Source organism: Mytilus edulis, chromosome 1, assembly GCF_963676685.1.
Source record: "Mytilus edulis chromosome 1, xbMytEdul2.2, whole genome shotgun sequence".
Classification (NCBI taxonomy): Eukaryota; Metazoa; Mollusca; class Bivalvia; order Mytilida; family Mytilidae; genus Mytilus; species Mytilus edulis.
In genome coordinates this window covers 110,963,197-111,035,285 of record NC_092344.1, presented here as the reverse complement: position 1 = coordinate 111,035,285, position 72,089 = coordinate 110,963,197, and the positions used below count along the sequence as shown (strand labels likewise).

The 72,089-nt window shown below is 32.6% G+C and overlaps 5 protein-coding genes across 7 annotated transcripts; 3 read left to right on the top strand and 2 right to left on the bottom strand.

The window, feature by feature from the left end:
• Positions 1 to 1,039: 1,039 nt before the first annotated feature.
• On the bottom strand, positions 1,040 to 8,738 carry LOC139518181 (ribonucleoside-diphosphate reductase small chain-like). Its single transcript, XM_071309872.1, has 8 exons — positions 8,486 to 8,738; positions 7,854 to 7,910; positions 7,223 to 7,249; positions 6,341 to 6,616; positions 5,936 to 6,069; positions 3,070 to 3,298; positions 2,178 to 2,396; positions 1,040 to 1,647 (listed from the first exon to the last, which is right to left on the bottom strand). Exons 1-8 carry the CDS (start codon positions 8,564 to 8,566, stop codon positions 1,492 to 1,494), a joined length of 1,179 nt encoding a protein of 392 aa, XP_071165973.1. The 5' UTR covers positions 8,567 to 8,738; the 3' UTR covers positions 1,040 to 1,491.
• Positions 8,739 to 9,168: 430 nt separating this feature from the next.
• Positions 9,169 to 29,403, top strand: LOC139518191 (O(6)-methylguanine-induced apoptosis 2-like). The gene is made up of 9 exons (XM_071309880.1): positions 9,169 to 9,292; positions 12,751 to 12,872; positions 14,027 to 14,125; positions 15,711 to 15,890; positions 17,034 to 17,148; positions 17,823 to 17,926; positions 21,846 to 21,910; positions 23,208 to 23,398; positions 27,008 to 29,403. Exons 1-9 carry the CDS (start codon positions 9,205 to 9,207, stop codon positions 27,073 to 27,075), a joined length of 1,032 nt encoding a protein of 343 aa, XP_071165981.1. The 5' UTR covers positions 9,169 to 9,204; the 3' UTR covers positions 27,076 to 29,403.
• A 6,979-nt stretch (positions 29,404 to 36,382) lies between these two features.
• On the bottom strand, positions 36,383 to 41,675 carry LOC139518165 (neurensin-1-like). Of its 2 annotated transcripts, XR_011663300.1 has the most exons (4): positions 41,226 to 41,675; positions 39,290 to 39,391; positions 37,613 to 37,959; positions 36,383 to 37,217 (listed from the first exon to the last, which is right to left on the bottom strand). XR_011663300.1 is itself a non-coding variant. In XM_071309860.1 (2 exons), exon 2 carries the CDS (start codon positions 37,159 to 37,161, stop codon positions 36,454 to 36,456), a length of 708 nt encoding a protein of 235 aa, XP_071165961.1. In that variant the 5' UTR covers positions 37,162 to 37,217; positions 37,613 to 37,748; the 3' UTR covers positions 36,383 to 36,453. The 2 variants fall into 2 exon arrangements, 1 of the variants encoding a protein (XP_071165961.1); XM_071309860.1 differs by lacking the exons at positions 39,290 to 39,391; positions 41,226 to 41,675 and having other exon boundaries at positions 37,613 to 37,748.
• Positions 41,676 to 41,735: 60 nt separating this feature from the next.
• On the top strand, positions 41,736 to 44,937 carry LOC139518154 (cis-aconitate decarboxylase-like). Its single transcript, XM_071309850.1, has 4 exons — positions 41,736 to 42,030; positions 42,510 to 42,624; positions 42,866 to 43,346; positions 43,850 to 44,937. The coding sequence occupies exons 1-4, from the start codon at positions 41,998 to 42,000 to the stop codon at positions 44,763 to 44,765; spliced, it is 1,545 nt and encodes a 514-aa protein (XP_071165951.1). The 5' UTR covers positions 41,736 to 41,997; the 3' UTR covers positions 44,766 to 44,937.
• Positions 44,938 to 53,091: 8,154 nt separating this feature from the next.
• On the top strand, positions 53,092 to 66,301 carry LOC139499635 (elongin-C). 2 transcript variants are annotated; one of them, XM_071288386.1, is made up of 4 exons: positions 53,092 to 53,247; positions 58,326 to 58,521; positions 62,417 to 62,465; positions 65,379 to 66,301. In XM_071288386.1, exons 2-4 carry the CDS (start codon positions 58,356 to 58,358, stop codon positions 65,518 to 65,520), a joined length of 357 nt encoding a protein of 118 aa, XP_071144487.1. In that variant the 5' UTR covers positions 53,092 to 53,247; positions 58,326 to 58,355; the 3' UTR covers positions 65,521 to 66,301. The 2 variants fall into 2 exon arrangements, with proteins under 2 accessions (XP_071144487.1, XP_071144495.1); XM_071288394.1 differs by lacking the exon at positions 53,092 to 53,247 and adding an exon at positions 53,363 to 53,505.
• The last annotated feature ends 5,788 nt before the right edge of the window (positions 66,302 to 72,089 follow it).

The following is a 72,089-nucleotide window of genomic DNA, read 5'->3' as shown; positions in this document are numbered from 1 at the left end:
AACTGACCATTTTGGTCATGTTGACTTATTTGTAGATCTTACTTTGCTGAACATTATTGCTGTTTACAGTTTACCTCTATCTATAATAATATTCAAGATAATAACCAAAAACAGCAAAATTTCCTCAAAATTACCAATTCAGGGGCAGCAACCCAACAACCGATTGACCGATTCATCTGAAAATTTCAGGGCAGATAGATCTTGACCTGATTAACATTTTTACCCCATGTCAGATTTGCTCTAAATGCTTTGGTTTTTGAGTTATAAGCCAAAAACTGCATTTTACCCCTATGTTCTATTTTTAGCCGTGGCGGCCATCTTGGTTGGTTGACCGGGTCACGCCACACATTTTTTAAACTAGATACCCCAATGATGATTGTGGCCAAGTTTAGTTTGATTTGGCCCAGTAGTTTCAGAGGAGAAGATTTTTGTAAAAGTTTACGACGACGGACGACGGACGACGACGGACGACGGACGACGACGGACGACGACGACGGACGCCGGACGCAAAGTGATGGGAATAGCTCACTTGGCCCTTCGGGCCAGGTGAGCTAAAAATCTTATCAAAGATGGGTGAATAGCAAAATCCAATCAAAAAACAAAAGTTCTCGACATTCCTCAAAAATGTAAAACGGCAACCCTCATCATATAAAGAAATAGAGGGACACAAATTTCGTCGACAAGAGACTATTCTTATTGGGTACTGACATATCGAAATGGTTCTATTACTTGAAGAATATAATGGAAGACCTTTGAGAGTTGATCCTATTCAATTAAATTTGATCACATTCTCCATATTCAGGACCTTTTTGACGTTCTACATTGCAAGACTATGTTGCCACCTCAAGTATGTATTCCACAAAGCTGGTATAACCCAGAGTTTAATCAGAAACTTGATTTAGTAAACTTTAATGCCAACTAATTCTTATAGTTTAATTTTTTTCCCCACATTTTTCTATTGTACAATTGACAGCTTCCATGATTCTTTTGGTGTCTTTGTTGTTTTCTGTATTATTGATTCTTATTGAAAAATAAAAACTTTTAATACATAATAATTTATTACAAAATTAAATAGAACAATATTTATAAAAGACAATATGGCACACATACACATTCATATCTATCGCTACATTCAAGTCATTCATACTAAAACCTTAAACTATTTGATGTTTTACACTACCTAAAAAAATTGCACTTTAAAACTTGGAGGCATATTTTAAATCATTCTCAAATTATAATGTTTAAAATAAGAAAAGAAAAATAAAATGGCATGAATTTGATTTTAAAATATTATAAAATAATGAAACAAAATGTTTAAAAGATACACAAATTAAAATACAAACTTAACTTCTGTATATCATGTTTTGCTAAAAATTATAAAAAAAAATATCATTGGGATAAGAGTATGTTTGATCTTGTCAATTTCTAAAAAAAACTTTAAATGGAGACCTGATAAAATATTTGAACAACAATGAGATCTAATGAAAGCATTTAAAAATCAGCATCCAATGTAAATGAATGGGTATCGCCTCCTCCTGACATGACACCCATCTTTTGATATTCTCCTACTCTTTTCTCAAAAAAGTTCGTTTTTCCTTCTAGTGAGATCTGTTCCATAAAGTCAAATGGATTTTCTACATTGTATATCTGAAATTAACACAAGCCATTATTAAAACATGTAATTTGGAAATGAAAATAAAGTAAGGCTGTGCCTCCAAGAGTGTTTTTGTAATTGATTGTTGGTTTATACTTAATGTCTAGTGGCAAATTTTTCATGCATGTTCAGGATGATTTTTTTAATGATGGGAAGTTGACTGCCCATGGCAAAGGGAATAGAATAGTCACCGGTTTAAATGTATGGTCTTTTATGTTATCAGTAAAATGATTATGGATCATTTTAAAATTAAATTTTATTTTTATTTGCACTGCAATAATGGACTTCCAAATCTGCAGTTTTTGCAAATACAAAAAAAAAGTATTCCCCATTTTAGTATCCTTGTTTCAATATACATTCAAGCCCATTAGGCCACCACTGGAATTCGTGGACACGACTTTTGGCCCATTGATCCAAATATAGTTTTTCAGCCGATTGTAAAAGTAAATATCTGATTAATCTTATAGTTATTATCTAATTGATTTAGTCTTGAGATAACAAGGAAGATGTTTAGATAACATACTTTTTCACAGTGCAGTTCAAGAAGAAGTCTATCAGCTACAAATTCAATATACTGTTTCATCAGAGTACAATTCATTCCAATGAGGTTACATGGCAAGGCTTCTGTGAGGAATTCCTGTTCAATCTGTACAGCATCTTTAATTATCTCGTAAATTCTCGACTGTGGCAGTTTGTTGACTAGATGGTTGTACATTAGGCAGGCAAAATCACAGTGAAGTCCCTATGAGAAAATAAAAAGTTTCAATTAAAATTTGAATGATTTTTTTTTTATAAATGTCCCCACCAGTAACGATCATTAATATATTCCAAGGGCAGTAATTCTTTCAATTGCAGGTCAACAGGAAAACTACCAGACAAAATGTAATAATCAGAATGATTCTCAGTCTTCAATGTCAAATCTTCTAGTCTACAATACAGGTCATAAATAAGTTTCATACTATTCTTTTGCTGTTGTTGCTTTATATAGACAAAATCTAAAATTAAATGTTTTCTCAATGTCTAATCTCATTATGCAACACAGTAAATAGTGTATGCAGGAGAAATATTTGAGATTTTTTATATGCATGTCTTATGGTCCAGATCAAAAAAATTTCAGACGAAGAAAGGAATTAGCTTCTATATAAAAAAACATCTAGTAGGTGAAATTTTGTGGACGTGTCAAGCAGATCAGAAGCAGTCCCAGACATGAGAATCCATATACCGACTGCTTTTGGTAGAGTGGATGTAGCATTTTTTGTAGACATCAAGCTACAAATAGATATTGAGACAGGACACTATGTTCTGTCTTGCTGTACCTGTTTCAGTATGATTTTTAGAAAAGTTGAAATACAAGAGCAGTACATTTAAGCTACCAAGGTGAAGTTAGATGTAAATATATTCTTATCTATTCTTACCTCATCTCTGCTGATGAGTTCATTGCTGAATGTGAGACCAGGCATAATTCCTCTCTTTTTCAACCAGAATATTGCTGCAAAACTGCCAGAGAAAAATATCCCTTCAACAGCTGCAAAGGCAACAACTCTTTCTGCATATGATGCATTTGTTTCATTTATCCATTTTAAGGCCCAGTCTGCCTTCTTTTTCACACATGGTAAAGTCTCAATAGCATTGAATAGATAATCCCTACAAATACAACATTCATAAATTAAGTCTTTTTAAGAAATCAAAATAAATATCCTTCATGAAAAAAGCTTAAAAGTTTGATCTTGGAAAGCCCTACACTCCAAATAAATAAGGTTCATTGAAAAATTTTGTAATATGCCTATTTATTTTAAAGTTCTGAAACTTAAAACCAAACATAGCCTTGTCATTACTTCGTGAAAGTGTAACCTTTCAACTAGAGGCTCTAAAGAGCCTGTGTCGCTCACCTTGGTCTATGTGCATATTAAACAAAGGACACAAATGGATTCATGACAAAATTGTATTTTGGTGATGGTGATGTGTTTGAAGTTCTTACTTTACTGAACGTTCTTGCTTCTTACAATTATATCTATAATGAACTTTGCCCATTAGTAACAGAGAAAAATATTTGGTAAAAATTTACATAAATTTACCAAATTAATGAAAATTGTTAAAAATTGACAATAAAGGGCAATAACTCCTTAAGGGGTCAATTGACCATTTAGGTCATGTTGACTTATTTGTAGATCTTACTTTGATGAACATTATCGCTGTTTACAGTTTATCGCTATCTATAATAGTACTCAAGATATAACCAAAAACAGCAAAATTTCTTTAAAAATTACCAATTGGAGGGCAGCAACCCAACAACCGGTTGTCCAATTCATTTGAATATTTCAGGGCAGATATATATTGACTTGATTAACAATTTAACTCCTTGTCAGATTTCCTCTAAATGATTTGGTTTCAGAGTTATAAGCAAAAAACTACATTTTACTCCTGTTCTATTTTTAGCCGTGGTTGCCATCTTGGTTGGATGGCCGGGTCATCGGACATATTTTTCAAACAAGGTACCTCAAAGATGATTGTGGCCAAGTTTGAATTAATTTGGCCCAGTAGTTTCAGAGGAGAAAATTTTTGTAAAAGATAACTAAGATTTACGAAAAATGGTTAAAAATTTTACTATAAAGGGCAATAACTCCTAAAGGGGTCAACTGACCATTTCGGTCATGTTGACTTATTTGTTAATCTTACTTTGATGAACATTATTGCTGTTTACAGTTTATCTCTATCTATAATAATATTCAAGATAATAACCAAAAACAGCAAAATTTCCTCAAAATTACCAATTCAGGGGCAGCAACCCAACAACGGACTGACCAATTCATCTGAAAATTTCAGGGCAGATAGATCTTGACCTGATAAACATTTTTACCCCATGTCAGATTTCCTCTAAATGTTTTATTTTTTGAGTTATAAGCCAAAAACTGCATTTTCCCCCTATGTTCTATTTTTAGCCATGGCGGCCATCTTGGTTGGTTGACCGGGTCACGCCACACATTTTTTAAACTAGATACCCCAAAGATGATTGTGGCCAACTTTGGATTAATTTGGCCCATCAGTTTCAGAGGAGAAGATTTTTGTAAAAGATTACTTAGATTTATGAAAAATGGTTAAAAATTGACTATAAAGGGCAACAACTCCTTAAGGGGTCAATTGACCATTTCGGTCATGTTGACTTATTTGTAAATCTAACTTTGTTGAACATTATTGCTGTTTATAGTTTATCTCTATCTATAATAATATTCAAGATAATAACCAAAAATGGCAAAATTTCCTCAAAATTACCAATTCAGGGGCAGCAACCCAACAACAGGTTGACCGATTCATCTGAAAATTTCAGGACAGATAGATCTTGACCTGATAAACATTTTTACCCCATATCAGATTTCCTCTAAATGCTTTGGTTTTTGAGTTATAAGCCAAAAACTGCATTTTACCCCTATGTTCTATTTTTAGCCGTGGCAGCCATCTTGGTTGGTTGACCGGGTCACGCCACACATTTTTTAAACTAGATACCCCAAAGATGATTGTGGCCAAGTTTGGATTAATTTGGCCCGTTAGTTTCAGAGGAGAAGATTTTTGTAAAAGATTACTTAGATTTATGAAAAATGGTTAAAAATTGACTATAAAGGGCAATAACTCCTAAAGGGGTCAACTGACCATTTCGGTCATGTTGACTTATTTGTAAATCTAACTTTGCCGAACATTATTGCTGTTTACAGTTTATCTCTATCTATAATAATATTCAAGATAATAACCAAAAACAGCAAAATTTCCTCAAAATTACCAATTCAGGGGCAGCAACCCAACAACGGACTGACCAATTCATCTGAAAATTTCAGGGCAGATAGATCTTGACCTGATAAACATTTTTACCCCATGTCAGATTTCCTCTAAATGCTTTGGTTTTTGAGTTATAAGCGAAAAACTGCATTTTACCCCTATGTTCTATTTTTAGCCATGGCGGCCATCTTGGTTGGTTGGCCGGGTCACGCCACACATTTTTTAAACTAGATACCCCAATGATGATTGTGGCCAAGTTTGGTTAAAATTGGCCCAGTAGTTTCAGAGGAGAAGATTTTTGTAAAAGTTAACGATGACGGACGACGACGACGACGACGGACGACGGACGCCAAGTGATGGGAAAAGCTCACTTGGCCCTTCGGGCCAGGTGAGCTAAAAATATCAGTGATTTACATTTTTACACCTATTATGCCACAACAGCCATATTTTACTCAAATGTGTTGAAACAAAATAGTTAAAAAAATCAAATCCAAAAGGAAACCATATCTTTACCTCTCTTTTGGATCCTTAATGTATGTATCAATTAACAAGCTGTACATTTCAGAATGAATGTTCTCCATTGCTATCTGGAATCCATAGAAACACCTCGCCTCTGTAGCTTGAACTTCCTTACTGAATCTTTCTACCTGGAAAGTTTTTAAAAAAAACTTTATAAATTTGTTATATCCAAAATTATACAATATTCAAGTGCCAATAAATAGTTGTCTTGCAATAACATGACTTAAATTAAATTAAAAAAGTGTTCTAATGTATCCCATATTTAATTTAAATTTAATACATTTGGTTTTTCACAATAATCCTACAGAAATGAATGTAAATGTGATACAGCTTTATTATGTTGACAAGTATATTATAAACAATTCGAAAAAAGTCTTAAATCTTTTAACAAAAACATACCAAGTTTTCATTCACAATGCCATCACTAGCTGCAAAGAAAGCCAGGATATGTGAAATAAAATGTTTCTCATCATCTTTCAGAGCATCCCAGTGAATGAGATCTTTTGATAAATCAACTTCTTCAGCTGTCCAGAAGGAGGCTTCCGCTTTCTTGTACATTTTCCAAATGTCATGATACTCAATGGGGAAGACAACAAATCGTCTAGGATTATCCTTCAACAATGGCTCTTCTTCCTCAGTTTTCTTCATGATCACTGGCTTTGTAGGCTTTATAATCTTGAAATAAAACAACAAAATCATGAAAGACCAAAACTGTTGCAGTAAATTGGTATTGACATGTTTTCCTCAGTTTAAAATATGAAAGATAAAAAAAAACAAAAAAAACAAGAATGTGTCACAATTTGAAATGATAGTCCCATCACACTACCCTGGCAGTTGAAGAATATATCATTTGTAATGTATTGTCATTGAAAATTTTGAATACTTATAAAGATCACACACATTTAACACAAACACCATGTTTTTGTGTCCAACGCAAGAATCTAGACCAAAGCATTTAAACCCGCTGTATTTGTTTGGACCTGTCCTTACCCAAAAACCTGATGTTCATTAGTTTTTTTTCTTGATCATGATGTGGTTTGCAAGTCTTTTTTGGTTCTTATATAAATAAGACCATTGTTTTTCCCATTTGGATGGTTTTGCACTAGTCATTTTTGGCCCTTAAATTTGTTACAGCTTGCTGTTTAGTGTAACTTTAATGATTCTTCAAATTTTTCTTAGGAATGTATTTCAAAAATCGACAAGACAGAAAATATTTTAACCAGACGATGTCAAATTGCTGAAGTCCTGTGCCAATTTCTATGAAGGGAAATGAATTCTTACCTCATTTTGTTGAACATTGATTAAATTCTGAAAAAGAAAAACATATACAATTAAACTCATCATATATACCAGTTTTAAATTTTGTATTCGCACTAGACCTGAGTTTCGACTACAAAAGACTCATCAGTGACGCTTGAATCCAAAACTAGAGGCTCTAAAAAGCCTGTGTCGCTAACCTTGGTTTTGGTTAGTTAACAGGGTCATCATACACATTTTTTACTAGATACCCTAGTGATGAGTGTGGCCAAGTTTGGTTAAATTTGGCCCAGTAGTTAAAGATTAGATTTTTGTAAAATTTAACGACAGACGATGGACGCCAAGTGATGAGAAAAGCCCTTTTGGCCAGGTGAGCTTAAAAGGCCAAATAAAGTATGAAGTTGAAGAGCATTGAGGACCAAAATTCCTAAAAGTTTTGCCAAATACAGCTACAGTAATCTATTCCTGTCATCATGGTCATAGAAGACATCAAAATTGAACTTTGGTTAATTTCAGAACATTACAAAATAAAAAGCTATTAACCTTTTTTCTAGATTCAATTGTCAGACTGAAATTTTATCTACTATTGATTCAGTAAGAACCATGCCCAAATTTGTTGAAAAAGCTTACTTTGTATATGTCAAATTACAAATACCTGTTTTTGACTGTCTCCAAGTACTTTGACTTTTCTGTTTGAATGATTTACTGGAACCTGAAATGTTAATTCCAAACATTTGTATGTAATCCAAACAAAATTTTATGACATACATGTACATAAATTCATAATCTTCATGTTATATACATGTAACATAGAGTTTAATATTTCATCACTAAAATTAATAGTCAAGAATTGGGACATTTCACACCCAGACGCGATAAACTTCCAAACCCGATTTTGGCCATGAATATTCGGTTAAAAACAATTTCCCAAACCATCAACACATATATGTGTACATTCTATATAATTTAATAAATTAAAAGCAGAGAATTAATAATAAAAAAAAGAAATAACCACAAAATTAACTTCAAATGCAGAAGAATGATCATGATGCAACAGTAAAGTATTATTTCGTGGCATAAACTGATAAAGGGCGCTTTGAACATCCCGATACACTTCAGTGAACTTGGTTAATAATTTCAAAAACACGGGAAGCACGGACGGCGCCAAAATTGTACTAAACTGTTAGCTAGCCAGTTCTTCGAATGATGAACAGAAAAAGATATCATCACATTAAACTTTATGAACTTACATAAAAATACAATATCAAACTGATAAAAAAAACTTACCTCATTTTCGTCGTTTATTTTTGTTTGTTTCATTCTTGAGTTAAGTTCCTGCATTTTTCTTGGTGACTGAACGGACGTCATGTTTTCAAGTATAAAATTATAATTGTAAAATTAATAAAACTTTTTAAAATGTTAAGACTTTTTTTTGTTTTTTAAGAAATATTTTGTCGTTCGTCCAATTCAGTATTCAGCCAAACAATGATATTGTATATTCCGCGAAAACGCTTCATAATCTGGCGCTAACTTTTAGGTCAGCCAATGAAATCATAGCTGGGCAAACCAAATGTAGAAAGGGGGTGTCAGGATGGAATATATCCTTATGTAATTTTTTATTTATGTAATTAAAGTAAAAAGATTGCCCCAGGGAACAAAATTCCAAATAAAAACAATATGATTATCACATGTAAGGAAGAATAATCCCCTTTTTACTGAATTAGCATTTCATCATTGATATTAATGCTATCAGTCCCCTTTCCCAATAGTTTTTACCTTAGCAACAACAAATAAAAATTACTACGCTTGTTAAAGTAAATAAACCGAAAACATCGGTTTTTACACAAATATTTGATTAGATTACTTTTTAAAACTTTCTTTTTATACCATGAATGAATTATATGAGAAAATAAAAATCTATACCATGAGTTCTGAGAAATAACATGAAATTTCATATGGCGGATAAATATCCGGTTGTATGTTGTTAGGTCGCATATTGTTTAGACATGGCTGCTGCTGATAGTATTCGAGTTATCGATGATGATTATGTGAAACGAGTTCACAGTCGAAATCCTTCTGGCCATTTACATAAGGGTACAACATTTTACAAATATTATTTTAGACCTTCATCATGAACAGTGTAATTTCTTTTTCCACAGCCCCAAATGCGCCGTGTCTCTTATTTTTTGTCAATATCCAGCTATGATGATAGGACATTTTTTCTTATTTTTTCTGTAGATGGGGTCTCATTGGGGGTTCCGATCCCGTATCGCGCTTACTGTTTAGTCAGATTCCTGCATCCCGCTTACACTATGTACATAAGCAATTCTATTTTTTGTCATTTCCTGGGTCCTGCTAGACCTCATTTCCCGTTTTCACAATATAATAATTTGACTTTCACATGTCACGCTTACAAAACACCGGCAATCCCGCGTCACGCTTAGACCCCAATGAGAACCACTGTAGACTTAGCTTTGATTTTTTTATTACCATGCATTGTCAAGCTTGGTAACTCATTATTGTTTCTCAGTAACTCAATGTATGATGCTGTCCCATACTGAACCTACTGACCTTGTTTTGTCACATTCAAAATCCAATGGCGTCAAAATCACGTAATGTAAAATCGTTCTACCCAATCAAATTGCTCTACTGTCAATAAGGTGATTTTTCAGTCTACAGCAATTCATTATTTGTTTTTGGGATATTGCTTTTAAAATAGTTTGCAATAATTTGGTGTTTTATTCAACAGGAAACCTCATTTTGTCCCATCCCTTTCGGGATTAATTTTGTATGAATATTTACCTACGGTCATGATAGTCCGAATATCGATCTTTTTATAATGAATAAAAAAAAATTCAATGAAAAATAAATGTAGTTTGTTTTTCATTAACCTACTCTATATTCCTGTACAAAATTATGGCATGGACATCGTTTTTTCATGTAATTTTCCTTTCATTTTGGTTGGACTTTTTTTTCGGGAAAATCACGAAAGACGTAAGGAGCATGTCATTTTGAAATTCCTAAAAATATGATTTGCTTGACCTTTATTGCCTGCCACAAGATTGATGACGCTGAATTGAATGTACACAAAGCAATGGCCTGAAGTGGGATTTTGTGAAGTTCTAAAATGTTTTTAGACGTTCAGAAGTCAGGATTGAAACGGTCATTAGAAAATTGGCATTTTTTAGCAACAATTGAGAACAACAATGAAAACATACCTTTAGACATGTTTTTTTATTCAAAAGAGTAGAAAAAACGTACTCTGCACTAATTTTCTACGCTGGAAGTAGGGTAGTGACGTCACTGCGTAGTTTCCCCGTGTGTTAAGTTTGTTAACACAAATACCAAACAAACTAACAAGATGACCAATTTAAGACTACCGTAGGATAATGACAATATTTATAATCCCAAAGAAAAATGAAATCATAATTTGATGAATCATCTCACAGTGGGGTGGGAGTTATGAACTTACATTTCATTGTAGTACATGTGAGCAGCTGGGACATTCCTATATTTTGTATACAAACAGGCAACATCCAATGAATCATGGTTAACTCAAAATCCATATCGCTCCGTTACACCTTATCGCTATTCCCAACTGACCCGAGAATCTGTCCCACATGAAATATTGCTGTCATACAACAATCAGTTTTCCATTGTGCTGTCAGATATTTTGTATTATGACACTGAGTGTAGCCCAAACTCTGTCCGACAACATGTCAGACAAAAAAACATTCGGTCAGACAGAACTTTCAAGATATTTTGGTTGAATATATAGTAGAAAAGTTCAAGTTTCTTTTTTGATCAGACATACCCTAAACCAGTTTGGCACAGACTGTTGTGATATCAAAATTTTACGGGAACCTGTGTGATGTCCAGTAATGGCGGTCCAATAGTGATAAGGTGTATTCTCAATTGCCCACTTTCAGGTTTGCACTAAGCACATCAGTTCTGGAAAACTCTGAGATTCGGTAACGTTAAGGAATTAGGTAACAGTTACCAAATTCAATTACTGAACCATTAAAGAATTCAGTTACTTAAGAATTTATTTGGTTTTGGTATTGATATAGAATGAACTATTGCATTCATACAACAATCACTTTTCCATTGCGACGTTTATAGATATTTTGTATTATGTTATCAAAATTTGATGGGAACCTGTGTGATGTGCAGTAATGGCGGTCCAATATGGATAAGGTGTAATGTATTCTCAATTGCCCACTTTCAGGTTTGCACTTAGCACATCAGTTCTGGAAATCTCTGAAATTTGGTAACGTTAACGAATTAGGTAACAGTTACCAAATTCATTAACTGAACCATTAAAGAATTCAGTTATTTCAGAATTAATTTGGGTTTGGTATTGATACAGAATGAGGAAAATTGTTATTTTATTGAACATTTGAAAATTAAAAAAAGTAAAAAATCATTAATAACATTCATCAAGTAGGCGAGACACTGTGTTTTACAGAACCCTTACAATTTTTTTTAGTCTTACCAAGGTAACAACTTTTATTTTATTTTACTTAGCATTGAACACATCATGACAAACCTTCTTATTGTTGACTCATTATTTCAAATTAATTTGGTTTTTTTTTAATGTGCATTGCACACAGACAGGGAACATGTCTGTAGGTGAGAAGTTTAGATTCAAATATTATTTATAATTATTTCAATTAAATAAGTTCTTTCAAAATGGCATTGAAAATTATCTCACATGTCACATAAATAAAAAAACTCAAACTTCAGTCTTTCTCAACATATCAACACTAAATAGAATAAAGCAAATAGAAATGAAATATTTTAAAGCAAATAAATTAACAGTCTGAAATTATAAATAATGAAAAGGGTTACAAACCATTCCTATTACATTCCTCCCCTTTAAAATAAATCTTGTTTTAAATCATCTCTCAGCTAGTGGTGTCCATTTTAATGGTTCAACATGTTTGTTACACTGATTGGGTATTTGTAGATGTTGTGTACATGTACGCCGAAACCTTAAACTCTTTCAGGACAAAGGTCAATCAGTATGGCTCTAAAATAAAGCAGGGTTAATATTCATAATACATTCTCATGTTCTTGTCCTGAATATGCATTTAGTTCAAGGGCCAGCAAATTTATAAAAAAGAAGAAACAAACAGGAAAATGGGAAAAACAAAACACATAAATATTAAGGCAAAATGAAAAATTGCCAAACCATAGCTTAAATTTGTCTTTGGTGAATATTTGACTTTATATTGCAATCATACATGTACATGTACAACACAACCTTATTTTTATATTGTACATTTGTATGTAGGAGACCAAATTTAAGTTTTTGTTGTAAGTATTGAGAACTATAGTAAGAGCTTCTTTTGTACACAACATGTTTCAAGGTTCCTGTCTTGCTTATATTCTTAGCTTTAGAAAAGTTATTGGAGTATTTCTTACTAAATATATATTATACAGTGTACACATAGTGCTCTATACTAATAACTTTATATTATTTTCATCTGTAAATCAATATTTTGTATCATCTGTTAATATCATTATTTAGCAAGCATGTTTATTTGCAGGTCATGGAATTGTTGCTGCAACTGCATCAATACCAAGTAGATATCAAACTATTGTAACAGATAATGCAGATAAAAGAGGATTCTTAGGCCAAGCAAAACGCTTCCGTTTTGATGAGGCAATGGTAATATTAAAACAAATAAATTATTACAGAGATGAACACTTTTATCTTGCTATCAAAATGTTTGCCTTCATATTTTACTTGAATAGCATTTTGTAGATGAATAGAAAGTTTATTTTATATCAAGAATAATTATATAAAGTGCCTAGAATTTAAAAAAATCAGCACAACAAATGTTAGACTTAGAGAAGTTTAGATTCTCTACTTCCTCCCAGAGCAGGGTTGGAACCTGCACTTTTTACTTCTCACTCTTTTACAACAACACGGCCTAGCATTGGGCAGACACCTTATCCCTTCTCCCTTGCTGATTAAAATCTGCTTTCTTTTCTGGAGGTGAACGTATTACCAGTTCATAGCAATTAGACATGGCCATCTGACACAATAAATGGAAATTTTTAAGTGCAAATGTTATTATCCTGATGACAGTGTCATAGGAATCGAAACATGTTTAATAAATTTTCTGCAGCATCCCCTAAAGTGTTATTGTTATATGACTTTCTGCATTTAAAAAAAAGTGAATAGAATTTTGCTTAATTCTGTTCATAATTTTTAAACATGTATTGACGTTACTATTTTTACTGATGTCACAAAAACCAATAGCAGGTCTAGTTACTGCTTGAATCTGTCCCAAAGAAAAAATCCTGGTATGGAAGTTTTATTAATGAAAGTTTTCTTGTTTTCTATAAAAGGAAAGGATTTATATTTGGTGTGTAGCTTAATAAAAAAGTATAGTCGCAAAAATACTGTGCTCCAAGGAAAATTCAAAACGTAAATTCCTTTATCAAATTGCAAAATTAAAATCATTAACAGTTGAAACAAATGGTAAACAACAGTCATACCTGACTTGGTACAGGCATTTCCTTATATGTAATAAATGGTGGATTAAACCTGGTTTTATAGCTAACTAAGCCTCTCACATAGAATCCATTATATTGATAACAATGTGCAAAGTAAAACAAAGATATTATAGGTAAAAAGGTTTTAAAAAATGGGGTACAGCTGTCATCATTGTCTTATAATCTTAACTGCTATTCTTATTTCAACCAAGGAAAACAAAAATGTTGTGTTTTAGTGTGTAAGCAAATTTTAGATCTGTATGTTGTGCATACTATTAGTTGTTTGGAAAAATAATTACAGTTTGCATTTACTTTATACAGACAGATGCCCCTGGTCCTGGAAATTATGTTAGACATGAAACCATGGATAACAACAGTTCTTCTTTCTCTAAGAAAGGAACGGGAGGATTTGCTTCAAAGGTAGTATTTTTTTTTATTTATCTTTAGAAATAATTTCTATATGTTTCTACTCAACTCAATTATGTTTTTTATTGTGTACAGGTCATAATTGTGGTTAATTAGGTACATTGACTTACCTTAGTCGCCTACATTATTTCTACAAACTGTAGTAACTTGTAATTGTCTCGCTGGACGGAGTAAAAAAATGAGACATAGGTATGCTGTTTCTGGCGTCCGCGACGACGGCGTCAACAATGTATTAGTTTGTGATTAGGTCTAGTTTATGGTGAACTACTAGTGGTAAGTCAAAGATATTTGGTATGCTGTTGTATATGTATTGGCACATCTCATTACCATGGAGACTATTTGACCCTGCCCCCTCAGTTATGGTCTATTGACTTTGAAACTTTTACTTAGTTTTCATGTATTAGTTTGTGATTAGGTCAGTTTATGGGGAACCACTAGTGGTAAAGTAATGATAATTGGTATGCAATTGTATAAGCATCAGCACATCTCATTACCATGGAGATTATTTGGCCCAGCCCCCTCATTCATGGTCTTTTGACTGAAATTTTTTATTAGTTATAATATATTAGTTTGTGATTAGGTCAGTTTATGGGGAACCACTAGTCCAAGGTTAATGATAATTGGTATGCAGTTGTATAAGCATTGGCAAACCTCATTTTAATGGAGATTATTTGGCCCTGCCCCATCAGTCATGGTCTATTGACTTTTGCTTAGTTTTCATGTATTAGTTTGTGAATTAGGTCAGTTTACGGGGAACCAGTAGTGGTAGGTCAATGATACTTGGTATGCAGTTGTATTAACATTGGCACATCTCATTACCATGGAATTTTTTTTACGCTCCCCCTCAGTTATGGTTTATTGACTTTGAATTTTGCTTAGTTTACATGTAATAGTTTGTGTTTAGATTTGTTTAAAGAAAACTACTTATGATAAGTCAATGGTATTTGGTATGCAGTTGTTTTAGCATTGGCACATCTCATTTCCATGGAGAGTGTTTAGCCATGTACCTTCAGTCATAGTTCATTGACTTTGAATATTTGCTAAACTTACATGTTAAAGTGTTGATATTTTTTATTTCAACATTTGCATTACCAAAATTACAAAAAAGCGAGACATATCTCTGTGATAACAGTTTTTTTACATTTTGTTTTTGTGGTGCATAGTTCTTATTTGCAATAGTCACATGTTTTAACATGTTAGAATTAACTGCCAAAAAATTAAGTCACAGACATCATTTGATCTTCATACTCACATAAATGTATACTATCACACCTTTTAAAACATTTGTTGTAAACTGTGAATGTTGATATGTGCTAATTAAAAATGTATATTTTTGGCTTTAAACAAGATGGTTAAATTGATGTTCTTTTGCAGCATTTACTTGCCCCTTTCTTGTTTGCTAAATTGGTTATAATAAATCAAGTTACCGTAATAAATATATATAGATAAAAATTATGTAATTTTATTGAAATAATATAAGAGCATACAGTTTGCAAGTTACTCCTGTTATCTATAACAAGGATGTATAATCTATAAAATAGGTTTTGATTATTTAATATTTTTGTTTTATATATTGTAGAGTAAACGAGGTGTAAAATACTACATAACGGCAGCACCAGGACCTGGGGTTTATGGTTTACCTAGTATGTTGGTCACTAGGAAAGATTTCAATAAATCAGAGAACAGCAGCAACTTCCATAAGCCTATTGCTAAAATCTCAGATAAAGTGGAAAAGAAACCAGCACCAAATACATATGATGTAGGTAACTGTTTATTTGGGGGAGGGGGAGGGCATCAATGAATAGGAGACAATCCTCCAAAAGATACTTTTAAAAGATCAATAAAATAAAAGACACAACAATGCTTACTAGAAATTACACAGCAATATCAAGATGATTAATCCTCCCTGTCATGGCTTAATCGACTCACAGGGAAAAATGAATGCCCATCAGCATCAGCCTTGACTTTCAATGCTTGACAATAAAATAGTAACAAAAATGTAGATTACAATGTTAAACATTTAGACAAATCAGGACGCCGTCATGATTTACATAGAAAGACGTTGTGATTTCAATGATGGTTGACATAGGCAACCAAAATGAGTGGATGTGATAAGAGCTTGACATATTGTACAGACACTAGTAGATATTTATTTGTTATATGTGTAGTTGGGTTGAATTTTAACTGATATACTCCACATCTCCTTTTTGATTACCAAAAGTCATTTCTTTCCTAAAATAAAGTTGCAAAAAACAAGTGGTAAACCACAAGGTTTTCTCTCATGAGAAACACTTGATGTCTGCACTCAACAAACCAGGATGTTAACCTTAAACATTGTAACCTATTGTATTACATTCACAAAGAATTTTAGTAAAACTGGAGTACTTTTATAAGAATGAATTGACACTTATTTTCAATGTATCACAATTTCTTTATAAGTCTTTTATATGATTTATTTACTCATTCACTTATTGTATTTAAGAAAAAATAGCAAAACCAAAATAAACCATTGATCACAAAGTGGCCTTTTGAGGCTCTTCATATGTTCTTGGTCATAATTGAGAGCATGTGGGAATCTAGTTTTTGTTTGATTTTACTCTTCACATCTTTGATCATGTTTTGTATGATTTACTCATATCTTCCAATTTATGTGAAAGTGCTAGATGTTAACTTTTATTAAAACAAGTGATCACTGAAAGACAATTTTGAAAAGATGAATGAAAGCATTTAAATGACCAGAATTTTCTTATATTTGTGCTGTTTTAGTCAATCAAATTTTGTCCCATAATTTAGAGCTCAGCCAATAAAAAAATCACTTTTCAGTCTCTCAGGGGAGATAATTCATTTGATAACTAAACAATAAAAATAAACTGTCTGAAATGTTACATGAATTTATTTGCAGGTATTAAATTCTAAATTTGGAAAGACCAATAATGTCACAGCTGGAGCTGCATTCAAATCTCAGTCCAAACGAGAAGCGATAAATGTCAACGCTTCTGCAAATAATCCAGCTCCTGGTAAATATTGTTACCCGACCATGCAAGGGCTGTATAGCCAGTCAAGGTCGTTAAAAACTTCCATGTGTTGTATATTGTAAGCTTTACCAAGTAACAAAACATTTTACAGGTAAAATTAGTGAAAAAATTTACAGCAAATGTAATGAAATTGTTCTGATAGTTATCAAAGGTAGTACCAGGATTATAATTTAGTATGCCAGATGCGCGTTTAGTCTACATCAGACACATCTGACATTTATATTAAGTAATTGGTGATGATGTTGAAAATAATTGTTATTGATAAATTAACAATAAATTATTTACCTATATGAATAAAAAGATATAAGGGTGTATACATCAATGAGACAGCAAACTAAGGGTTTAAATTACCCTGAGTCTGTCATTTCAGTAACCATATATATATATGTTGTTTTAATCATTTGTTATTGATTTATTTGCTAATAAAAAAGGGAATCAGGTCATTAGTTATCTTTGGGCTTCCTCCGCCAATAAAAACTGGCGGCCACGAAATAGCATAAAAACACCAAAAATCAAATCAAATTAAAAGAGATTCAAATGTCTTATAGGAAATGCAGTTAGAAACCAATTGCTTATGTTCAGTGATCATAAGAAAATTAGCAAATAAATAGATATTGATATGCATAGTTTTTAAGATATAAATGTTTTATTTACAGGTCATTATGATGTGAATGATTCCCTTCTTCATCAGAATGTAAAAGTTCCATTATCAAGTTTTAAATCAAAGTCAAAAAGACAGATGGCACCAAGTCCTGCTGCTGTAAGTACACAGTGTATTGACTTCTCAGTTATTATAGGCTTATTCACACTTTTGTTCTTAAAATTACACACAAACAAAATATTTTTTTTTTATTTGAAGTGTTCTGTAACACTTGAATCTGTTTTTAGGGGTTTTCATACACTCTCCTATAGTAAGGATGGATTAACACTTTCACTACTGATTTTATTTTTTCCGCGGGTTTCTGTGGCCGAGGCAAATTTGCACGCTCAGATTCCCCAGCCTGAATTAATTTCGTGATCGGTGCTTCAAGAAAAGTTGCAAATTGAAAAACGTGCTGCAACTCGAGAACGCAGTCTCAGATCGCCTAAACAACTGATACAGAAGTTCAAAAGTTTGCTCTGTAAAAGATTTTCATAGTGAATTAAAATTAAAACAAAAAATAATGTCTTTACAATGCTTGAAAGATCGATTTTTGTTACCTTTTTAGCTCAATGTTGCCAAAATGTCGACATTCGGATGTACTTTTTTACGTTAAAAATGTGTTTAAACGGATATAATTCAGCAAATCATTATAACCGAGTCTTCTTATTTCTCTTATCACTCGTTTTTTGTCATTTAAACATTGTTTATAGCAAAACCGAAGCTTTTTATCCCTCCTAAATTAACCGTTTGACTTTTCGTTTCCGACCGCCATTTGTATTGATGAAAAGACAACTCTGTCAATCGACGAACGACTACTCGTTTTCAAAGTGATAGATCATGATACGATCATATACTCATATATATACGGATACCACGGATACGTTGTTGATATTGTAAACACTGGTATTAAAGAGTGTTATTAAACAAACAAGATATGTTTGTTGTTTCATTTTCCCTGGTAAACATAACAATACTTTATAAAAAAAAAAAAAAAAAAAAATCTGCTAAAAAAAAATATTTTTGGTTCAATCAGACATATACGTCTCTGGCGCTGCATATTTTAGAAGAATAAAAAAGCAGAATATAGTTGGTCATGATTATCTTTTATAAGTAGATAAACAAAATGGATTAATTATTTACCAGGATCAACCATTATATATAAATATACAAGTATTTTTGTAGTTGGTCTTTTTTTCAAAGGTTTGGTGTTTTTTCAACTTCCTCTATTACCATGATTACCAATATGCAACAGCTTTGTTCTAGATTTTCTGATTATGTAATTTGAAAAACTTTTAATCACTGAGTATATAAAATATATTAAATTACTATTTTAATTATGATAGATACTTTAGTTATCACATATATGCATGTACATTGTAATCATGTGAAGAATAATCACTTACACAATGAATTTCTACTCTCATTACATATGTACACATATCTGTCATATGTTTCATCCTTTCTTGATAATTCAGTGCATTTTCATTTTTTCCATATCAAGTTACAAAACTTTAGATTTTGATAAAAAATTTAGCAATATTTTCCCATAAATATATAATCAGTATTACAATTAACTAAGAGAATTTGATAACTAAATTATGAACTTTCAACAATAAAATTTTAACAAACAACAAGAACAAATTAAATACAGCAAACTTGACTTCTCTCTTTATTGTTCCAGTTTGAAGGCATGTGTGTGAACTTATGTCTAGTAATGGCCTTACCCTGCTTACCCCAGCACAAAATATCTATTTATCAATCCTTTTTACCAGCAAACAAGAAAACTAAAGAAATTTAAGGTTGGATGAATGGTAAATAATATGTAGGCATTACAAATTTAACTATCCCAAGTAAATTGAAATATACTTTTTTGAGCCATTGCAAGGTTTTTTGATAATATCAATAATACTAAATGTATTGGTCAGACACCCCTGTTTGAAGGGTAGTCAACAATGGCAAAGGGGTAGTTTAACCTCTTATCTTGCTAACTGGCCAACATTTATTACACATTTAACTTGACCAATATATATTATATTAACAAGATTGAGACATTTGTTTTGTTCTTCAGAGTTTCAACTAATGAAACAACAGGTTAAATATTACAGAAAGGATCAACATTTTGTTCACGTAATCAAGTTTCATTTACTATGATGGTCAGAGAAATGAAGGTACCATAAAATATGGGTATACCTGTCCCTAATCATTGTACAAGAAAATATTGAGGTGACCATTATTGGATCTGTTAACCAATACAACTTAGTAAATGGTATGCAAGACCAAGAAATGCTTTCATTTCTGATTTGTAGCTCCAAGGCATTTTGTTGTCATTTGGCCTTTGCCTTTGTAGTGAATATGAAAATAGGGAGATGAGGTATGATTGACAATAAGACCACTATCCACCAAAGTTCAAATACAGTGGATGTAAGCAATTATAGGCAACCATATGGCCTTCATCAATGAGAAAATCCCATAATGTAAAGTCAGCTATAAAAGGCCCACCAGACATGAGAAATATTAAACAATTCGACTGAGAAAACTAACTGCCTATATATATAGCTGCATGTTCTTGATTACAAAACAATTAATCTAAAATGAAAATGACAGACATGAACCAACAACAACCAGTGAACTACATGCTCCTGACTTGGGACAGGCACATAATGAGTGTAGCAGGGTTAAACGTGTTTGTGAGCGCTCAACCTTTCCCCCTTATCTGGGATAGTGACATAACAGCACCTTTGAAAATCAGTGGAAAGCTTAAAGTTATCAGTTTTGTTGATTTAAAATGCATTCAAGAAAAGGATTGTCCATATAAAGTTGCCCTAAATCTGACACCTCCTTTTCAGTACCCATGACATGACTTAGCCAAATATTCCCACAAGGGGCAAATATATGTGTAGACTTTTTCAACACTACTAATCTCATTGTTTGTGCCACCAATTAATATTAACCTCCTGCTCCCCTTTGGCTTCCTCATTATTTGACTCATTATAGCCCTCACTGTCATCTTTCCCCTGCCCACCCTGACCAATTCTTGACCTTTCCTCATTAAGTAAGTAAGACCTCTTTTCAGGCATTAATAACATCAGTTTCACTGAACCTGCAAATTCTACATCAGTTTCGTCTGACGACATTTTCACACTGAAATACTAGCAGACGAAGTTGCACTTCCTAAACTGCTTTCAATTTCGTGCATTGTTCTCCCGTACATTCACAGCCCTATCCGCTTATTTCACCCGATACTCAATCAAAGTGTATGTGTCACCCGAGTACCAGCTTTTCAAAGCCATATCTCTGTTCCCTCGAAATCGAGAATTGTTTTTGCAGCAAAGCCATGAACGCGAAAAAAAACTTACTTGTCTAGTTCCGATTTGTGGGGGGAATAAAAAGATCGCTATCATATTTATTTAAGATATATTGAACCATTTATTTTTATTGTATAGTCAAAACTACCTAAGAATAATAAAGGGCTTCATCAAAACACAGAAAACAGCTGTACTTCCACTCCTCGTTATCGAGAGAAGCCATTTTGAAACCCCACATGACCTCAAAACGTGTTTCCGGTTCTAATTTTAGAAAATAAAATTTTCCGATTTGATTTATTTACCTTTCACGATGTTTTTAATGCTGTTGAAGAACTGAAATAATACCCTCAGATATCGTAGATTTTAATTGAAACATTGATTTCAACTGTTAAGAACGGCAAATAGCGTAAAATTGCGGCTTTTATTGGGACAATATTTATGTATCCTGAAGGATACACTCGCCCTGCGCATCGTGTATCCTCAAGGATACATCCGCCCTGCGCATTGTGTATCCTCAAGGATACACTCGCCGCGAAAGGGTTAAGGTGTATTGTCTACCACATATGTACCTAACAAACTTTATCTTCATACTATTTAATAAAAGTTTTGAATTAAATTAAATAAAGTTGAAAAGAGATCTTTAAGCTGGTTTGAGTTGAAATATAAAAGATAATTTTCACTTCTTCTGTCTGATTTTAGTATAAATTTTGTGTGTTTTATGTTTAATAAAGGTACCTGGTCCAGGAGCATATAAACCACATGAAGCAATAGACCCAGCAAAAAAACAGTTATTCCCGTAAGTTTTACTAATTTTTACTACCAAATAGAAGATGATAGGGTGAACTGTGGATTTCTGTCCGTATTTGATTCCATGGATTTGCTTCAGTCTGCAGGCCTATAAAATATTTGAACTTCTTACAGTGCTACACATTAACCCACAAATCCATAATATCCAACAAATAACTATGAACCTATAGCATAAGAATGTTAACTCATTTGCTTATCAGTCATCATCATATATATGATTTGTACATATTTTTCTAAATGATCAGATCATTATTGTCTTAGTTATAGTATTTACTTTGTTTTTTAAAGATATTTTCATATTTATAAGTGATTTGAATAACAATGGCCTATTATAAAAGTTCCAGACATCTACTTAAACTTTGTTTTATAAAGTAAGCTTAAATGGATTTTTAAATAGTTTTATAATTTAAAAAAATACTTTGCATAAAGTGTGATGAATGTGTTTTGTCTCACCCTTGGAAGAGTTGCAGTTTGGGAGACATATGTTTTTACTATATGCCACCAGCAGCATAATTTATTTGTATAAAGCTGTATATTTCCGAAAGGTAGAAGACCTGGATGCTTAATTAATCCTTTGTATGCAGATACCTTATTTGATGAAGAAGTATTTGTCTATTGTATATCCATTGTCCTTGACCACATTTTCATGGTAAAGCAACTCTTTAACAAAAAATATACGTTTTTTTTCTCATGAAAATTCTACACTTATTATGAGTAATAAGATATTTATATATGGTATATGGGTTCCTTGCAATGTCTACATCAGTACATGTCTGTCAAATAGGGTTCACCTGTCCACAACCTCACATCATTGATCAGTGACCAAGGTTTAAGTAACATGATTACGTTAGTTTCTCAGATACTATAACCGTAGATCAACCATATGTGCTGTATCATCAGAAATTATTGTAATGGGTACCTGTCAGTCTTGTAGGAATCATCTGACCTTGACCTCATTTCTATGTTTCTTTCTTTGGTTATTATTGATGTTTTTGTATGTTTTTCAAATACTTTAAGCAATAAGACAACTATATTTGATGCATGGAATAATTATAAGGTGTACCTGTCTGTCTTACAGGATTTATCTGACCTTGACATCATTGTCATAGATCTTAAAAAGTGTGAATTGTATGTCTATGTGATGCATGTATCAACCCTTCGTCTTAAAGACTTTCAACATAAAATCAGTGGTCAGTAGGGCAGCGTGTGCACTCTTTGTTGTAACTTAATATTATATTTACCCAATAAAAGCAATGCTAATAAATTTGAAATATTTGATTATACAGGAGGAAGCATTATTTATGTATATCTGCCCCTGCTATGCCATTACCTGATACTCCTCCACAACCAGGACCAGGAAGTTATGAAACAGTTAATTATGAAGGACAACCCAAGCATTATATGTCATCATCTGCCTTTGTTTCTACGACAAGTCGATGGACAGGTACTGCCAAAGAGGGAGAACAACCAGGACCAGGTAATACTTTTGTTTACAATGTTTTGTTGGTAATTTGAGTGATAAATACTATTTGGGAGGGGGCTTATATAAACTGACCATGCATGCAGCATACATGCATGATAAAATCTGTTAAAATTAGTAGGTCAAAGAACCCCTTAAAATAGAAGAAAAAAAATTCCCAGCTTCATGGAAGATGTCATTTATGAGGCTTTTTTTGTATGTATATTGTTCAGACTGGGAATATTGTTTATACCCAAAAGTTGATTAGTCATTTTTTATACGACCGCAAAAATTGAAAATTTTTTGGTCGTATATTGGTATCACGTTGGCGTCGTCGTCGTCCTAATACTTTTAGTTTTTGCACTCTAACTTTAGTAAAAGTGAATAGAAATCTATGAAATTTTAACACAAGGTTTATGATCACAAAAGGAAGGTTGGGATTGATTTTTGGAGTTTTGGTTCCAACAGTTTAGGAATTAGGGGCCAAAAAAGGGCCAAAATAAGCATTATTCTTGGTTTTCGCACAATAACTTTAGTATAAGTGTTAGTATAAGTGAATAGAAATCAATGAAATTTAAACACAAGGTTTATGACCACAAAAGGAAGGTTGGGATTTATTTTGGGAGTTAAGGTCCCAACAGTTTAGGAATTAGGGGCCAAAAAGGGGCCCAAATAAGCATTATTCTTGGTTTTCGCACCATCACTTTAGTATAAGTAAATAGAAATCTATGAAATTTAAACACAAGGTTTATGACCATAAAAGGAAGGTTGGGTTTAATTTTGGGAGTTTGGGTCCCAACAGTTTAGGAATAAGGGGCCCAAAGGGTCCCAAATTGAACTTTGTTTGATTTCATCAAAAATTGAAAAATTGGGGTTCTTTGATATGCTGAATCTAACTGTGTATGTAAATTCTTAATTTTTGGTCCTGTTCTCAAATTAGTCTACATTAAGGTCCAAAGGATCCAAAATTAAACTTAGTTTGATTTTAACAAAAATTGAATCCTTGGGGTTCTTTGATATGCTGAATCTAAAAATGTACTTAGATTTTTGATTATTGGCCCAGTTTTCAAGTTGGTCCAAATCGGGGTCCAAAATTAAACTTTGTTTGATTTTATCAAAAATTGAATAATTGGGGTTTCTTTGATATGCCAAATCTAACTGTGTATGTAGATTCTTAATTTTTGGTCCCCTTTTCAAATTGGTCTACATTAAAGTCCAAAGGGTCCAAAATTAAACTAAGTTTGATTTTAACAAAAATTGTATTCTTGGGCTTTTTTGATTGATTGTTGGTTGCTTAACGTCCAGTGGCAAATATTTCATGCATATTCAGGACGACAGGCTTTTTTGATATGCTGAATCTAAACATGTACTTAGATTTTTGATTATGGGACCAGTTTTCAAGTTGGTTCAAATCAGGATCCAAAATTATTATATTAAGTATTGTGCAATAGCAAGAAATTTTCAATTGTACAGTATTCAGCAATAGCAAGAAATCTTCAATTGCACAGTATTGTGCAATAGCAAGAAATTTTCAATTGCACAGTATTGCGCAATAGCAAGAAATCTTCAGTTGCACAGTATTGTGCAATAGCAAATATTTTCAATTGCACAGTATTGCTCAATAGCAAGAAATATCTAATTGCACAATATTGTGCAATAGCAAGGAATTTTCGATTGGAGTAACTCAGTTATCTTTCTTTGTCCAGAATAGTAGTTGAATCAACTTAAATCATTGTTTTATACACTATACAATGTATATTTACTTTTACTACCAACTGATAAATTAAAACAATCTTTATCATTCAGTGACAACAAGCACTTTATTTTACATTTTAATATTTTATGATGTATTTAAATGAGTAGTTATTGTTGCAAACTCCATTAGAAATTTGAATTGAGATCAGTTTTGGAAAAAGGGAAAGGGGGATGTGAAAAAATAATGGGAGAGAGGGGGGAGGTTAAATTTTTCTCATTTCAGATTTCATAAATAAAAAGAAAATTTCTTCAAACATTTTTTTGAGAGGATTAATATTCAACAGCATAGTGAATTGCTCAAAGGCAAAAAAAAAATTCATTAGACCACATTCATTCTGTGTCAGAAACCTATGCTGTGTCAACTATTTAATCACAATCCAAGTTCAGAGCTGAATCAAGCTTGAATGTTGTGTCCATACTTGCCTCAACCGTTCAGGGTTCGACCTCTGTGGTCGTATAAAGCTGCGCCCTGCGGAGCATCTGGTTACTCCCATGCAATTTACAAAAGATTTATGACAAAATAGATTGTGACATTCCAAATTCCAAATTCTTTATTACCTTGAACTTTACAGTTCATCATTCAATGTTTCTTATACATGTTGTGGCTTAGTGCAAGAAGTAATGCATCACAGTCAAAAGGCCATCTGAAAGTTAACAGGAAATGGGTTGTAATTGGTTTTGTTTTTAGTCCCTACCGACGACATCGAAGGGGACTTTAGGTTTGCACTCCGTCTGTCTGTCCATCTGTCATTCAGTCTGGAAAATCAGTTTTCCACACTTTCATTCTTCTTTGAAGATATTGATTTGAAATTTGATATATAGTTTTATCATGACAAGTTACAGATCAAGGTTGAATTTTGTTCCGGTCTGATGATTTTTTGCAGAGTTATGGTCCTTGAACTTAGAAAATTTATCCAAATAATCAGTTTTCCACACTTTGCCTATTGCTTGAATATATTGAATCTGTTAATTGTTATGTAGATTACACCATGACAAGTTATAGATCTAGTTAGAGTTTTGTTCCAATACAATGATTTTCAGTGGCAGATCCAGATCTTTTCCTAAAGGGGGGGGGGGGGGGGGGGGGCACTCCAGTCATGCATCAGTGATTCCCTATATAATCAACCAAATTTTTCCCACAAAAGAGGGGGCCAGCACCCCCACCCCATCCCACCCCCTGGATCCGCCTATGATTTTTTAACTAGTAGGCCAGGGGACTATGTATTGCCATGCAATACTCACAGAATGCTCGTTGTTATTGTTTTAGTATTCTATTAATACTTTCAAAAAAAGCTGCAGAATATTATATGCAAATAGATTAGATTAAAAACCCTTTCAGACAAAAAAAGAGAAAAAAACACTGTTGTGTTTGTAATTTTTACAGAGTTTAAAAACCTGTTTCGCCAAATTCAGGATTGGACTTTCATTCATATTCATTTCAATTTTTTCCAGTCCTGTTCTGTAACCATAACTTTGATTGTAGCATCAACATAGGCTCTCCGTATAACTAATACATAATATCCAATACAAATGTCATTACCATTTGTTTAGCCTTGCAATATATGTTTGTTGTCGGTTAATATCCCTAGTGAAATAGATTTCCACCTTTATATCTATTGATTATATATGTAAGAATAGAAAGAAAACATAACATGTTGTTGACTTCCTTTAACACTGGTTTTATTTGTCTTCAAAATCTCTGAAGTCATTCAGGTACAATAATTTAATGATCATTATTCTATTGATATTTAAATATTTATGTAGCATTGTCAGTAGTACCATTGGTTGATGATCTTTGGTGTGTCCTGGGAAAGCTTTGCTTCAATATAACATTAATTACAATTAATAGCTGTTATATTTATTGATTTGTAGCTCATTATAGACCTATCAACATGGGAAGGCAATCCTTTATATACAATGCTGCTAGCAAATGGATATAAAGTCAAGGAAAAAATAAATATGTATTATGACTTAGAGCCAAAAGGTCCATCAAAGTAAATTGGCTGAAATTGTGAATTATAAATAAAACCAGATCTAGAATCAGATGTGAAACAGATTATAAAAAACCTCATGCAGAAAGCCATGTCTAAACAATTTTTTTGCATTGCTTATATTAATCTGGTGGACATTCCCGAGTTGTATGCTGTCAGACCTGTGTGGGAGTGGGAAAATATGTATGTAAAAGAAGTTTTGTTACATTTCAAAATGTTTTCGATAGTTGAACTGCTTTATTATTTTATGTATATGATATTTTTACACTATTATATTGATTAAAAAATCTTTTAACAATCAGTATTATCAATTTAATTATTTTTCTTTGTGCTATGGTTCTCTTCACTGTGATACAGATATTTTCTATGGGTTATATATTTCCTGAATATTGGGATATAAGATTTCTGTGAAAAAGGTTATTTTAACAAAGTCCAATTTTGTATTAATAATTGAAATGAATCATTACAGTAACACTTACTGGACATCTTTATTTATTTTGATTTTTATTGTGTTATTTTTAATCAAAACATTAGTTGTAAATCATGATACAAAATGAATTGTTGATATTTATAAATCAGACGTGGAAAAAACAGTATGTCTGCTGTGTGTATTTTTCCTGTTTGAAAATACTCTCACATACAGTTTTACTAATTCAGATATATTTTACTTATAACAAATATGGCCACTAGTCAAATCTTAAATGTTGATTGTTACTGCCAGACTTCTGAATTGAAAGAGTATTTCTTTCAAATCAACCCAAGACTGATCAATCATGTAACATAATAACCTTGATTTACAAGTTGAAGTTAAAGGCTGATTTTCCAATACTACTGTAGTTTTCGATTTTCAGACCCAATTTAGTTTGTGAACATCAGGTTAACCTTGGATGTAGAATGGTTGATATGTGTAGGCAGTAGTATTGATTGTTATACACCTCTGTAAACTTCCTTACGCTGCTGCGCTACGTTAATCAATTGATTGAAGTGAAAATAGATTTTTATTTTAGGTTTACATGGAGATATCTTTTTGTGACAGTGTTGTATTGGTTTATGCCTGATAAGCATCATTACCAAATGAGATTTGTTTACTCTTCATTTAAATAATTGCTTTTATTTGGTTATTACCATAAATTTGCTCATGAATAATGAAAAACTTCAATGTTGGAATAGAAATCTGGTTTTATTGTGTACAAGTACTTAATTAATTTAAGATATAGTAAAATAAACTGTATTTCAAAATGTATAAACCCAGTCATAAGATTTGTCTGATATTTAATTATTAAAATGTAACAGAAATTAAAACCCCAGAAATTTTTTTGCTTTAAAAGTGGTTTCCTAAACAAAAAATCCAATTTGAATGCCATCCCCCCATCTATAGTAGCTAATTATCAGACTGTGTGTGACATTATTGTAAGGATTAGTGACATCTTATTGATTTGGTTTATTTTCTTAGAACTTTTCCATCAATACTATTGATTGTGTAAAGACATCTTCCATTGTTTGCCAAGATGTAGGAGGATATCTGGTCTTTAAGTTAATATTTTCCCATATCTTTACGTCCATTGTTAGGATATTTTTAATGACAATTATAAGAGTTGAATTTTTTTTTATAATCCTACAATTTTAAATCATATACATCAATAAAATATTTTAAAATATGTCAATGAAGGAAACAATATCATAACAGAAATGGTGTGTATTTGATGTCTATATATGTCTCTGATGTCATATTCAATTCTATAAAATTTAGATTAATTGTTTTATAGAGGGAGAATAAATAGAAATCAAAACAAGAAATTGCAATAAATTAGATAAAGACAAAAAATACATAATTTTTTTAGTTAGATAAAATTTGAGTTATGTAAATCAAAATTTTGAGGTTACATAAACCCCAAATTTTGTGGTTATATAAATGGAAATTTTGTGGTTATGTAAATGGATTATTATGTAATAAGTTGTAACCCAGAAGCTTATCTGAATCCTTTGTCTAGTGTTATCTTTAGTGTTGACTGTAATTAAGACACCAATTAGATCATTGATATGTTAGATTATACACAAGTGATCAGGTTTATGTAAGATTTGTTTATTTATCTTCTATGTAATATGATGTGTGATAGGATTTGAGCAAAAGAGAAGGTGGGAGTGTAATGTATATAAGCTGGGGCTATAAATTGGTGCCAGATGAGAGTTAAAGAATTATCTGTGATAAAAATGTTTTTATTTTGTTATAGTTGTGTCATTATTAAGATTTTAATAAATATTTATATTATTCTTCTAGATCTTGTTAGCAAATATTAATTAGTTCATTCCATTGAAAAATCTATATAAAACACAAACACATAATAGTAATTTATAGATTAAACAGGTTTATTCTGAAATGGATAAATAAAGAAAAAAGTTATTGCAAACCAGCATTAGTGAAAAGGGAAATGTTATCAAATTTTGATCAGATTCAACACAGTTATTTTTTAGGATGGATTGTCAGGTTGCAATTGACCCTTATCTAATTTTAACCTTTTAAATAATATAACATTTTAATGGAAATTAAATAATTACTTCCAGTAACAATATGTGAACTTTTTAAAAAGCAATGCAAGGTTAAAGATAAAAATTTATTTGATCTGATTGTATGCTTGAGAAAGGTACAAAAATCAATTTATTAAAGTGTTTAACCATTACCCTGTTCACTCTTATTATTATTTAAAGTCTTATTTCTCCCGATATCTCCAGCCATTAAGTTCATGTGAATAACCTCTTCACTATTGTATAGCTAGAATCTACATAACAATACAACTAAACACTTACCTGGACAAAGGGCATTGCACAAATTTAGATAAAAGATATGAAATACTCAAAAAAGACAAATATTTCTTCTCATATAGATTGTTAAATAGATAGGCATAGTTATGAACAGAAAACAAAGTAAATACAATGTATGTCAAAATTGAGGGATGTTTATGATCATATGTGTAACGTTTGTAGCCTATATATATTAACTAAGAGACAAGCCATGTGTACTGATTAACATACTTTAATATAATGCTAGAGCTAAGTAATCAACACAAATACATAAAGCAATACGACGCGACCTTATCTGCTATGTCCATCAACACAACACGTGCGTGAACTCTGAACTGTATAGATATTTATGAATGAATGAAAGTTACAATATTACATCTCTTCTTTTCTCAGATTAAACTTCTACTTTAATTAATTATATTACTGTCTGTGTAGTCATAAAATCTTTAACTGTCTGTGTAAACAAATTAAGTGATAAGATGCATAAAATTGTATCAATAGAAAATTAGAACTTTATAGTCTGTGATAAATGTAAATTATCTGGTACGCGTACTGTAATGTCAATATAATTAGTGGATCGTCTGATCAATCTGATAAGGCTATCATTACGAGTGTGAATAGTAAATTCCACAAAATTGATTTGTATCATAAATTCACAAACATATAAATCAACATCAAACCTAACTGATACATCAGAAAGAGCACAGGATTATTATGCCTGTAACACAGCCCTTTAACGCACATAATCATCGAGATGTTTCGGTGTTTGTTTTTCTCGTGATGATCTTCTTAATGGTGTGTTTGGTATAATGTCATCATCAATGATTTCTCCTATTTCCTCATCAGTCATTATCTTAGATTTCCCAACCTTTTTGAAGTGTGACGAATTTCGAGTTATATCTTTTTGTTGTTCATTCGTTGCCGTAATCATACTACCCTTTTTATTCTTGATTGTTAATGGTTGAGGATTGTACGGGGTAGATAGTTTATCTTTCTTTTCCTGTTTAACTAGTACGGTATATCCTACTGTAAAATCAGGTACTTTTACTGAATGTTTTTTCTCGAAGTATAATTTCATTTTACTTTTGTTCTTGTGGTCTTCATTTCGAACTTCACTGTCGGCTTGGTCATTTGTTGAAATGTTCGGCATTTTGGTATTAATTTTTCTTCCAAATAAAAGTTCTGCCGGGGACACGTTAGTTGTTGAGTGCGGTGTTGCTCTATAATTGCGAAGAAATGTGTGTATTTCTTGTCTCCAACTACGATGTTCCGTTTGAGCTGCACGAATTGCTTTTCCTATAGTTCTCATGAATCTTTCACTTTCCGCGTTAGCGCGAGGCCATAACGGAGTTATTTTGCGGTGCTTAAAACCCATGTTATCTGCAAAATTTCGGAACTCTCCTGAATTAAACGGCGGTCCGTTGTCTGTTTTCAGTTCTTTCGGTATTCCAAAAATTGAGAAAGTTTTGTCTAATAGCGGTATGACGGATTCTGCGGTTAAACTGGTTAAGGTTTCTATTACAGGATACCTTGAGTATTCATCAATTATAACCATAACGTAATATCCATTCGGAAATGGTCCACAAAAGTCCATGCTGAGATTCTCCCATACATTATTCGGTATCTCAGACATTTGTAACGGTTCGAAAACATTTTTCGGGGTTGACGCTAAACATGGTATACATGATTTACACGTTTGTTCTACAAGTTTGTCTATTCCAGGGAAGTATACCTTTTCACGTAACAACTGCTTTGTACGTACTATGCCCTGGTGCCCTTCATGTGCAAGGTCAATTACACGCATCTGTAAATCTTTCGGAATGACAATTCTATTATCATGAAGTATGATCTCCATATCATTAACGGGAACGATTGTTAATTCGTATCGTAATCTTGAGAATGTATCTAGCGTATTACTCTCATACTTGTCCCACCTGTTTGATTTTAATGCAGTAATAACAGTTTGTAGATCTTTATCTTTTTGTGTACTGTCAGCTATTTCATTTAGGGTCATTGCCTTCGGCACAGCGTTGTCAGTTAAGTATCGGACATATTCTTCAGCTAATTGAGAATGTTTACATGCGATTGATGTATTCGGGGTCGGATGTCTTGATAAATAATCAGCTGCGTTCACCTTTCCTGGCTTGTACTGTACTTTGAAATTATATCCCTGTAATCTTAATCTCCATCTTTTAATGCGTGCTGGTGTTTTTGCCTTTGGACTGTTGAATATAGTTTCAAGCGGTTGGTGATCGGATACCAATGTAAATGATTGTCCGTACAAGTAAAGGTGAAAATGTTCAATTGCCCATACAATTGCTAATGCTTCCTTTTCTGTTTGCGAATAGCGTGTTTCAACGTCTGTCAATGATCGGCTTGCGTATGCGATTATTTTTCCGTTTTGTGTTAATAATCCAGCTAATCCAACGGGACTTGCATCTACTATCAACATTGTTTCTTTGTTAGGGTCAAAGTATGACATCACACGGTCAGCAACAAGTTCATTCTTTAGCTTGTCAAATGATTCCTGTTGTTCAGATGTCCATTCCCACTTGGAATCCTGCTTTGTTAATCTGCGGAGCGGTTCAGTTATAGTTGAGTAATTTGGAATAAAACGTCCAACATAATTAGTCATTGCTAAGAAACTACGAATTTCACCTACGTCTTTCGGTATTGTCGTGTTCCTGATAGCGCTTATTTTTCTTGGATCGGCTGATATGCCATCTTCACTAAAAATATGACCATAGAATTCAAGTTTGTTCTTATTAAATTCACATTTTGCCTTATTTAATGTCAAGTTCTTTTCTTTAAGACGTGAAAATAGTTTTTCCAATCGTTTATCATGTTCGTCCTGGTTCCTTCCAAATACGATTATATCGTCGGATATATTTCGGACTCCATCTAATCCTTCCAGTGCATTACTCAGTGTGTTTTGGAATAACTCTGCGGCTGATGAAACACCAAAACTGAGTCGTTTGTATCTACGTAATCCTACGTGTGTCGTGAAGGTTGTGATGTTCCGGGATTCTTCGTTTAACTCCAATTGATGATATCCACATTAGAATTATTGATTTTCACGTTGATTTTCGGTTGTCCTTTCTGTACTTTATTCACAGTATTTTCTCGTAATCCAAAAACGTAACCATCGTCAGAACTGCTATCACGATCATCATCATGTTCGTATTTGTCAACTTTGTTTACTTTTCTTTTGAAAGTGCTAGTTCCATCTATACGTTTGGATCTACATACAGAAGCGAAATGATTCAACTTTTTACATGAGTTGCAACTTTTTCCAAATGCCGGACACTTGTTTGCATGTGGAAAATCACCTCCACAGTTTCTGCAAGTATTCTTTTTCTTTACGTTGTGGTCAGTTTGTGTCTTTAGAAATCGTGGTCCGTTTCGACGTTTTCCAACTCCTTTTCTCACAGCATTTGCGGATTGTTTGTCTGATTGTTCAATTTCCGTTGCCTGTTTTTCGGAAAGTTCTAACGCTCTAGCTGATGAAATTAATCCTTCAAGGGTCGTGTCTTCCCGAAGAGCCTTTCGTCTTAGTCTAGTTGAATGACAACCTTGGATTATTTGCGATTTTACTTCTTTAGATGTTTCCGTAAATTCACAGTTTACAGCTAGCTGGCGTAATCTCGTGTGAAAACTGTCGATAGTTTCATCAGATGTTTGTTTGGCTTGCCTAAATTTGTAGATTTCATATTCCGTATTCTTTTTCGGAGCAAAGTAAGCAGTTAACTTGTGTTTAGCGGCAGCAAAGTCTTCTCCTGTATTGTCAAGGGTATCAAAGACTTCGTTGACATCTTCTCCAGCGTAATGCAACAAGAGTGCTCTTTGTCTTTTGCTGTCCTTTATGTTTAAACCGATGAATAAATTTTCAAGTCTACTTATCCATTTACGCCACCTTATTTCAGCATTATTCTAATGTACCGGAAAACTCGGAAAAATTGGTAAAGATGCAGCCATGGTTTGATTATCAGTGTCACTAATTATTAAATCCATTGAAATACATTTTTAACATTTCCAACTTTTGTTTTTATCCTCGTCGCCAATGTAACGTTTGTAGCCTATATATATTAACTAAGAGACAAGCCATGTGTACTGATTAACATACTTTAATATAATGCTAGAGCTAAGTAATCAACACAAATACATAAAGCAATACGACGCGACCTTATCTGCTATGTCCATCAACACAACACGTGCGTGAACTCTGAACTGTATAGATATTTATGAATGAATGAAAGTTACAATATTACAATATGGTTTGATGGTCCCCAGACAATTATTTTGACTTCTGATTATCCTGTTACTTCTTAGGTTTCAAAATATCAGTAACCTTATGCCAGAAATGTCAGTAACATACAAGGAAAAAAAACCATCATGCTATCCTCTTATACACAGTAAATTTAATTGTAAGAGGTCAATGAGATGACAACCCAACAAAACAAATAATCAAAAGGTGTATTGGATATTTGTAAAATAAGTAGAACCAATCACCACAGAAAACATGTAAATGTGTTCATTGAAAAACAGATAGTTCAATTTTAATACAAAAAATAAACCCTAATAATTGTATCCTTGAAGTTCCTGCAATGCTTTTAAGTTTAATGCCCATCGTGATTTATTAACGAAGGTTGAAATTTCCAATCTTTGCCTTCATATTCAGTCTATCCTTGTTAAAATAGTGGGAGAGATAAAAGGTTGCTAAGAAGTGCAAAATGATAATAAATAGATTTGTCATGTTTACTAAGAATGGTACGTTTTATAAAACAGAACATTGCAATGAAGGAATTTATAGAACCAATCAAATAAATAACTGAACACCTGTTAAGTTCCCAACCTTGAAATTCACTCAAACCATAGTGGCAATATGAGCTATTACCATAAGCTATACAATGAACTTTCTTCAAATTCATCTCTGAAATTTCTTTATGGATTGTAAAACAAAATATTGACTGTTTAATCTAAAAGATGGCTGTAGAATTTTACAAACTTTTGTCCAAATTAATCAAATTATCCAGCCATTATTTGAGCTCAAACAATATTCTTAACTATTAAATGGAAGTTAGGCGCTATTGTCTTGAAAACTATAAAAGCTAGATAACAATTAAGCTTAAATTAAAATAATGAGTAGCATGACAAGTTCTAGCAACCTCAAACTTTCAAAACAATTTGACAGCCCTATTCGGAGTAACTCAAAAGGTCATTTTCTTTGTATTGGTTAAAATTTTTCATGTTTTTGCTGTTATCTTGAAACTATTGGAAATGTTAAACGTGTCATTGGAATTTTCTTTTTACCGATTTCATCTTGGTAACAACTTGACCATATATTACCGAAATTGCAAGAATGACGTAACCAAGTTCCTCTGTATACAGTTCAGTCATATTCGGTTACAATCTGTTGAAAATATGACCGCAACTGTTGGTTTTTTTTTTTATTCTAATTGACCAATTATCTAAAATCTTATGGGACTCTATATGAATCTTACATGATTCTACACAACAAAATGGTTTTAAACTTTACAGATATAATGAACCAGAGACACTGTCAATCTTCAGTGGCGGATCCAGAAATATTCATAAGTGGGGGCCCACTGACTGACCTAAGAGGGGGCCCGCTCCAGTCACGCTTCAATGATTCCCTATATAAGCAACCAAATTTTTTCCCAAAAATGGGGGACCCGGCCCCCCCCCCCCCCTAAATCCGCCTCTGATCTTTGCCATTTAATTTTTATTTGGTGCCAAACAGATCCGTCATTCAAACTCTACGGAAAGTCCCATCATTGAAATAAATGCTTTTATATCTATGGTCACATGTTCAACTTCTGAAATGTTTTCTTTATGTGTTCCTATTGTACAGAAGAGTCCTAAATTACTTGGGTGAAACCTCCTTTAAATAATAAGCATTTTTAAAATTGCATTTATTATTTGTTGAATGTACCCATGCACTAAGAACATTTGAACCCAAAAATAATGTCAATGTTTAATACCTATGGAGTTGAACGGAACTACCAGTCACTCGAGTATATTTTTTAATACTCTTAGAGAAAAAATAAAATGCATAAACCGATTTTTACCATTTTTTCTGGTATAATGGTATTGAACATTTTTTATGTAAAGTCACTTCACTGATGCTTTTAACACTTTCAATACTGTTTGTTTCTGTAAAAAAAATATATAATATATATATATTTATATCACCTAATGTTCAAGAGCATGAAAAGGATTAAGTAACTAAGTTAGCTATGATATTACGGTTTGAGTTTGAACTTCAAGCTTACACAAAACAAAGAAAAAGAGACTAAATACGAACTTGGGATAAAAGAATACCGAACAAATGATAGATCGTTTTTGTAAATGTTTTGTGACTGTGAAATTAGTTTTAACATATTTTAAAATCGTTTGCACTATTTATGTATACTTGTATGAATGACAAAAAAGAAAACAATTTGAATGCACATTTATTTTGTGGTCGTATATTACACTACTTAATTACTTGTGTGAATGTTCAGTCCATTAATCCATAAAACGCACATCTTTTGTCGGAAAATCATCTTTAAATGCTACTCTGTTTGGCTGAACACTTTTAACTTTGGAAGTTGAGGGGATCGACATTTCGATCGGGCTCAATGGTGTTTTTTCATCAGCAATGGGTATTCTTATAGAATCTTCAGAGACGTCATCGTCGCAATAACTGGTCAAAAAGCTAGGAAATAGAAGCGACATAGCGAATATAATTCCACCAGAACAAAAAAGAATCAAACCAACCAGCTTACATAAATCAAGAGTAGTATTAAATGATACAGCACTGTGATCAATATATCCTAAATTTTGGTCCTCACTTAGTTTTGTTACCATAGATTTTCTTGGAACTGTATACCCTACAAGGATACCGACAATGCCAAACAATAGCAAGTTGGCACCGCTCCAGATACATACTTTCAGCCAGATTGGAGGACATCGCCGTCTTCTTGATCTCGGATTTAATAGCAGAGCAAAGTCGTCATCTTCCTCGTATATACTCGGATCTTTAACAGAAGAATTGGGATCGTAGAATTCGTGTAAATATGACTTCACTCCAAAATAAACTGGGCATCCACTTTTCTTTTTCTTTTTTTCAGGATCGGCTTCTTCAAGAACAGTTGATGTTTTTGATAGAATTTCGTGCTCTTCCTCAGCTAATCCATCGTCAGTGAAGTTTTTCGATTCTGTACTTTCACTCATGGCATTAGTCGTAAGAACGACTCACCATCCGGCTTGGTCGGCATTTACTACGTCATCTGAATAACACAGAAAGGCTACATTAACACCCAAAGTTGACAAAACCAAACGCCTACGATTTGACATCACAATATCGACTACTTTTCAATCACTATTCATTTTGTAACTATGATTTATTTTCGCAATAAAGGAAACATGACGAATTACAAAATAAATTCAGCAGCTAAACTAAATCGAACATCAGGTTGTGATTAATTTGTTTGGAAAGAAACGCGAAGCACATTTGTATAGTCAATACACATGTATCAATTAGCAGTAAACATCTTTAAGATTGAAGAAGATATGCTTATTTTGAAATTGTAAACCAGCTTTAATTTTTGATAGATAATAAACAAAATATGGCATTACGAATAACACCATGAAAATATAAATTGGTATAAAAAAGAAAACATACCTCATTAAAATAGCCCTCCTCATTCACTGTAGTGCCATGACTGTCAGCTGACCAATAATGTTATTGATGTCACAACCTTGGAGATCGATTGCTGGAATAAGCTGGATTTCCTAACCAATTATTAATTATAATGACAGTTATGTCTACGTAGAAATAATATTTCTTGGAATGTGTATGGAGAAATCTGTGTTTGTAGTGTTATAGGAAAATCCTTGCTTATAGATTAGTCAATCGATTTTAATGCCTTTCCTCTAGAGAATCTGATGAGGAATTATGGTCACAGATATTTAATGCTGGTTTATATGTTGGTTCCACAAAGATTAATAACATCAATATGGCTTTGTTTGCTGAAATTGAAAATGGGACTACAATATATTTATTACATTTGAAAATTAAACAAATCCAGATAAAGCAACAGTCTGTATACCGTCTTCGTTTACTGCTCCAAAGCCATTTTACCTGAATTAACATTGCACAGGTCCTCTTCAATGATTAAGTAATAGAAATGCAGTCATTGGAGCACATTAACCAAATCATTTTAAAAAGGCAACAATATTCGCAGTGTATTTTTTAGGGTAGAGAAATTCATTTGCCGAGTACAATAAAAAAATATGTAAACGTTCCATACTTGTTTTTTAACCCTAAATCACCACTTTACTTTTTAATCACTTTATTTGATATTGTTTCAATGAACTTCGATAGCACACTTATACTTATACAAACAAACAAAAAACATGTTAAAAAATGTAAATACAGTGGTGAATAAATAACGTTTTAAAAATAAATTTATTTAAAGGATTGATAAGTTTACCCCGATCGTATCTAAATTTCCGGGCTCGGTAAACAACATCACCGTAAAAAAATAAGAATATATGCTATTCCGTTTGAATTATTTTGAGGTCACGAAATTTTCTGACTACCAGTGATACACGCTTATTTTTTACAGACATATAGCGAACGAATCGAGTTAGATATACATCGTAAGAAGTGTAATATTTATTGGTCGTTAAGGTTACAGTTGAGTAGAATCTTAGTGTAGAAATGCATGGTTTACGCTATATAGAAAGAGATAGGCAGCTTTAGACGTTTGGCGGGAAAATTAGTGGCCGGGTCGAAAGTTATAGGGGTGATCGTAAGGGACTCTCTATGCTCCGTAAGGGTTAACATTTAGAGAACACTCCTGTCAAGTAAATAGTGGTAAAGACCACGGGTATATAAGAGAGTGAGAAACGGCACTCGAGGCTGTCGGTTGGCTGACGATGAGCCGTCATAAGTCAACAGAATGTACGTCGGTAATATTAAGTGCTGGAAAAGCTTTAATATTTAGAGGACACTTTGTACTGGGTACAAAGTAAACGTACAAGTTGATAGGATTGACAACGCAGACTGTCCCACTCGGAGGACAACTTGTACCAGCCCGCACTGTCTGGAAGTGACAGACTGTCCCATTCGGACGACAGGCTGTACCAGCACACAGTGTCTGTTACAGACAGACAGACTGTACCAGCCATACTGTCTTTTAGTGACACATCGTCCCATCTTGAGGACAGGCTGTTTTATTGTATTATATTTGTATATATATAATTGTCCGTTGTTACTTTATATCGGTAAAGAGTCCGTGTGTATATTTTAGTTCATTGTGCATAATATATAGATAGTTGTAGTTTTTAGTATTACCGTATTGTTTGTGGACAGCTTGGGTCAAAGTATTTACTGGAACGGACGTTTGAGATATAAACGCCTGGTTACACGTTACAGAAGATACCAAAGAAACATCACCTTAAAAAAAAAGAGGAAAATTAACAATAAGAAAAGTCCCTCTTGTCATAGATTTTTCTGTAAAGTTTCTCGATTAAAAATGATATATCTTAATCTGGTAGAGCATGAAAGTTATTGCTGTTACAAGCATATTTTTATTTATTTAGTTCCTTCGGGTAAATTTAGGCAGTATATATTTAGAGAATTCTTGATTATTTAACAAAAAAATGTCATAAATATAGAGGTATAAGCGTTTTTGAATTTATTAATTAAATGGGATTTAGATGGGTACCTTCTGCATGAGTTTGGTCATATAACCCCGCTTTATTCTGTATGTGTGTGTCCTTAGTTAGTAGTATGTAAACCAGTGGTTGCTTTGTATCATATTTGTTTTTCGTTTATTGTTTTGCACCTCAAGGAAACTTGTCTTCTTTTTTTAATTAATTTACAACTTTGACATATCGGGGTCTTTTATATATGGTTTGAGTTTTGCTCATTGATGAAGTACACTCATGATTATGATTATTAGACTAAGTTAAGATGCAGACTAATTCACAAAGTGGCCTAGTAGTCGTATATATATAAATAGATGCCACATCTTCTTTTCATAATGACTTGCAAAATATGTCGACCAGGATGCGGAGCGAAAAGTTTGAACTGCCACCAAAAGGCATGCATGTTGTAGCTTAATTTTCCCTTGCAACAACCCACTTACAGACCCCTTAAACAGTTTCCTTTTAACAGTGCCGGTAAAAGAAGAAAAAAACGGAATATCTTATTTCTTTCGGACGTTATTTCATTTTATATAACACACGCTCTCAGTATTTTCTGAATGGAGAAAAACTATAAATACAAGTACACAGAAACACCAAAGTTTAACTCAGAACCTCAACAAAAATAAGAGTAAATTCAGAAAAAGAAAAGTGGGGTATAGTTCAATAAAAAAGCAACTTAATAACAAAAAAATAAATAACCAAATGATAGCAACATTCAACAACAGATAGGTGTCTTCGAAATATGTCAAGCTATCGTCCCGACTATATGAAAGTTGCTATTACATTTAACCATGGAAGTATTTTACATAGTACTTCCATGATTTAACAGAAACCATTTTTACCTATATATCTTTTTTTAAAGTAAATGTTTGATACCTACACATTGTAAATTATAAAGGACCTCAGTGAAATACCCTTTCGGAATCATCTTCGCTACACTTGCCAAGTGTACTCTTTGCTATAGCAAAGTTGTTTCGGAATAAGAAATTTTGATATATTCATCTTTTCTTTTAATCGTCTTATCACTCCATCGGAGTTTATACTGAGGGGAATCTCTGCCATTCCTGTATTTAATACATTCCTCGATGCAGTTAGTGGTGTACATCTATACATACTAGCTGTGATTTTTCTTTTTGCTCGAAAAAGTCGGTGTATGTGTTTTATGGAATTTATGTCTGGTGGGCTTACCATGGTTTAGAGCAATTGACTCAAATTACAAATAATACATCGATTACTACAGTCCTCGTATTGTCACATATCAGCTACACACGAAAGACATGTTTCAAAAACACGTATTCAACAATCAAAATTGTCCTATATCTGTAACAGTTAACTTTTGTATACAAACTTTAGGTCCGACAGTTGTTTTTTTACAATTCTTGGTTTGAAAGAAATATTTCAAATATTAAATTGGTGGTACTTAACTTTTGTGCGAGTGTATAATGATAAAAAAAAGTATGTATATCATTTAAAAATTATCTCTTTGATTTTCTGAGTATTACTGACTTTCTTTAGCATAGATGCACATACATCTTTGCAAATGTTTTACCAAAAGCAATGAGCTTAATAAATAAACTTACTTTTTCGCTGAAAGAACCGGCGGTGCAGTAGTGGTAGCGTGTTCGCCATGAGTGCGATAGGTCTCGTTCAAACCCAGGAAGGGTCAAACCGAAGTCTTGAAAATTGGTATTTGCTGCTTCTCCTCTTTGCACATAACATTTTAGAGTACTAGCAAAGACTGGTCGGATCGTAGTCAAAATAGTGTTCCCGGCAAGGGTGGTATGTCTTACTGAGGACTGTTGTTACAATATGGACCCGTATGTAAAATATCCAAATTTCAACTATTCGGACCATCGGTATACAAGACATCAGAGATGTGGCATAAGAATAGGTTACAATTTTACTTTAATTTTAAGAAGAACATGTGGTTTTGTTTCGTTGTAAAGATCACTTGAAAAATAAAGCACTTTTATTGACCAGCGATATAACTATGATAAACCGACGGTTAAACCTTCTACATGTGAGTGATCAGTTAAGAAGGTATTTCCTTCCTTACATATATATATATATAATATATGTATGTATATATCATAAGCTGTGTGGTTTTCTTTTAATGTTCAATTAATTATTAAACTATGATTTCTATATAACTTTTGATTTACAAAAATTAAAATCCACAAATATAGTACATTTACGGGAAAACAATAGTCATGTATAGGAAAGTTGTCAACACGTGACAATTTCCAAGAGGATGACATCGTAAATGGAAAGTCCTTCTTTCCGATTGGATTTATCTATCAGCTGGTATATAAACAGAAAGAATAACCATGAATGTTTTGTATATGACTTCTTATGTTGATGATGTTGATGATGTTGATGATGAAGGTAAATGTCGACTAGTGATCATTAGTTGTTTACGAACTTAAGAAATTTTATACTTTAGAAACGTGATTTTTATTATTTTGTTTCTAACCGTTTGTTTCATGGTAATGGTTCAGAGTCATATTTTTGTGCACGAAACGAAAGTGTGTGTTTGTCTAGGAAAAGTTGAGGTTAGAATTTTTTTTGGTTGATTTCAACAACAAAAAAGATAAAAAGAAACATAACAAAACAAAAAAGTAAAACCGATAAAATGTTGCCTGCAAAGAGTATATTGAGTTTAAGAGATTTAGCGGGAGGTACATCGTATTAATTTTTGTTCTCGAAAACCCCCACATATTTCGCTTTATCCTCTTCCATTAAGTTTAGACTCGAAAACTCTCCTGTTCCACTGCTTAAGTAAGTATCTGTACTTAAAATAAACTAATTTATTTCAATCTCAAAAGTGAGAAAATGAAAAGAAGATGTTTTTATTCAAATTTTAGTATTCTACTGCAAGACAGATAACAAGAGTACTTGGTTGTGGGAATAGTACTGTATTACATGCACTCAGGAGGAACCAGTCGACAACAGCTTTAAATGGTGTCCAGAGATATTCAGGTCAGACAAAATTGAAAAAAAATTAACGAAAGTTTATGGGAAGTAAATTTCATTTCAGTTCCGTTTTGTTCTGTTTTATATCGTTTTCTGTAGTAAAAAAAATATATAATTTTCCTTTTTTTTCTTTTTTTTAATGTGTAGCAGTCTTTTATTGTTTCCGTTCAAGATTTTAATAAAACTATTTTGATCATTCAGCCAAGTCACAGAAAGCATTGATACTGACATAGATATCTTATTGTAGCATATCCACTGCAGGACCTTACAACCCTTTTGTCTGACCATGTGGCTGAATTTTCGTATGATGATTTATCAGATAAGGTGATACATAGAAGTAAACGCATGATTCTTGATACAATTGGTGTTGGTCTTATTGGTTCACAAACTGACATTGCTGACACACTCAGAGAATTTGCCATGGAAACACATGGCGTTAGCAAACATGCAAAAGCTTTAGTTTGGGGAACAGAACATTTAAAAATGTCACCACCTATGGCTGCATATTTAAATGGATGTAGTACTCATACTATGGACTTTGACGATACATGGCACCCAGCAACACATCCAAGTGGTCCAGTTTTACCATCTATATTGGCCTTGGCTGACTCGCTACCTGAATCTCTCCAGCCTACTCTTCAGGATGTTTTGGTGGCGTTTAACATTGGTATTCAAGTCCAAGGAGCTTTACTAAGATGTTCAGCTAATGCTCGGAATATTCCTAACAGGTAGTACATTTTCTGGGCACAAAATTGAAGAACTAAATAAACGTAAATAAATAGATTAACAAATACTACAACAGCTGTAATTTTTAAGGTAATAAAAAAAAAAAGTTATCATGAAAACAACTAGATAAAAAAAACAAAAAGCAAAACACTTTTAGTTGACAATTGTTTATCAATTTTTACAGGTTGTGTTACATATGCACAATGTTGCAGATTTTCTTCAAATCTGTGAGTGGTATTATTCAATATAATACCATATAATCCAACAAGTACTTTGATTTGAAAAGTGTATATTTCCTTTTCCTGTGAAATATGATATCGATTTGTTTTTTTTGAAATCATTCTTCAATTTGAAAAAAAAAATGTTATCATGTCTATAAATACCAGGCTTAATGAATTGACGTTTCGTCTGCAAAATATGTTCATAAACATGTATTAGTGCTCTTTAAAAAGACTAAAATATAGATTAAACACGCACACTAAATATATAAACCACTATTTTACAGGTTACATCCTCCTGCAATAGTTGGTGTAATGGGGAGTGCTGCTGCTTCAGCAAGATTATTGGGTTTAGGTACATGGAAGTGCAGACACGCTATGGCCATAGCTGCATCATTTGCCGGAGCACCTATGGCCAATGCTGGAACAATGACAAAACCACTACATTCTGGAAAGTCTGCTCGATTTGGTCTGGAAGCGGCCCTTCTTGCAGAAAAGGGAATTGAAGGAAATAGCCAAATTCTTGACATAGATTCAGGTTTTGGAGCTTTTTATGAAGATTATGACCCTGAAAGACTCATCAATATTTTGGATACTGCTGACAATGTTTTACTGCATGATCAAGATATCGCAATCAAACAATATCCGTGTCATTTAGGCATGCATTGGGGAATCGATGCTGCACTAAGTGCGAGGGATCAAATAAAAAATAAAATGGGTAACTTTTCTTTCAATGACATCCAAGGCATCAAAATTATAGCACCAAAATCTAAGTATATAAACCGACAGATTCCAAAAAGTGAACATGAAAGCAGACATTCATTCCAATTTACTGTCTGTTCGGCGCTGTTGGATGGGACTATCACACCTGAAACGTTCAGACAACAATACAGAGAACGACAGTCTGTATTCAACCTACTGAAAAAAACGGCAATTGAAACCCCTGAGGACAATACTCCTTCTTTTGCGGACATGTATGTCAAAGTAATCGTACAACTAAAAGATGGAGCATTGGTTGAGAGCTCGTGTTCAACACCATATGGACACTGGCGTTATCCTCTAACCGATACAGACGTTCAAAAGAAATTCCTTAAAAATACAAAAATTTTGAAAAGTAAAACTAGGTGTGATATAATAAACCTTGTGAGTAACATGGACAAAAATACATCAGCTAATGAATTGTCTCAAATATTATATAAATAAGTGGTTAAACTTTAAGTTCCAAAGCACAAAAATGAAAATGGTTGGATGCAGTGTCATTTCAAAACCTTTACTGTACCATGTTTATATTATATTATATTTTTTAACATGAATTATTTCTATCTTCATTGTTTTTACTAATTTATTGGTTTATAATAAACTTGTTTAAGTATCAGATTGTATAATTATATTTTGAAGTGCATTAGGCATACAAACTGAATATTTATATGGCAAGCCGTTTTACTATTTATTCTAACTTCAAGATATCTAATAAACTTTATAAGATATCTCATATAGTTTATAAGATATCTTATATACTTTATAAGATATCTTATATAAAAAATATTTATAAGATATCTTATAAACTTTATTAAATAAACTCATCATAGATACCAGGACTAAATTGTATATATACGCCAGACGCGGATATCCTCAATGATATACTTTATGAGATATCTTATATAGTTTATAAGATATCTTATAAAGAAAATTATATGAGATATCTTATATACTTTATAAGATATCTTATAAACGCGACTTCAACCGTTATTTTTAAACACTTTTAAATATAAGACATGTCCTGAACCAATCCAATGAACCATGCAGAGGCTTAATTGATCCGTATTTTTCAAGTCTAGTTTTAATGATTGTATACATTTGATGCTGAATAATATTACTGGGGCACGACACCTGGCGTATTCCTAGATTTTCCTAGATTTTGCCTAACAACTAGGCAAAACCATAAGAAAGCACTGGCACATTATTTAAAAAGACGAAACTGCTAAACAGCTTTTTCAGAGACCACCCATTATAGCCTACTAGAAGCAAAATAGCTTGAAAGGACATGCTTACATCATCAAAACTCAGATAATTCATTGAATAAAACAAAGCTAATACTGTAAACCATACTTTGAAAATGGTGTCGTGCCCCAGTAATAGTATTCAGTATCTAATGTATACAATCATTAAAACTAGACTTAAAAAATACGGGTTAGGGGTACCTGATGAGGAATGTCTTGGCCAAAAGCCTAAACCGAAACACCGGGTGTATCAAATAATAATAGACTAGACATGTGATTATAATCATTTAAATCTATAAAAAAAATCAATTAATCAGACATTCATATGTACCAATACGGATCAATTAAGCCTCTGCATGGTTCATTGGATTGATTCAGGACACGTCTTATATTTGGGAGAGATTCGTTTGCGCCAAAAATGCGTCCTTTTGCGCCACAACTTTTTTTCTCCAATGCTACGTTTGCGCCACCTGTTTTAACATAACATGGTATCATTTCCGCCAAAAATAAAACATACGATTGCGCCAATTAGAAGAAGAATTACTTCCCTCCTCTTTTATTCGGACTCGGAACCGGCAGTTTACACGGCAAATGTTTCCTTTCAGTCTGAAAAATACTTTCTTCTTACTGCTGCTGAATGGTTTCATTCCCAATTTAATGTATGTAGTAGCTTGTAACTTCACTTTATCGTCCAAAAAGACAAACATTGAAGGATGAAATGCATAAAACAATTCATAATAATTCCTGTGGAATGCTTCTGCTTCGTTACTGGTACGTCTTGCTGTAGATAGAGTTTCAGCCCATACAGATGATGGGAACAAAGCACTGTGTCATCAACATATGTGACTAAATCATAATCATCAAAAGCTTCCATTTTATTCTCTTTTGGCAAATATTAAATATTCAGCAAAGCAATATTTGTTTCCCTCTCTGTACATGGACTGTCTATTGCAAGTCGAGTCATTTCTCTCCAGATGCTTATCTTCATGATGAAATATCTCCGAAGAGTTGATACTTTTTAAGCCAAAATAAGAATAAATTTGCATCACTAATATTTATGATAGATATGTGTACAGGTAAATTGGCGCAAATGAGTTCCGAATATTGGCGCAATTGAAACATTTGAAAAACAAAATTTGGCGCTAATGATACTCCTGAAAAACAGTAATTGTCGCAAAAGGACTGCTGCCTTATATTTAAAAGATTTTCAATGCAATTATTTATATAAGATATCTTATAAAACATATAAGATATCTTATAAATAATTTTGATATAAGATATCTTATAAAACCTTTAAGATATCTCATATAATATATAAGATATCTTATAAAGTATACAAGATATCTTATAAAGAAAATTATATGAAAAGTAGTGATGATTTACTATACGAAAGTAGAAATACAACAGATTGTGATCAATCTACAGAAGATGACAACATATACATGAAATCTCACTAGGTGGAAAGGAAGAAACACAACACAATACTCAACTCGGAACAGGAATGAAACTTGAACCCATAGCCATAAGTAGAGACGAAAAATTACCACTTAGGTCTAATGATATACCGTATCAGATGAGAGAACAGATAGGTGTGGGTGAAACGGATTTTTTTCTCTCACCTGCTATCAATGAAAGGACAGGAGAAACAGCAAAATCAAATCAATAGTCTAGCGAAAGTAATGAATAAAGACCAACAAAAACATGGGAGAAAATAGGAAGAAGAAAAGAACAAAGGAAAATATGGTGAACAAAAAACCGACAAAGAGGAAACTATCACTGCTAAAAAGAACTAGGATACTAACCCAGAGAATGAAACCAAGCCCATGAAGTCAGCCTTAAACATCTTTACAAGAAGAGAAGAAACGCAACAAAATGCCAAGCCAACAGCATTTAATGGTTTATAAATAGTAACGCACACAATACATACATGTACCAACAGTTACAAAACCAAATGAAGGAAATGCATTTAGAGAATCGATTAAAAATAATGAAAAACTAAATCATACAGAACATGTTTATTCAAACGTCTCCAACCACACAAATGGTTTACAAAATGCTCCTTGCATTCCACATCAACATGGATTCTTCCAAGGGTTACCCGGAAATGGTGGGAAGCAAACTTCTCTCAATCAATTTATGACTTTTGAAAAGCGATATAACACTGTTGCCTTTATTTTAATTACATGCATACACCACGTTATAAATTTTATATTATACAAGTACACACCCGTGATATCGCGGGTCCGTGACTGAATTAACGTATATAACTATGCCTAAGCCTTATTTTAGTAATTGGTATTGTCATCTGATAAAGTCATGTCGATTATAAGATACACAGTTTTCTCTGCTTTCAAATCTTTCTGTTTGAACCCGTCGACCCGGAACTTATCTATTATTGGAAATATTAATTATTTGGAAAACAAAAGGTCCAGGCTATCCAGGAATGGGGTATTTTTTAATCAACAGCATTGTCCTATATTAGTTATCTTAGACAGTCTTGCTGATTGCTGAATAAAGCTACACTGAATAGGGAACAATTTGACAATGATTGAATTTAGTAGTGTCAGCCCTTTGATTATGACCCGTGTATATAGCAAAATCCTAAATACACCGTTTGGTGGTGCGCCTGTCAAATGCAGAACGTACAAATAAGGTAATAGCTAACAGGTGAATATACTATTGGTATCGGTATCGGATTAGACCCGGAACTTGTTAATTTTTGGCAATATTAATTATGTGGAAAACAAAAGGGTCTGGAGTGGTGTTATTTTTAATCTACACCATTGTCCTATATTAGTTATATATAGAGTTGAATTCTGTGATTTGTCGTTTTTACCCGATGACGGCTGACAAATTGGACCACGTAATTTTAGTATTATAGATGCATATGCCAACACGGTCAACGAACATGCCACCGAATCCAAAACTTGTACATATGCCACCGAATCCAATGTATGACTTTATGCAATTGCCATCTTATTCAGTACATATTTTTATGCAGATGTCATCTAATACAGTGCACAATTTCATACAAATACCATGGAATACAATGCGTCACTACAGGAATATGCCTCCAACATATTATAATAGAACAGAATACGGAACAACAATTCAGAATGAGCAAAAAAAATGCCAACAAACACAATACGTCACTTCAGGAATATGCCTCCAACATATTATAATAGAATAGAATATGGAACAACCGTTAAGGCAGAATGAGCAAATTAGCATATAATATAAAAAAAAAAATCTAATGGCACACAACTCCAACAAAATATGCCTACACATATTGCTGAGAACAGACAACTGCACATGATATACCAAACTGAATCAGTAAATTGCAGATCTTCAGCTGAACATCAGCCACCTATATATAGAAATGCATATAGTTAATTAATAGAGAACCTATACCATTCTTCTCAAACGCAGGTACAAAAGAAAGATGAAACAAAATCTAAAATGATGAATAAAAAGGATCATGAATATGGAAAATGTACAGAAGACGGTGAATTTGGACAACTAAATGTATTAACACAGGACATATCCCACGGAACAATCTCGGACACTAAAACGATCAACGTTGAAACACTACCTCAAAATGAATATGAACAAAATGTTGAGATTAAAATGATGATGGTGATGAAGAGATAAACAGAAAATCGAACATGATAGTACAAAATGAAGATTATACACAAGATGAGCCTAATCTACCACGTCTACAGCAATCTTCAAATAAGGATCACATTTTCGTATCACAATCCAAAAAGGACTATCTTCAGAAGTAACCGAAAGAAGAACAAACCACCAGGAAATTTAAGTCAGAACATTCACATCATAACATGCAATATTGAGGGATTAAAAACAAATGTTGCATTTCTTCATACTTTAGAGCTCTCAAATACATTACTATGCCTACAGGAGCATATTCTACCTATCCTGGTATATTATAAGTTTATCCTATGGGTATCTATGATAAATTTGTCCTATTGGACTTTAAAAAAAAGGAGTGAAAAAGTGCTTCCAACAATGAACGATCATACAAAATGTTTCGATACAAATGATCCTCTGGATAGCTTCAAGTAACCAAATGGAAATGGAGGGGTATCCATACGTTAGACAATACAATGGTCCAGCTAAATTAAAAAAAAAAAAAAGATGAAATGAGAGGGTTTAATCGAACTAGAGGTAAAGGATACTACAGATACAGTTAAGTCGGCTTCATATCTTGACTTACATCTAGAAATTGACAATGAGGGTCGGTTGAAAACAAAACTTTACGACAAAAGAGATGATTTCAGCTTTCCAATTGTGAACTTTCCATTTCTAAGTAGCAACATTCCAGCAGCACCTGCATACGGGGTATATATCTCCCAATTGATACGATATTCCCGTGCTTGCATTTCCTATCATGATTTTCTTGATAGAGGTTTGCTGATCACAAGGAAGCTATTAAACCAAGAGTTCCAAATGGTGAAGTTGAAATCATCCCTTCGTAAATTTTACGGACGCCATCACGAGTTGGTTGACCGTTATGGAATAACCGTTTCACAAATGATATCGGATATGTTCCTTACGTCGTAACTACAATCCCCTTCCCTTTCATGAATATGACCTACCGAATTAGACTATTTACCGGATTTGTAATCACATAAGCAACACGACGGGTGCCACATGTGGAGCAGGATCTGCTTACCCTGCCGGAGCACCTGAGATCACCCCTAGTTTTTGGTGGGGTTCGTGTTGTTTATTCTTTAGTTTTCTATGTTGTGTCGTGTGTACTATTGTTTTTCTGTTTGTCTTTTTCATTTTTAGCCATGGCGTTGTCAGTTTGTTTTAGATTTATGAGTTTGACTGTCCCTTTGGTATCTTTTGTCCCTCTTTTAAAGCAGTAAATATCACATCAACTAATACACATATACCCGGTATGCCTTACAAATGCCTATATGCCAACACATACATCGAATTCGCAAACTGAATATATGGAATACGTGGACATTATTTTCAACTTAATAAAAAAAAAAGCATGAAAATACACACAAAATAGTAGTAGCAGATATGAATGGTACATACATTCAGAGCAAACATGCATGAGAAAATACTAAGACAAATGTATTGACGATTTAAACCCGACTATACCGGTGTTGAAATAGAATACTCATACTGTTTTTCATCACAAATAGATTGTATACTTGTTCAAGACAATAATTTAGTTACAGAGTATAAAATTGAAGAAAAATCAAATACAAATACATCAGCACATTCAATTGTAAAGATGGAAATAACCACCAGATGACAAATATTAGAAACCCAAGTAACAACAACAACAAACCAAAACACAAAATGTTTTGGAGCAAATGGACAAAGGGAGCTCTGAGAGGGAGCTACACCAATATCACACAACAAGATATCAATTCAATTCTATAGAGGGAAAATATGTCAGTATACACTTAAAAGTATTAATGGAAACACTTATTAACATAAAATATATATATAATGAATGGCTAGCTAAAAGGAAACCAAAAGAACACCACCTAGTAATTGAACTAAAGAATTATAGAAAAAGAAACTGAGAAGTAAACAAAAAGCAACAAATGCAATAGAAATATAAACACACATTTTACCAAAAAACAATGGATCATCTACATACGCTGCTATTTTATAGGCTGATTAATAGAGGCAGAAGCAACAGTCAAACAACAACCAACTGTCCGAAAATAGATGTTGAGTTTATCTTTCGCCTTAAAGAGAACAAAGAAAAAGATTTGCACAATATTATAAAGATATAAGTGCCCTAAACAGCTAAAAGAAGAACTATATGACAGTGTCTGTCTGAATCTATGCTTATAAATTCGACAAAACTATGTACAAGATAACGAAGGCAAGCCTGAACTTTTAAAAGACATGAACATAAAAAAAAAGCAATAGATTGACTCAACACATAAAAAGCAATGAAGGCAATCTTCACCAACATCCTACTATATAGAAAGGTACCATTATCCTTCAATTCCGGTATACTTTAATTAATACACCAGTTCTAAAAAGAAGATTTTTGAAATAGTTTAATTACGACGACAGACGACGGATGACGACGGACTCCAAGTGATGGTATAAGCTCGCATGGGGACCTTCGGGCCCCGGTGAACTAAAAAAATCACAGATAAACTACACCAGCAAAACGGAATTAAATGTACCTCCACGAACAGTTATAACTGCGATAGAACAATTGAGATTAGACTGTTCAAAATATACCTGGGAGTTGTTTGATAATTGTGAAAAATTCCAGGAAAATATTGAAAACAAAATCAAAAATTTGTTATTCCAAATGCATATAGCAATATTGGAATTTTGGAAAACAAACAGCAAGATATCTATTGCATATATATATATATATATCATGACACGTCTAAATTGAAAACTACGTTCAAACCTGATTGCGTTGGATAAAAACCGCAATTTTTATACGTGTGCATGTAAAAAAAAAATCGTTGTAGAAGGGTCTAAATATAGCACAAACAACATTTTCCAAAAAGACCAAAAAAGTGAAAAAGTATATTTAAACAAAACGCATTTGACTAACAGGTCGAACAACTGATGTTCTTTAAATCTGCTGACTGCCATTGGCGATTGCCAAATAGAATTAATCCCAAGATGTAACAAAATGGATCTTAATATAAATTTAATACTAAACAGAAAACAATAAACTGGTGGCCAAGATGTTATGTCACAAACATGAGGTGTCAATATATTTTTTGTACACCAGATCCGGATTTCGACAATAAATGTCTCTTCAGTGATGTTAGGGATCGAAACGGTATTTGGAAGCCCATATAATTTACCCTCAATTTAAGATAGACTCTCGAATTTTAAGAGTCAATATAGGATGAACGGATCGTATAAACCGGAGGGAAAATATGATACAAGCCCAAACGGAAAAATATAAACAAGTCTAAATTGAAAACTACGTTCAATAATATAGATATATTAGGAAGATATATATTTTAAAATGAAATTACAATTAGATGAAAATATTGATGATCATAAGTGACACATATATATCATATATATCGACACAGAGTATGTCTGTACATATAACAATTGTACCAAAAAAATAAAAGATAAATGAAAAGAAACTTGAGATAAAACCGGCAAACTTTTATTATTATTTTTTAAATCATGTAGGCCTATACTCTCTTGTTAAATATATGGTCAATTAATTTGTATAAAAGGTCTCTATAAATATCCCATACATGGCACTTGTATTGAATATTTATATGTGCTGTACATATGTTGGATACATTTTTTCTTTAATAACTGAATATTTAAAAAAAAAAAAGGTACTGAGCACTCCATATGGAGGTGCTCCTAATATTAGAGGAGGCTTGTACGAAGAAGAAGAATAATATAGGGGAAAATTGGATCTGTGGAAATATTACAAAAGATGTCAAATATGCAAAAGTGCCAAAAATAGGTAAAGGAAACACAAAAAACAACGTTTCTTGAAGAAAACAACAAAAAGTCACTTGCACAATAATTATTTTCCGAAATGACGGAATTTGACATAACACCGCACAAAAGTCACGAGGTTCATTTTCATCCGGGAATCTGTTGGTAAGGACCATCGAAGGGAAGCGTGAGGATCAAAACTAAGGGGCTGAAACCCCACTTTTATACAAGTATTCGCTTTGGTAAGGATACACAAAGTAATTGTGAAGAAAATGGATCATATTTCATCCAATTGTTAGATTTGAAATCCTTGATTAACGTTCGTTTCTTTCACATGTTCACTCACGTTCAGATCAAAACAAAGCAGTCAGTGCGAGTTAAAAATATCGTATTTTCATCAGTTAAAACATTTACTTAGCTGGTGTATGTAAATCTGAGTCTAGAGCTGTTTATATTTTCATGGAAGAAACAGATTGAATGAGAAAACCTTCAGAGTATCGGTGACAGTTTAAAATAAATCTATTATTTATATACTGACATTACTGTGTGTATCAAATCCCTAAAATTAACCATCTGAAAGGAACAGGGTATTTTTCCCCCCTTAAAATCTTATTATAACATTTTATCTATGGGGTATGCTAAGATTTTCATGTCTTACTAGTATTTCCTAGAAATTTTTGTGAAATGAGTCAGAATTAACAACAGCCGAATATGAAGGGGAAGGAAACCTTATCGCTCACTCAGCATTACAAAGGTTCCTTTAAAATGTTAACGTCATAATTCGAAAAATGTCAACTGGAACAAATTTCCAAATAATTATAAGGTGTATTATTACTGTCAGTCTTAGACCTCCAGTCACACTGCAGTCATTACAGCTGAACAGATGTGCTGGGTCAGCTCTCCTTTACCCGCTATCTTCGATGAGGGTTTACTAATAGATGGATCAACTTCTTACTTCTTTCAATGACAAAAACTAATCCAACGCTGTGAAAGCAGCCATTGTGAAGGCAGTAAACAAACCAAAAGAACTTACCAAAACTAAAATGGTGGCCTACCAAAATGGCTTCCTCCGCTTGTTCCTGACCCACTCAGAAAATGTTTTATCATCTCCTATTCCTGGATTTCTAATACATTAACCTAACTGTTTGTGTTGTACATGTGCATATGTATGTAATCAGTATATTCCATAGATTTGATTTTCAAAAGTTAAAAGAGTGAAAAATAATTCCTTTTATGTGTATCCATGGCAACATTCTGCATTTATTTACTATAAAATATTGCAAAAAGGGGGGTGGACATGTCACATATCCAGGGCTCACGCTACCAGGCGACTTGGGCGAAGAAGTTGCCTTCCCGACCGTCACTTCGCTTTCCACGACCCCCAAAAGCAAAAACAAGTCGCCCTGTTCTTGACGATACTCGCTTTCAGTCGCTTCCGTCATCGGACATTTTCAATTTTTACCAAGTTGATGAAACATCAATTTTTTATTGATAATTACAGAAATTCAGACATAAACGATTCATTGTCTTTAGAAAAGAGGTTGAAGCATTGTCTTCACAATGTGAAGCAGGTTATTTGATAAAAATGCACCATTTTATCACTTCGTGCATTTCCGCAAGTTCCGGTGCTTGTAACTCGAAAACGTACATCAACCTAAATTTCGGCGGCAAAATAAGTTTGTTACTTCATTTAAAAGTGATAAAAGTTGCCTCCAGTAAATGTTTAATCCATTTATTGCATTAAAAACGTTATGTTCCTTTCCAAATAACTTGTCAAACATCGTTTATTTTTGTAAATTTTCTTGCATTCGTCCGCCATTGACCGATTTCTAAACTACAGATCTAAACCGGACCAGCTATGACCGAAATCCGTACTTTTACAATAATTACTACGGACGCACGGATGGAACAGCTGACAGAAGAATATTGATCCCAAAGGGGAAAATTACGCATTCCACACGCATTAAGAGACTTTTGGTTACATCTAATTGATTGGTGTATATAATTCCCTATATTTTTTATGGATTGTTTCAAACTATTGATTAAAATTGCTTAACTCTGAGACTATTATACTAATATCAATATATTATGACCAAGCTTAATAACTTTTTATATTTTTTTATGAGAAACACTGAATTTCATACACAAAATAATTTTTAATTAAATTGTAATTGATATATTATAATTTCTTTACATTTTTTAAATTTTTTTTAGTGCTAGATATTTAGTTGGTAGTTTCTCACAAGAACCTTAGTAAAATTTAAACAACTTTTAATTTAAAATGTTAATTTAATTGTAATTTTTTTTACTCAGATATGAATTGAACAATATAAAAAGAACATTATTTACATATGGCCCTTTATACTATTGTAAAATCCAAACATTGTAGCGCACCGCACGAATGAGCACTTCTCTTTCAAATCTCACCACTTCTCCCTATCAGTTTCAAAAAGAGAAGTCACTTCTCCCTATAATTCTGAAGTAGTGTGAGCCCTGCATATCCCCCCAAAATTTGGATCAAACTAGAATTTCAATGCCTTTGAGTGGTACCTTTTTAGAAACTGTTTTCATAAATCTTCCTAATGATCAAATAAAAAATGGGTGTCTTTCGCCTCATTTTTTCGTAAAAGCCAATCACAAAGTTCATGCGATAAAAAGTTTGAAAAAAACATTACAATAATTGCCGGACCAATGTATGGTATGGACATGCAAATACGGACTGTCATACAGAAAACCACCTATATTACATACATTACATAATCTTGATGTTCATATAAACCCAATACAAAGGCTATTTTAATACTCAGCTATCCAAAAATGAATTTTATTGCACACTAGCTCTCATATTTGAAAAATCCACAGGGGCCAAAATGCGAAACTACACACCTAACTGTGGAGTGCTACCTAAAGAAACATAAATATTTTATATATATATTGGTCATCTGAATGCAACTGGTCATTAAGCTTGAACGTCTTAATTACACTAGTGTTAGGTAAGGGTGAAGGATTGGTACCATTTAAATGTTTAACCTGCTGCATTTGTTTGCATCTGTCCTAAGTCAGGAATATGATGATTAGTAGACTCAGGGCTCACGCTACCAGGCGACTTGGGCGAAGAAGTCGCTTTCCCCGACCCCCAAAAGCGAAAACAAGTCGCCCTGTAATTGACGATACTCGCTTTCAGTTGCTTCCGTCATCGGACATTTTCAATTTTTACCAAGTTGATGAAACATAAATTTTTTTATTGATAATTAAAATAATTTAGACATAAACGATTCATTATCTTAAGAAAAGTGGTTGAAGCATTGTCTTTGCAGTGTAGCCGGTTATTTGATAAAAATACACCATTTTATCACTTCGTGCATTTCCGCAAGTTCCGGTGCTTGTAACTCGAAAACGTACATCAACCTAAATTTCGACGGCAAAATAAGTTTGTTACTTCATTTAAACGTGATAAAAGTTGCCTCCAGTAAATGTTTAATCCATTTATTGCATTAAAAACGTCATGTTCCTTTCCAAATAACTTGTCAAACATCGTTTATTTTTGTAAATTTTCTTGCATTCGTCCGCCATTGACCGATTTCAAAACTACGGATCTGAACCGGACCAGCTATGACCTAAATCCGTACTTTTACAATAATTACTACGGACGCACGGATGGAACAGCTGACAGAAGAATATTGATCCCAAAGGGAAAAATTATGTATTCCACACGCATTAAGAGACTTGATTGGTGTATATAATTCCCTATATTTTTTATGGATTGTTTCAAAGTTGCTTAACTCTTGAGACTATTAATTATATTATGGCCCAACTTAATAATAACTTTAATATTTTTTTATGAGAAACACTGAATTTCATACACAAGATAGATTTGAATTAAATTGTAATTGATATATTATAATTTATTACATTTTTTAAAATAGAAAAATATTTTTTTTAGTGCTAGATTTTAAATATTTAGTTGGTAGTTTCTCACAAGAACCGTAGTAAAACTTAAACAACTCTTTAATTTGAAATGTTACTTTAATTGTATACTCAGATATGAATTGCATAATATAAAAAGAACATTATTTACATATGACCCTTTATACTATAGTAAAATCCAAACATTGTAGCGCACCGCGCGAATAAGCACTTCTCTTTCAAATCTAACCACTTCTCCCTATCAGTTTCAAAAAGAGAAGTCACTTCTCCCTATAATTTTGAAGTAGTGTGAGCCCTGGTAGTTGTCATTTGTTGATGTGGTTTATAAGTGTTCCTTTTTTTTTTATATAGATAAAGACCATTGGTTTTCCCGTTCGTATGGTTTTACAATAGTATTTTTTGGGGCCCATTTATTTAATAAAGCTTGCTGTTTGGTGTGAGCCAAGGCTACGTGTTGAAGACCGTACTTTGACCTATAATGGTTTACTTTTAAAAATTGTGACTTGGATGGAGAGTTGTCTCTTTTGCACTCATACATAGTAGCACATCTTCTTATATCTATTACGATATAGTACTGCTGCCATTATCATAGTTTCTGCTTCTTGTAATGTTTGTCTAGTTTTAAAGCAATCAAATATGAGTAAACTCATGATAAATTTGTGACTACACGAGGGAATAAATACAGCAGTCAATTCTGTTGTCTGATCTCTGTTAGCATTGCATTGGTACAAAATGTAGCGTAAGTAAGTAATCCATAATAGAAAATAATGCGTTTATTTAGCTTCTAGAATTGCTGATACATTTAAAAACAGGGCGGAGCTACAAAAATAACATTCTGGTATTTTTGTCTGAACCAAATGCCAGGGATGATCTTTTAAATCTACATAAAATTTCTAATAAAAAATGAGAAACAGGACACATCTATGAACTAATTATTTTTAAAACGACAACCATTGAACAGCACATCTTTTGTCCAGGTACAATCCAGGCTCATTGTACATGTAACTTCTTACAGTTTTCAATCTAATACTTTATTTTTATGTAAGGTTTCATTATGTTTATAAATAATGTGTGTTTTATATATCCTGGTTTTGATTTTTTTTAAAACTTTTGAAGCCACAAGCCCAATGGTGGTAGGCCTGTAGTAGAAATATTAACATGCCTGGGCTGGATCAGTGCCCAAGCTTAAGAATGGTTGTATGCAATTCGTTTACAACTCCTAGATAAAGATGTAGGTTTTCCAAGGCTCAATCATGCCACTTGAAATTCAAACTTAGAAGAAATATATTCCCACATTGATTGACATTATACAGATTTGTTAATATAAGATTTAAATGTAAATTAAAAATACTGGCGTTTAAGATTTAAATGTAAAAATACTGACGTTTTGCAGGAAATCCTCAAACTAGTCACTTAATTCAACATGACAGACAAGGATGAAAAGGGAGATGAGGAGAAGATGTACGGGGGTTGTGAAGGACCTGATGCAATGTATGTCAAACTGGTGTCATCTGATGGTCATGAGTTCTATGTCAAAAGAGATCATGCACTGACATCTGGAACAATCAAAGCCATGTTAAGTGGGCCAGGTATGTACATGTATACTATTACCATAAGAATATAAAAAAGAAGATGTGGTATGTCATAATGATTGTGAACGAGACAACTCTTAACAAGAGACTAAATGACGCAGAAGTCTACATTACTCAACAACTATAGATCACTATATGGCCTTCAACAATGACCAAAAGTCCATACCTCAAAGTCCGCTAATACAATACAATAGCAACTAAAATAAAAAGAACATTGAATGCTTAAAACATTTCAATGCACATTTATGAACATTGTAGAAAAAATTACTTGTTGAAAATATTGAAAATGAGATATACAATGTAGATTGTATAATACAGGAGACATTCAATTTTAATAGGGTTTTATGAAACAGACAGTGATGACAGCAACTACTGCTTGCTATTATTATTTTGATTTTTAAAAACTGGACAGAAATGTGAGCTAGTTTAGTAGTTAAAAAAAATAAAAAACATCATACAGATACATGTATATGTATCAGCTATCAGAATGTTAGTAGTTATTGTGATACTCACCTAGTAGCATTATAAGCATTAATAAAACCTTGCAATAATTGATAAATTCTGAATTTACAGTTTGTCACATGCTGTTCTGAACATGTAGGCTACATTAACTTATATTTTTACAATCAAAGGGAAGCCACTCCAACCACTTTATTATCTGTACATTTAATTTTTTTTTTAAGCTATTGCATGCATGATAATGGAGAGAAACTCATCACATGATTTATCAACATAAGATAAGGAAGGAAAAGGGGGGGGGGGGGGGTAGTTATTTATATCTAAATGAAATGATTTTGGGCTAAAGCTGTCTTTTTGTTTAATCCCAAAATACTAACAAAAAGATAAAAATCTTAAATAAGTATACTAGACTACACAACCTTTTGTATTGTTTAACCTATAATGATTATGCATGTCCCATAAAATAAATTTCCAACCCTTATTTTTTTGGGATACAATTGCTTTTAAGCAATCTGTAGACTTATACCATTGACTCAGGGCCATGCCCTCACGTCAACCATTTTATTATAAACATCAAGGAACATCTCAGATTCTTGAGATTGTCTTGCTTTAAATGGTATAAAAAAAACAAAAGGGTTGAGTTTAAACAACTGTCCTATATTAATGTTCTTCTCATAATCTTCATGTTTTGATATTTCCCTTGACTTGTATGCATGTTTTTAACAACACGGAAAATCAGAATTAAGCAGTATTTATATTTAGTGTTTTTATAAATTTAGAAACAAGTCAGAGGGAATTCCCCAGTTTTGAGAACATGCGAGAGTTCTCTGAATCCGATCGATAAATCTACTTCTGTCATATAAGAACTGAAGTGGAGTTTTCTTATATGTCACCCTTATGAAACTGATATTTGATATTGTACTTCCATAAAGAAATGGAGGTCGTTTAATTAACATTTAATATACGTCCTTGCTACAAATCACAAGTCTAGGGTTTGTTTACGTAAGTAAAACATTGCAAATGGCCGACTTCTGGTATTTGAAAACTAATTACGGATCTGGACTTGGAAAAACCATGATAATTTTCCGGATTTCGTTTACAATGTAAAAAAAAATGATTAAATTTTTTTTTTTTAAATCTGACCTACCGACCCTATTTTTCAAAATGTTGTTACCGGAAACACAGATTATTTTTTTTAGGCCTCAGACTGAATGGTTGCTCTGGATTCCCTACTCCATTGATTAATTTGAAACTCACGAGATCCTTTCTATGTCTGTCCGCTATTGAGGGTTATTGTTGTTGCATAATTTTAAATCATGCATCATTTAAATAAAATAAATGTAGTCCACAACGTTAAGGTGTAACTAGAACACCCCTTCAGCGAAAGTGGAGTCTTCCATATTATCATTTCGTTGTCTCCCTTCCATAAGTAACTATCGTCAAACGACGATTCATCGAGAAAAATTAACTCGTTCTGTCGATAGACGTCATATCATATTAAAACGGATTGCAATTTTAACAGAGTACTGTGTACGGAAAGGAGTCATGCCCACTGACCCAAAGGAAATGAAATATTTAATGAGTTAGGAATGGGGTTACACCTAGAATTCACGTAGGAAAATGGGTGATGAAATACCTTCTCTCACTCTCAGTGACTGCTGTGGAAAGTAAACTTGGAATTCATAGTACAAAATTAAACACATTGTTCATACACTTGTATCAAGGATTGGCTATTTTTAAAGTTGAATAACTATTCAGATTACATGTACGTAAATTACATTTTACGAGCATTTTACACGCGCAGTTGAATTATTTTTGAAAATAATACTAATACATGCATCAATGAAAACAATGGCAATCGTATCCCTTAGAGCAATCCGCTCTTTGATTAGGTAGTACATTAGACATTAGAAATTATTTTAATTTACCAATCATGGGCCCTTGTCAGGCAAGATACATAAATATCATAATGCAATAATTTTTGTCGAGCCTGCAACTTTTGTTGCAGAAAGCTCGACATAGGGATAGTGATCCGGCGGCGGTGTTAGCTAACTTCTTAAAAGCTATATATTTTAGAAGGTCGAAGACCTGGATGCTTCATATTTTGTATATAGATGCCTCATGTTACGAAGTTCCGTCGGTCACATGTCCAATGTCCTTGACCTCATTTTCATGGTTCAGTGACCACTTGAAAAAAAAGTTCAGAATTTTTGTAACTTTGAATTCTCTCTTATTATAAGTAATAGGATAACTATATTTGGTATGTGCATACCTTGCAAGGTCCTCATGCCCGTCAGACAGTTTTCACTTGACCTCGACCTCATTTCATGGATCAGTGAACAAGGTTAAGTTTTGGTGGTCAAGTCCATATCTCAGATACTATAAGCAATGGGGCTAGTATATTTGGTGTATGGAAGGATTGGAAGGTGTACATGTCCAACTGGCAGGTGTCATCTGACCTTGACCTCATTTTCATGGTTCAGTGGTTATAGTTAAGTTTTTGTGTTTTGGTCTGTTTTTCTCATACTTTATGCAATAGGTCTACTATATTTGTTGTATGGAATGATTGTAAGGTGTACATGTCTAGCGGGCAGATGTCATCTGACCTTGACCTTATTTTCATGGTTCAGTGGTCAAAGTTAAGTTTTTAAGTTTTGATCTTTTGATCTAATATTATATGCCAAAGGTCAACTATATTTGATGTATGGAAATATATTATGATCTATATGTCAGTCCTGCAGGTTTTATTTGACCATGACCTCAATTGCACGGTTCATTGCACAGTGTTAAGTTTTTGTGTTTTGGTCTATTTTTCTTAAACTATAAGTAATAGGTCAACTATATTTGTTGTATGGAAGCATTGTAAGCTGTACAAGTCTGCCTGGCATGGTTCATCTGACCTTGACCTCATTTTCATGGTTCATTGGTCTTTGTTTAACTATCTTGTTTAATGTTAAGTTTATGTGACAGTTGTAATAACCCTTTATACTTAGGACTATCAACATAATATCAATGATTAGTAAAGAAGGCGAGACATTTCAGTGTGTGCACTCTTGTTATAAAATAAGCAAGGTTTTAGTGAAAATATACAAAGAAAAAAAGGAAAATATGAGCAATATAGGATATTATTACAGTATGAAGTGTTTGATAGTGTAATGAGGTTGACTTTATAAAAATAGATATAAAGTTTATCAACAAAAAATAAGGTTTCTTATTTTTGTCATCTGCATATATACATATAGCACAAGATTTAATTCTTGCTAGAAACCTATCAAAACATGATTGATGCAAAATTAGACATACAATTACATATATTTATGTAATAATGTCTTTTCTGATTGTTATTATAAACAGATTATTAATTGTTTGATGTACATGTACATCTCTGTTAAAGATGGCTTCTTTATTTTCAACATTATTCTTTTTGTTTTAGGACAGTTTGCCGAAAATGAAACAAATGAAATTAACTTTAGAGAAATACCGTAAGTACACAATGTATTTGAAAAAAGTAAAGCTTACAGCAGAAAAGTTCTGCATATCTTTGCTGATCTATCTATTCACAGTGTATTATTCAAATGAGAAGAAAAAGATAACATAACAAAGATCACGGACATACATGGACATGCAAATGATTTTATCTTTGAATGACGGCTAAGAATAGTAAGATTGATTGACGAAGGAGTGTTCAGTCAGGAGTCTACTTCGTCAAAATTATCTCCCCATTACGCCAGTTCATTTTCACAATCGTAGAAATGGAAGCCATTGTAGGGATGACGCGCTACCAATATTGCTCTTGGAAACCGATAAATTTATCCACATTGCACCATTACGATCCTTATATGTCAGTTGTATTTTAAAAGACAAATGTATCAACTAGCTAATGAGCATCAGTTAATAATCTTGTCTGCATTGATTCAACTTAAAACTATTGTCTGATCGGTTGTCGGGTGGAATTTTTCGAAAATTCATAAACATTTAAAAAAATTCTAATTAAATATTTCGTGGAAGGGCAGACTAGATTTTTTTAGTGTATGAAGCCTATAAACCCTAGTAATCACACACAAAAAATTAGAATTTTTCGAAGATATGCATTTTCATCATCCAACTTGAAAGACTGTCGTCAAGTACTTTCAGTAAAAAAATAGCTATTCGAACAAACCTTCTCTGTTTTTGTGACTCATTAGATAGGTATTTCACTTGACCCATATATTTCATCTTTTAGTACTGTGATTTTTTTGTGTTATAAAGTCAACCTGTAGCTTTAATATATAAAAATGATAGAATCTGAAGCGAGACGATGTATGAAATATTCTTACTTTGTACGATATCAAGACAAAATACTCAACTCAAACACGCCCTAACATCAGTCAGGGGACTTACTGAAATAAGTGATTTTTAAATCACTTATTTGAGTAGCAAATTCGAGGTTTTGTCACAAATTGGGATTTTGTAGTTTTTTCTAAATTTTAAACACATAGATTTAAATAATATTTTTAATTAGTAAAATTTAAAAAAAAACAAACTTTTTGCTTCTTTTAAGTAGCAAGGTTTATGCCTATGATGCTATCATTTAGCTGAAAATTCTATTTTAGTTGAAAAAATGCTATAATAATGGCTTTACATAATGAACTGATATTTTCTTCAAAGATTTTTCCCAGCAGTGGGAGTATTTTTCCTGTGAAGTTCAAGGTTTTATCTTTCAGATTATGTAATAAAATTCTACTGTTCGCGATAAAAATATCACTGTTCGGGGGTGTTGAAATTAGTGGGGGTTATTAAAAGAATGATACTTAAAGAAGTGATTTTTTTGAAGGAAATGGAGGTCTGATACTTAAACAAGTGATTTTTATGTCATTATCCTAGATTCAGTACAAGGTCATCACCTGAAATGACCTGGTCATCCTAGACAACACAGATGTTGGTTCTGATAAGTTTAGAAACATAATTATTCCCTGGATCATTAGTATTCTATATATAAAGCTACAATAAAATTAAATCACTTCTTCTAGTGATTAATTTGTACTACTTAAATAGGTGATTATTAAAGAAAGACAACTCTAACTTCCAACTTTTATGGAAATAATGTTACTTGAATCAGTGATTTAGAAAATCACTTATTTAAGTAAGTCCCCTGACTGAACATAAAAAGGCGCACTCGATTTTCTCTTTTCGATACAATTATTACCCATTTTTTTTTATTTTTTCTTCAGTCACATAATGGAAGGGCAGACACGAAAATTACTGAACTAATAGATTGATATGTTTTCCGTCCGTGGTAATTTTTTCATAAAAATCGGAGGTTTTGCATTTTCTTCATCCAACTTGAAAGATACCCATGTCGTCGACTTGATATCTAATTGTTCTGCTTAACTATGTACTAGATAAATTGAAAATTTATGCAAATGGTGTTTTTAAAATAAAACACCTTTTAATTGAGAAGAAAATTGCAATTTTGTTTGTTTCTATTAACTTTTAAAAATTTTGTCACTATAGTAAACAATACAGTAAACATTTATCGCCTTCTCTAACAAAGAGCTTCGATTCTTTTGTTCTATTTCAACCTGGTTTCCGACTGTGTTAAGTAAAAAAATACATGTATACTGAAATTTTGTTATAAAAATACTCTGTAATACACATGTATTTATAGAAGGTAAAAGTCTACAAAATAACAACCAAAATCTCAAGAAGTTTGTGAACTATTAGTAGAGTAGACAAATTGACTAACACCCCCAGCCTTGTCTTGGTATTTTTGTTTATGTTTAATAGGTTTTATTGTAAAGATGATTTTGCTTAAAGTGTTGGAAATTTTTCTTCATCTATGCAAAATTTGCAGGAAGCTATTTCATTTAAGTCACTATTAATGTATTCGTCAACAATATCTGTAAAATTTTACTCACATTATAATCTTAAAAATGGAGATTGGTATTTTGACTCCTTCCTTTAAGTAAAGTCTCGGTACAGGGTCCCATGGTACAAATTTCAAGTTCCTGTTTAGTTCTGGTTGAGAAACTTTCGGCAGTTACTGCCTTTGAAATTGAAAACTTAAATATTTGAACAGCAAAAAAATTGGAGTTACTGCCCTCAAAAAGACAACTTAATATTTTTGTGTTTTTCAGAAACTATTCGAGAGAAAGTATACGTAATGTTCATTGAATAGTTGAAAAGTTCCTCACATTTCTTTGTCAACAGTTTATTTGTGTGTTTTTTTTGTTGCTATTTTCTTAAAAACTCTTGATAAATACACAGATCTTTTGAACAGCAAATATGATCAGCTAAATATTATATATTGTATAAGATCTACAATTACAAACAAATTAACATTGAAAAATCAATAGTAGACTGCTTGAAGGAGTTAAATGATAATGATCAATGTAAAATATATTTTTTTATTGCAGGTCACATGTTTTGCAAAAGGTGTGCATGTATTTTACATATAAAGTGAGGTATACCAACAGTTCAACAGAGATTCCAGAGTTTCCTATTGCTCCGGAAATAGCACTGGAACTTTTAATGGCTGCTAATTTTCTTGATTGTTGAAATGTATTGTTTTTCTTTTTATATTGTGTTATCCTAAATAGTTTTTGTGGTTAAATTATAAAGTCTTAGAAATGTTAACCATCATATTAAGTTAAGCTTTGAAACTTGTGTAGCAGTCAGAAAAATAAATTGCATATCATCATAAATAGTGAAACACAGATTGCTCTTTTTTTGCCATTAAACAATTATAGCTTATAACTTACATAAGGGAAATGGTCAGATAATTCAGTTTAATTAACACATTTTTACAGAGGGAAATTTGAATGTGCCAATATTATATAGTTCTTTTAAATTTTCTATTTTATGTAAAACATTTATGTGGATGCTAAGGAAATCTCATATTTTATTGTTGTTTTCATTGATGTCTGCAATACTCCTTCCTTGAACCTCTCATAATAATACACAAAAGTTACAATAAATGTTTTGATAAGATTTGAGGTATGCATACATGTATGTGTGCATGTGTAAATTACTTATTTATTTACATGTAAATCACCCCATTTCATGTGTAATCTCTTGTGCTGTATTTATTCAGTCGCTACTATTTTTGTGTCAGTTATTGTCAATAGTTTGATTAAAGTCATATGCTGTATACTTTTTGAAGATTTAATTTTAGTTTCCTACACAATTTATCTTCCACACAATTCACTTTAAAAACCTTTTCCAAAATCTTGAGTTCTAAAAGTCAGTATGTTTTATATAACTATAAAAAGTTATAAGTTGTAGAAAACAATTCTTGTCCATGTGTATTGCATAATTAAATAAATCTTTTTTTAAGTTATTATATGAATTTCATTCTTTCATGCTTTCCAATAATTATCAAAGGTACCAGGCTTAGAATTTGATACGCCAGATGCGCATTTCGTCTACATAAGACGCATCAGTGACGCTTAGATCAAAATAGTTACAAAGCCAATCAAGTATAAATTGAAGATTTCTTTCAGCTTGTTGGAAATAGTTTGGTTTATAGATTGGTAAAGTTTTATCATTCCTGCCAAACAAACTTTGCACATTAGTATGGGAAAAACAGTTTTTGTATTGTGTTTGTCTGAAGGGCTCTTCTGGATTTTCCTTCATCAGGAAACCTCGAAATAACTAAATCAATTGAAAACCTCAAGACAGTCAGAATGGTTCTTCCTGTTGTTAGTTCAATGAATTAAAATACATACTGGCCTTTATGAATCTATCAGAATTATGTGTCAGTTTTAATTTGTTCAAGTGAGTAGTCAATGGGATATAGAGGCATCAGCATATCTGTGTGTCTTTCCAAACCAACTTCTTTATCCTTTGTATGATTATTTTAAACTTTGTAGAATTAAAGATTGTGAAATGCAAACATTTATATTAAGATCTTTTATTCTGTATAGTTCATCAAGAAATATGTCCATTTACTGTAGAAATTATTGACCTTTTCAAAACCAATCAATGATGAGTTGAGCCTTTTTCAACTGATTTTTATAGTTCGTTCTTATGTTGTACTGTTATACCACTGTCCCAGGTAAGGGGGAGGGTTGGGATCCCGCATACATGTTTAACCCCGCCACATTATTTATGTATGTGCCTGTCCCAAGTCAGGAGCCTGTAATTCAGTGGTTGTCGTTTGTTTATGTGTTACATATTTGTTTTTTTTGTTTATTTTTACGTAAATAAGGCCGTTAGTTTTCTCGTTTGAATTGTTTTACATTGTCTTATCGGGGCCTATTATAGCTGACTATGCGGTATGGGCTTTGCTCATTGTTGAAGGCCGTACGGTGACCTATAGTTGTTAATGTCTGTGTCATTTTGGTATTTTGTGGATAGTTGTCTCATTGGCAATCATACCACATCTTCTTTTTATACGACCGCAAAAAATTTTAATTTTTCGTCGTATATTGCTATCACGTTGGCGTCGTCGTCCGAATACTTTTAGTTTTCGCACTCTAACTTTAGTAAAAGTGAATAGAAATCTATGAAATTTTAACACAAGGTTTATAACCACAAAAGGAAGGTTGGGATTGATTTTGGGAGTTTTGGTCGCAAAATTTTAGGAATTAGGGGCCAAAAAGGGCCCAAATAAGCATTTTCTTGGTTTTCGCACTATAACTTAAGTTTAAGTAAATAGAAATCTAAGAAATTTTGACACAAGGTTTATGACCACAAAAGAAAGGTTGGGATTGATTTTGGGAGTTTTAATTCAAACAGTTGAGGAATTAGGGGCCAAAAAAGGGCCCAAATAAGCATTATTCTTGATTTTCGCACAATAACTTTAGTATAAGTGAATAGAAATCAATGAAATTTAAACACAAGGTTTATGACCACAAAAGGAAGGTTGGGATTGATTTTGGGAGTTAAGGTCTGAACAGTTTAGGAATTAGGGGCCAAAAAGGGGCCCAAGTAAGCATTATTCTTGGTTTTCGCACCATAACTTTAGTATAAGTTAATAGAAATCTTTGAAATTTAAACACAAGGTTTATGACCAAAAAAAGAAGGTTGGGTTTGATTTTGGGAGTTTTGGTCCCAACAGGTTTTTAGGAATAAAGGGCCCAAAGGGTCCCAAAATTGAACTTTGTTTGATTTCATCAAAAATTGAGTAATTGGGGTTCTTTGATATGCCGGATCTAACTGTGTATGTAGATTCTTAATTTTTGGTCCCGTTTTCCAATTGGTCTACATTAAGGTCCAAAGGGTCCAAAATTAAACTTAGTTTGATTTTAACAAAAATTGAATCCTTGGGGTTCTTTGATATGCTGAATCTAAAAATGTACTTAGATTTTTGATTATTGGCCCAGTTTTCAAGTTGGTCCAAATCGGGGTCCAAAATTAAACTTTGTTTGATTTCATCAAAAATTGAATAATTGGGGTTCTTTGATATGCCAAATCTAACTGTGTATGTAGATTCTTAATTTTTAGTCCCGTTTTCAAATTGGTCTACATTAAATACCAAAGGGTCCAAAATTAAACTAAGTTTGATTTTAATCAAAATTGAATTCTTTGGCTTTTTTGATATGCTGAATTTAATCATGTACTTAGATTTTTGATTATGGGCCCAGTTTTCAAGTTGGTTCAAATCAGGATCCGAAATTATTATATTAAGTATTGTGCAATAGCAAGAAATTTTCAATTGCACAGTATTCAGCAATAGCAAGAAATCTTCAATTGCACAGTATTGTGCAATAGCAAGAAATTTTCAATTGCACAGTATTACGCAATAGCAAGAAATCTTCAATTGCACAGTATTGTGCAATAGCAAATATTTTCAATTGCACAGTATTGCACAATAGCAAGAAATATCTAATTGCACAATATTGTGCAATAGCAAGAAATTTTCAATTGATTGGAGTTATCTTTCTTTGTCCAGAATAGTAGTTGAATCAACTTAAATCATTGTTTTATACAATACACAATGTATATTCACTTTTACTACCAACTGATAAATTAAAACAATCTTTACTATTCAGTGATAACAAAGGGAAAGGGGGATGTGAGAAAAAAAATGGGGGGGGGGGGGGGGGGGGGGGTTAAACTTTTCTCATTTCAGATTTCATAAATAAAAAGAAAATTTCTTCAAACATTTTTTTGAGAGGATTGATATTCAACAGCATAGCAAGAGGAACTGTTTATTTTGAATTGCTATAAAATTGTCCAAACTAAGCTTTCATATAGTTTTTCTTTCTAAAAGTATCCTATATTTATAAGAATCAGATATCATTTTAAATAAAACATCATATATTCAGTAAAATATGTGTGAAATAACAATATGCTATTGATAAGTTTTCAGGGGAGATAACCTAAAATATTATTCTTTTGAATAAAGACTTTTTGAAAGAAAAGTTATTATTTCCCCCATGGAAACTTCCTACAAACATATATTGCAATTTTACACATATTTTACTGAATATGAAATGTTTTAATTCACATAATGTCTGATTCTTATAAATATAGAATACTTTTAGAAAGAAAAACTATATGAAAGCTTAGTTTGGACAATTTAATAGCAATTCAAAATAAACAGTTCCCCTTCAGCATGGAAATGAATATAATATAACTATACAAACTGATAAACTAATTTTGTCACAACATCATTAAAGTGGAGTTAAAGTCTTATAGGATTGTAAGTATGTTTTATTTTATCACCTTGCACTTTCATGACTTGGCTGTGGTTTTCTACAGCAGTTGGTTCAAATTTCTGACCAGTTGAACAATTTTATTTTATTTTAACAAATTGCAATTTGGTCAAAATTTTGAATGAGTTGCAATTGGTGGAGAGCAACACTAACAGTCAACTCACTGTAAGACAACTTAAAAGCAGTGGAAGGGAGGAAATTCTAAAACATTTAACATACAATGTTGGGTATGTTCGGATTTACCTCCCTTACACTACTTGAAAATTATGTATAAAAAGAAATGTCAGGTTTTGGACTAATTACACAAAAAAAGGGGGAGTGGTAGTTGTTTTCAATTTTTTTTCTTTCAAATTTCTCAAATTCAAATTTTTGAAAAGTCAAAAGAAGAAATCTTTAATTGCACAATATTGTGCAATAGATTTGTAAGATCTTGACATTTGTTTTTTCATTGTCAGAAACTCATATTATGTCAAAAATTTGATCGCAATCCAAATTCAGAGCTGTATCAAGCTTGAATGTTGTGTCCATACTTGCCCCAGCTGTTCAGGGTTCAAGTTCTGCGGTCGTATAAAGCTGCGCCCTGCAGAGCACCTGGTTATAAAATTATAATGTATAGTTCTTTCTTATGAATTATAGAATCTGATACTGTTTTTATACGGCCGCAAAAATTAAAAAATTTTTGGTCGTATATTGGTATCACGTTGGCGTCGTCGTCGTCGTTGTCGTCCGAATACTTTTAGTTTTCGCACAAAAACTTTAGTAAACGTGAATGGAATGACACAAGGTTCATGACCACAAAAGGAAGGTTGGGATTGATTTTGGGAGTTTTGGTCCCAACATTTTAGGAATTAGGGGCCAAAAAGGGCCCAAATAAGCATTTTCTTGGTTTTCGCACTATAACTTTAGTTTAAGTAAATTGAAATTTATGAAATTTTGACACAAGGTTTATGACCACAAAAGGAAGGTTGGGATTGATTTAAGGAGTTTTGGTTCCAACAGTTTAGGAATTAAGGCCCAAGAAAGGGCCCAAATAAGCATTATTCTTGGTTTTCGCACAAAAACTTTAGTATAAGTAAATAGAAATCAATGAAATTTAAACACAAGGTTTATGACCACAAACGGAAAGTTAGGATTGATTTTGGGAGTTAAGGTCCAACAGTTAAGGAATTAGGGGCCCAAAAAGCATTTTTCTTGGTTTTTGCACCATAACTTTAGTATAAGTGAATAGAAATCTATGAAATTTAAACACAAGGTTTATGACCATTAAAGGAAGGTTGGGATTGATTTTGGGAGTTTTGGTCCCAACAGTTTAGGAATAAGGGGGCCATAGGGTTCAAAATTATACTTTGTTTGATTTCATCAAAAATTGAATAATTGAGGTTCTTTGATATGCCGAATCTAACTGTGTATGTAGATTCTTAATTGTTCCCGTTTTCAAATTGGTCTACATTAAGGGCCAAAGGGGCCAAAATTAAACTTAGTTTGATTTTAACAAAAATGAATCCCTGGGGTTCTTTGATATGCTGAATCTAAAAATGTACTTAGATTTTTGATTATTGGCCCAGTTTTCAAGTTGGTCCAAATCGGGGTCCAAAATTAAACTTTGTTTGATTTCATCAAAAATTGAATAATTGGGATTCTTTGATATGCCAAATCTAACTGTGTATGTAGACTCTTAATTTTTAGTCCCGTTTTCAAATTGGTCTACATTAAAGTCCAAAGGGTCCAAAATTAAACTTAGTTTGATTTTTACAAAAATTGAATTCTTGGGCTTCTTTGATATGCTGAATCTAAACATGTACTTAGACTTTTGATTATGGGCCAATTTTCAAGTTGGTCCAAATCAGGATCCAAAATTATTATATTAAGTATTGTGCAATAGCAAGAAATTTTCAATTGCACAGTATTCAGCAATAGCAAGAAATCTTCAATTGCACAGTATTGTGCAATAGCAAATATTTTCAATTGCACAGTATTGCGCAATAGCAAGAAATATCTAATTGCACAATATTGTGCAATAGCAAGAAATTTTAATTGGAGTTATCTTTCTTTGTCCAGAATAGTAGTTGAATCAACTTAAATCATTGTTTTATACAATATACAATGTATATTCACTTTTACTACCAAGTGATAAATTAAAACTAATCTTTACCATTCAGTGATAACAAGCACTTTTTTTACATTTCAATATGTATTAAATGAGTAGTTATTGTTGCAAACTCCATTAGAAATTTGAATGGAGATCAGTTTTGGAATAAGGGAAAGTGGGATGTGAAAAAAAATTGGGGAGTGGGGTTGAGAGGATTAATATTCAAAAGCATAGTGATTGCTCAAAGGCAAAAAATTTTTTTTAAGTTCATTAGACCACATTCATTCTGTGTCAAAAACCTATGCTGTGTCAACTATTTAATCACAATCCAAATTTAGAGCTGAATCCAGCTTGAATGTTGTGTCCGTACTTGCTCA

Coding starts and splice junctions, on each gene's coding strand:
- LOC139499635 (XM_071288386.1), top strand. CDS start 58,356: ATGACAGACAAGGATGAAAAGGGAGATGAGGAGAAGATGTACGGGGGT. Junction 58,522..62,416: donor AGCCATGTTAAGTGGGCCAG/GTATGTACATGT, acceptor TTTTTGTTTTAG/GACAGTTTGCCGAAAATGAA. Junction 62,466..65,378: donor ATTAACTTTAGAGAAATACC/GTAAGTACACAA, acceptor TTTTTATTGCAG/GTCACATGTTTTGCAAAAGG.
- LOC139518191 (XM_071309880.1), top strand. CDS start 9,205: ATGGCTGCTGCTGATAGTATTCGAGTTATCGATGATGATTATGTGAAA. Junction 9,293..12,750: donor TTCTGGCCATTTACATAAGG/GTACAACATTTT, acceptor GTTTATTTGCAG/GTCATGGAATTGTTGCTGCA. Junction 14,126..15,710: donor CGGGAGGATTTGCTTCAAAG/GTAGTATTTTTT, acceptor TATATATTGTAG/AGTAAACGAGGTGTAAAATA.
- LOC139518154 (XM_071309850.1), top strand. CDS start 41,998: ATGTTGATGATGTTGATGATGTTGATGATGAAG. Junction 42,031..42,509: donor TGATGATGTTGATGATGAAG/GTAAATGTCGAC, acceptor TTCAAATTTTAG/TATTCTACTGCAAGACAGAT. Junction 43,347..43,849: donor GCTCGGAATATTCCTAACAG/GTAGTACATTTT, acceptor ACTATTTTACAG/GTTACATCCTCCTGCAATAG.
- LOC139518165 (XM_071309860.1), bottom strand. CDS start 37,161: ATGAGTGAAAGTACAGAATCGAAAAACTTCACTGACGATGGATTAGCT.
- LOC139518181 (XM_071309872.1), bottom strand. CDS start 8,566: ATGACGTCCGTTCAGTCACCAAGAAAAATGCAGGAACTTAACTCAAGA. Junction 2,397..3,069: donor AACTCATCAGCAGAGATGAG/GTAAGAATAGAT, acceptor ATTTTCTCATAG/GGACTTCACTGTGATTTTGC. Junction 1,648..2,177: donor TTGAACTGCACTGTGAAAAA/GTATGTTATCTA, acceptor TGTTAATTTCAG/ATATACAATGTAGAAAATCC.